A 70,246-nucleotide genomic window follows, 5' to 3' on the forward strand; every position below is an offset into this window, starting at 1 on the left:
GAGGGAAAGCATTAGAGATGAGTACATCAGAGGGAGATCTCAGGTCGAGTGATTTGACTGGAGGAGAAGAGAAAGAAAGGAGACAGCCAAAAGAAGAAGATTAAAAACAAGATCTCCATCACTGTTTTAGCATATCGAGTGGGGCGTGTCAGGGAAGCCTATTTTTTAATATAGACATTAACTAAAATAATACATGTGTTCTGTAGTGCTGAGTTGTTCTGTGTTTGTTTCATTGTGTTTACAGTGTAGTTACTGAATTTGTGTATTAGTTGAAGATAGTTTTGTAAAGCTGTGACACCACGAGTGCAGTGGAGGTGAACCTTGCTGATGTTCATCTCAGATGGCCAGCTGAAGGTCATAAATACTTAATGTACAGCAAAACAATACTTTTACACAATAACTGAAATAGTTTTATTTATCCCCATAAGACCACTTTCAGTCAGAGACATATTTATATTACATATTTATCACCTTTCTCAGTGACCTCAGTTTTGATCATTATTAAAAAGGTCACCAGAGCTTTCTAGCACTTCAAAACGTCTCAAAACTGACTGAGAAATTGCTCCATGCAGGTCTTATGAAGCTGTCACCCTGTATTTGCAGGATTATCCAAATTATCAGTAGGATGACTTCAACTTCCTCAGAATGCAGCAGTCCTTATATGTACACAGCATTTTGAACACAATACTCCAGTGTTGAAATCATTTCATTGGCTCCAGTTCAACATAGAATTAACTTTGGAATCCTTTGATTGGTTTGGCTTTCTCAGTTCCATCATCAGGTGCCGATCTTTTAGCTGTTCCCAGAATTAAATCTATGAGTTCTTTGGAACAAGCTGACCTGAGGCTGATTAAAGCCGTGTCTACATTCACAAACAAACTTAAAACCTTTTTATTTACACAGGCTCACACTTAATAACTGTGTGTGTGTGTGTGTGTGTGTGTGTGTGTGTGTGTGTGTGTGTGTGTGTGTGTGTGTGTGTGTGTGTGTGTGTGTGTGTGTGTCTATGCTGACTTGTATTTTATTTTTCTGTGAAACTTGTTTTGTAGTGTTTTGCAATCTAATATGTTAAGCACAGTGACTTTACTGTAGTGAAATGTGCTAAATAAAATTGCAATTTTAATTAAATTTACAACATGGACCTATATATATATATATATATATATATATATATATATATATATATATATATATATATATATATATATATATATATATATATATTCTTTTTGTCTGTTTTCGTTCTAAATATTGAAATATGTAGGAGACTGGTTGGTATAATTAAGGGCATAAGTGGCAGATTTTAATTTTGGAAACAATTGACTTCATTAACTAATTTAACTAGTTCACTAACTTAAGAAAAAGAAATCTAAGGCAGGCATTTCCCCTTTTTTTATTTAGCTCTGTGAGCCTTGTGTAATTGCAGTACAGAGCGGAGTTACGGAAGCACTTTGAATCAGTGAGCGTGTTTATGAATGACCGCAGTCACCGCAAGGTTTGGCATTTTAATGATGTGACTTTTTATGAAAGATAATATTTCAGTCCAGCTGATTTACAGGATAAGCCGTGCACAGATTGGTAGATATTTGCTTGTTAGTTTAGTTCATCTGACAGATTAATAATCGGATGATTTCAGCGCCTGAGTTTGCCTGATCAGTGATGTGTATTTGAAACAGTAAAAACCTCGCTTCAGTTTCAGAGAACTTCGTGCAACACATAACAGAAGATTGTCATTAAAAGGGAGCGATGGCAAACTTTTTGTGGCATGTCATACATGGGTGTTAACTAGATAACAGTGGTACCTTTGATGTTGTAAAGAAGAGTTTGCACCCACCTGCTATGACCGCGGGATTGCTCTGCCCTCCCTCTGCCTTCACCCAAAGCTCCAGGCTGAACGTGGCCCTCGGAAGCTCCACTCCCGCCGGCAGCTTCACCTTCAGTTGTTCCCGACGCCCGTTGAAGTACAGGGCTGTCATCCAGGACGGGGGCACTTTTGGTACAGGGCTCCCCCAGGTGCCCGCGGGAAGCCAGTCTCCCTCTTGCACCTCGTCAGAGTAGTCCTCCGTGACGCTTTCGGGGGTTGCTGTGGGGGACTGGTCTTCATCTCCCTGCTGGAGCCTTTGGAGGACCTGGAGCCCCCTGGAATCCGTGGAGCTGAACGGGGCGACTTTCTCCCAGCTGGAGTTGCCCTCTTCTTCGTAGCGAAACGTCCCGTGGAGGCTGCGGGTGAACCTGGAGCGGGGGTCGCGAGGGGCGCGCGAGGGAGACACGGCGTCTTTGACAGACTGCCCACCGCTTGCGCCGACTTCATTCTGCTCCCTCTGGTTGTCAGTGGAGCTTCCGGGCGACCCGAAATATTCGCCCCCCTCTCTCCCCGCCACCATCTCGGCGTCTCCCCGGCCTCCCTTCTCCTCCTCCCCCGCAGGAGCGAACCCTCGCGCCCCGGCTTCCAACCCGCACCCTCCTGCACAGACCGCACGAGCGCTCTTAACAGTGTACAGCTCTCTCCGGCTCGTGTGCGTCCTCGTACGGGCCGCTGGAGGGCGTTGTTGGGTCGGGGAGTGAGAGCTGGGCTGCCACCGGGACCTCCACACGCCGGAGACGGCGCAGGGTTCACCTGCCAGCCTGGACAGCTCACGGTCTGCATGCCGGGCCAAGGAACGTTTGTAGAGGCTCAGCGCATCGGAGCGAAGCAGCCACGTGTTAGCGATGAAGACGAGGAAGACAGCCAGTAGTCTGATCAACAGCATTTTCTCGGGTTCAGCGTTTGGCCGATGTATAAAAGGAGATTTCAGCCTTTTTATTTTTATTATTTTTAACAAAGGAATCTCACACAGGCTGAGATGAGAGAAATCTGCGCATTTTTTTCACAAGCAACAGAAAAAATAGCTGTTTTTTCTGTCTTTTTTGTTTTGTTTTGTTTTTTTTTAACTGTAATGAACCTACTTAAAAAACAAAAACAAAAAAGCAATCAGATGAAAACATACATCAGTGCATCCCAAAGAGTTCGAGAGGACATTTAAAGTTTCTCACTCAAACTTGAGGATTTTTAGAAGCTGTAGATTTGGAATAAAAGCAGGTGTTCAATATTGCTAAAGAATCACGGCAAAAATTCAGAGTTTTTGCGAAGTGAAGCTAAATCGCTGCTTGGCACACGCGTGCACTTTGCGCAGACACTTAGTGGGGACGCGTTGCCCCCTTTCCCGTGCGTGTCCGCAGTATATCTGCAGCCTCTGACTCTTTATTTCATCTTAGAGGGAAAAGAGCATACACCGAACTATCTGTGCAAGCCTTGCACAAAGCCCACGAGGTAAAGAAACACCGGTCTGATTTAGTATGTTAGAAATAATTATCAGCGCAAATGTTTGTTTTATGAAGAAGTAAAATTGGCAAATTTGTCTAAATCATAAAATCATCTGATATCTGGTTTCCTTCTTTGCTCAAGACCTGCTGTTTCTGTTTACCTGACCACTGCGGCATCAGTTTAGTGCGTCCTGTTCCAAAAAAAAAAGAAAAGAAACATCTGACCGCAAGGTGGATCGGAGTAAGCACTGCAAAAGAGCGGAAAAAATAAAGCGCAGCGCAAAGTGCCAGCCCTAAAATAGCAAAAGCCCCACTTGTTGAGCGTCCCTATAAATTCTGTAAGAGGACGAATGCGTTAGTCCATCAGAGTCAATCAGAGTTCTGCGTCTGCGCTCGAACTCCTCTTTTTTTCTTGTGCGTCTCTGTGCGCTCTTTGCTGCTGCTGCTGCTCTTCTCCACCGGTTTATGCAATTGTAGTAATATCCTCCTCCATTCACTCCTTCACCTCTCTCTCTCTCTCCCTCTCTCTCTCCCATTCTCCCGAGTCCAAAGGTTTTTATCAGGGAGCCCCTACCCGCCCTGACATCACCGGTAGGGGAAGTGTGGTGGTGGTGGTGATGGAGGAGGAGGGGGAGGCGTCCTACCCTCTCCCTCACACTTGAGTTTTACAAGGGAAATCCTCTCCTCTCTTCTGCTGCTGCTGCGCTGTGCATCACTCTGATCCAGAGTTGAGAGAGGAAAAAGGCTGTAAAGTTTATTTATGCATTTATTATTCTTGTCCTGACCTCATCCATCCACCTATCCATCCATCATCACTGTCGGTGGGAGGAGTATCCTGGCCCTTTTACTCTAGTAAAGGTGGCAATGCAAGACTGCTGCTAAACATGCAAATAGGCCGGAGAAATCCAAACCAAACGGCAAATATAGTTCGTGTGATGTCCTTCTAACCTAACAGGATGCTTATGAATCCACTGCATTTGTTTGACACTGGGTGTATTTGTGGAGGAACCAGCTTGTAAAAATTTGTTCTGCTACATGTGAGTAAAATTAGGCTCTCATCCTTCAAATGCCACCTCCATGGTGATTTACTTCCACTTGGGACTTGGAAGTCCCACGGAGAGCAATGAAAAAAATGACTTGGCTTGATTGCATGGGGTTAGTGTTATAGTCATTGGTAGGGGTTGGAAACGGGGGTCATCACCGATGACGGCTTTGAACTCAGAGAGTTAAAGGGAGCTTAAAGTGAGGTCTGACGTCCTTCTCTATCTTGAAACATTTGTGCATCTGGTAATGTGGAGAATGGTCCAGGAAAAAAGTGCACTTGTGCGTGGGCAAGTGCACAAGCGCAACTTGCAAGTTTTAATACGTTATATTATACTATCTTATGCTATAATATTACATAATGTATATTTGCATTATGATATTCATAAGTCACACAGTGGATTGCTGTGTAAACTGGTGTCAGATTGAGTAGAAAACAATCGCAGCATAAGCTACAGTATAGGTTTTGTTGTCCATGTCTTCTTAATGGGACTCTCTAACCTGGCAAAGGATGAATGATGGTGGCTGGGATGGGGGAGGAGAAGTGTTTTCTCCCTATGACCCTCCCTCACTCTCTTTCTTTTCCCCTCTCTCTCTCACACACATGCATTACCCCTAAATGAAATAGGTAAAGTTTGAGTAACCTTCTCTCTTCCTTTTCCTTCTTCTCTCCCGCCGTCCCTCCCTCCCTCCCTCCTGCAGTCTCACTCACACACACACACTCTGGCTCTCTTCACTGGTGCAGCACAGACAGGCACAACATCTGTCCTGCACGTGAAAAAGGTTGTTTTTTTTGGTCTTTTTTTTACCATCCAAATATGCTACCTGCTTTGTGCTGAACTCTTGTGCTCGTGTGGGCCAAGGCTGAAAAAAAGGGGGTTAGGCAGAGAGGAAGAAATTAAACCAAGGTGGATGATGGCGAAATAATGCAATGCACACAGATTTGTCCGTTTGTAGGTGCCCAGTGAACAGATTCTATGAAAAGCTGTGTGCATCTGCATACATGCAGACATATACTTGCATAGTGAAGTGTTACAACAGCAAAAAAAAAAATACATTTTACTATCTTTTGATACTGTTTTTTATGCAAAAATGACAAAATATTACTGAAGGTCCAGCGGATTGTTTTTTTTTTTTGTAATTTCCATTATCAGGAGCAGTCTGTCCTCTGGAGGAAGGAAGGGCTGTGGTTGAAGTCTCTCACAAAAGCAAATGAAAGGCCCCTTTAATGGTCAACTCATTTTCTTTCAACCTCAATATTCACCCTGTTTGTTTTTTCCCTGCCTTTAGAGCTTGTGCATGTAAGCGTGTTTCGGGCAGAAACTCAGTAATGCTACTACTTTTGCATTCGAAAGCAAAAAAACAGAAAACATGCATTTAAAGTGTTGCAGGTCTCCTTAAATTCTTTGTTGTTTCCGCGCCAGCTCTGAAGCTTATCGTACATTGATGAATATCTCAAGCCATGATGAATACCTTGCAAATGGGAAGATAGATTTTGGCATCTTGTGCAGGCCGTCTAAGTCAAAAGACAGGTGTCCTCACTGAAATGTTTCCAGAAGCTGCAAACAAAATCTATACTGATCCTTAAAAATCACTAAGAAGTGATATTTCCCCACATGAGTTTAAAGTCTTGAAACTGCACATTGTGTTTTTTATGAATAAGTCATTATTTATCTTTTAAGTAGAAATTAAATCTTTAATAATAAATCCACAAAAAAAGGCCTCCTGTAGTCCACTTTTTTGTTGTTCCACACCTTCTAAAGTGTTGCCTCCTTCTTTCAGGCCCTGCTATTTTACTTTTTTGTGAGGCTCAATTTGCCAACAGGGCCCTGGCTCAAGGTTGGAGATGGAAATGGAGGAGGAGGGGGAGGCCACCGGCAGTTATGGCAGGGGCCCCTGAAGGGGCAAAAAACGGTCCTAAAGAGTGGGAGGCAGGAATTCCACAAACGCAGCCTGCTAAACATTCAGCTTTCTCTGCTGCAGAAGTGCCCTTTGAAATCCAGCTGCAACTGCATTTGGAGGAAGAGGGGGACAAGAGAAATCAGAGGAGGAGGGGGGGAGGGGGTCTTTAAATTTCCAACAAAAACAGAGGATGGAGGAGAAGAGGCAGAAGAGAAAGAGAGGAAGAGAGCCATAGAAGGGAGTGGGGTGTCTGGTAGAGCGTCTGAAAGGGGGTGCTCCTCCGGGGCCTCACCCCCCACTGTAAGGGACCTCCACCGATTATCCTTCATCTCAGCTTGTCCGTCTTGACCCCACCGACCCCGAGGCCAGCTCCATGTCCCCTTCCCCTTGTGCTCTCTTTTCTACACATGCACACACACACAACCTGGATCCTCATGCAAAAAAAATAAAGAAAAAGGAAGAGGGAGGGGGCCCAATGGGAGAAAATCCAGGCTGATGTGGAGGACAAATGAGAAGGGGGAAGAATGAAGAAAAGAGTGCTTTTCACCACCACTGGTGTGAAATAGAAGTGGGGCAGGGAGATGGGCCGAGGGGGAAGACACATGAAGCATGGTGTGTGGACAGTGCTGCAGGTGTTTCACTCCAAGGATTCAGGATTCAGCAGTGAGGGTGTTCAAATCAATAGCTGCGACATTTGGGCAACATTTGCTTCATTGCTTGGAAGCTTCACACTTTCATTAATAATAATAGTAATGGATTGGATTTATATAGCGCTTTTCAAGGTACCCAAAGCGCTTTACAATGCCACTATTCATTCACTCTCACACTGGTGGAGGCAGCTACAGCTGCCCTGGGGCAGACTGACAGAAGCGAGGCTGCCATATCGCGCCATCGGCCCCTCTGGCCAACACCAGTAGGTGGTAGGGTAAAGTGTCTTACCCAAGGACACAAGACCAGGACAGAGAGGGGATCGAACCGGCGACTTTCCGGTTACGGATACGCTTCCCAACCCCCTGAGCCACGGTCGCCTCGTTAATTGCCCTTTTTTTTCTTTCAAATTATATTTTCTACTGATCTCTAAAGCCTTGTTGAAATATGAAAAAAGTTTCCTCTTTTTGGAGCTTTTGTGAAAACTGCATCACTACTGATATTAGCACAGTGACTTTCCATTGGCTTCTTCTAAACTCAGCATGATTCACCGCCTGCATGCAGCACAGAGGAAGCACCTTTAACATGGTGGTCCCCTCTCAGAGAAACTAATTTGCTCTTCGACGTACTCAGTAACTTTCCTCTAGCTGAAAAAAACGTACTCTCCATCCTAACTGGGCTCCATAATGAAACATATAAACTTCTTTCCGCAAACAAAAACATGGGAAAATCCAATGTCGTGCGTGCCTACGTGGAGGACCCCTTATTTGCCCACATGGAGGTAAAAATGGAAAAATCAAGTAGCAGGCTGGACAAACTGTGAGCGTGAATATGTTAGTGCTCCTCGGGTTCTATTTGCAAAGCTGCAGGTGGATGCCTGAATGACACGATGCTGTTTGTGTTGGCTCGGCCCCTAGCTGCACTTTGTGGATGTGACCTACCTGCTTGAGTTTTTATTTTTTTTAATGTAAAAAGGCAATCTGGAAAGAATGACAAGCACGGGAGCCACCGTGCATTTGTGTGGTGGACAGAAATCTCTGTAATATTTGGAGGTATTTCTTAAATAGAGACATCTGTGGTGCCGCAGATACACGTCTGATTCTTGAGATGTACTTACCTCTTAACTTAAAAGTGAATTCTGAGGCAGTATTCATGTGTTAAACAACTGAATCTGTGTTCTATCACAGTTACCGACTTTTATTCAGTAGCGGATGCTGATTACACAAAACTCTTCATTTGGTCCTCTTGTTATGGATTTTTATATGTGGCAACATTTTTAGATGTGTTCATCATTTCAACTGGATTTTTGCACTGAAAATGTCAGAGTCCTCTGAGGGAAGCTAACATCTGCATATGCAGTACATTTTAGAAAAAAAAATGTAAAAATCTTTTTCAATTCTAAATTTCATTTATACAGCGCCAAATTACAACAACAGTCGCCTCAAGGCGCTTTAGAGTGTAAGGTAGACTTTAAAGTATACATACAGAGAAAACCCCAACAATCATACGACACCCTATGAGGAAGCACTTTGGTGACAGTGGGAAGGAAAAACTCCCTTTTAACAGGAAGAAACCTCCAGCAGAACCAGGCTCAGGGAGGGGCGGGGCCATCTGCTGTGATTGGTTGGGGTGAGAGAAGGAAGACAGGATAAAGACATGCTGTGGAAGCTGTTTGTAAAGTACACTTTTCTACCACTCCACACTATTACATCCCTCAGGTATACAGATTACTTATAGATACACATAGCCTGTTCAGTCCAAGTGTGCGATATTTTTAAATCCCAGTCTTATAGTATATATATTTTCAAGATTTGTGTCATTAAATATCATAATAAAAAACAAAAAAAGAGTCTTTAATCTTGAATCTAGAAGATGATGACAAAAATGCATACATGCAATATGTGTCCCTGCCTGATGTTCTTTTGTTGTTTGTGTGTTAACTAGCTGCCCCACTAACTTTCATGGCTACATGTTGTTAGTTGAGTTTATGAACTGGACATTGTCATCTTATTATATTTCTCCAATAAATCAATGAATCTCTGTAAACATGTCCACCTGTTCATCTAATTTTCTTCAAAGCTTCCGTGGACATTATCTCACAACCTCCTTGTGTGATTTGAGCTTTGGATAGCAGCAAAAGCCAGTATGGCGGGAAGTTATAAAAAAGCTAGTAATTCTAGCTTCAGCCGAGATAACTGTGTTTCACACACACTGTTTAAAGGGGTTACAAAAATAGAAAGAAAACAAGGAAATAAAACAGCACACATGTTTAAAAGTCCATAACCAAAGACATTTTTTTCTGTTGAATTACTATAAGTAGGCTTTACAATGTAGTACAGAACATGTAGTAATAATAATAATAATAATAATAATAATAATGATAATAATAATAATAATAATAATATAATCACATCGCAAAAAGTATTTTACAGAGTAACATAACATAGCATGAAGTGAAATAAACAAACTCCTTTTCCCAGTGTTGTTATTAACACTGAGAAAAGTCCCTGTGTTAAATACGAGGATAGTATTTAATTCAGCACTGCTACATTGCCCTCCAATAAACATTAATGTCTGTTTTTCATGGCATGGGTCATAGGACTATATCCTTTATGATACTACTTAAACGTACAAATGATGTAAGCATTAAAACAGTTATAGAGACTAGGATTGGTATACTGAAAGCCAAATTAAAAGCTGTGCTCTTTTTTTCCTGAGTCGATAATTCCCTGAAGTGTACATTTCCACCAGCGCGGTTTAACTCCTTCTCGCTAGGGGGCGATAATTTAAAACAAGAAGTTTTGCGGCTACCGGAGTAATCGAGGAAACTCAAGAGATTTCTCTCTGTTGCTAACAGTAGCTAGCCGGATAATCTTCTGAACAGTGCAGCCGTTCTTATTTTGTTGGCCGTTACAGTGTTCGTGTCTGTTTTTCTCTTTAGATTCCAGCGCTCTTGGAATTCGCTGCTAGTGACAAACGTTGAACCAGACAACGACGGCCAACCTTTTTTTCTCTCCGCTGGATGTTTGGCCATTCTTGTATTTCTCCCAGGATGTTAGCACATAAGCAAACCAGCTAGCTAGCAAATCTGCTAAAGTAGCCAAATAGCTGCTCTTTCCGGATGCTTTGAATAGCAACGCAGCGGATTTGGGGAGTTTCTAGTCGGCCTTGTATGATGTCAAGCAACCGGCCACAGCAAAGCGCTGCTGGGGCGAGTTCAGTGCCCAGCACAAGTAGCAGCAGTAGTACAGGAGGCACTGGGAATACAAACGGTGGCGGTGGCAGCAGCGCTCCCACAAGTAATGGGAGCACTTCTGGAAACGTTGTGCCCTCACGGACCCTTGCAGCGGCCGGAGAGGGCGGCCTGTCAGTGCCAACTCTGGCCGCCGTGCCGTCAGCCCGGGGCGGCTTAGCTTCTCTCAGCAGACCGTCTGCGTCCTCTGGTAACAGAAAGAGATCCCTGCATCAGGCACCACTGTACAACGGTCTCTTGAATTCATACGAAGATAAAAGCAACGACTTCGTCTGGTTAGTTTTGTATTGCACTCGAGCTTTGGGGTGAGTTCCGTAAAAGTTTGAGAGCTGCACGATGACCCGGGCTTCTGCTTGTTTTTCAGTCCCATTTGCTTCGAAATGATAGACGAGGCACACATGACGAAGTGCGGGCACAGTTTTTGGTGAGTGTTTGTGTTGCAGAGAGAGTTACGCACAGCAAAGTATTCGACAGTGTCCCAAATGCTGTAGAGCAACAAATGTCACAGACTGAAGGAACGAAGTTCTCTTTAACAAAAAAGCCATGCACTCTGCGGCCATCCATACTTACAGCTGATTACTTAAAAAAACTTATGACGGTTTTTTATTTATTTATTTTTTAGTATTTTTGTTCTTGAATTTTGTTTTATTGTTTGGGCATGTTTTAATGTTACAGATGGGCTTCTAGAGGAAGTTCCAAGTAGTCCTGTCCGTCACATCAGTGTTGCTATATTTTAATAGCAACATCAAACCCATGACAATCCAAGTTCTGCACACCAGGCAAGCCTCACTTCTGCTCTGGTCAGACCCAAGAGTTTTTCTGACTCGAAATCTTGCAAAGGCAAGATTGGTTAAAGCAGTGAGTCTGTTTGGTGTACATTTCTGCGTTTTAGTTTGGGAGTTCAATAAGTAAAAGCAAGCTCAGGGTTAAAACATGTCCAACTAATTTATAATCCTGGTAATTTTCCTTTAGAGGAGGCCACCAATATTGTTTTGTATTCAAGGCGAAAATGAACCCTGAATTCAACTTTTCACTAATGTGGAAAGCCTGTAAAGGCTTTCTGTTTGTTTTGCACAGACAATTAATCAGGATTCATTAGGCTAACGTCAAAAAAGTAAGCACAATGGCTTTTTGCCACCAGAATCAGTAAAATCTACTGGAAATAGTGTTATTTTTTGGCAAAAATCCTAGTTATTTTGATCGATAATGAAATGACGGATATTTAATTTAGTCTAAAATAGAAGAGACTTATATTTTATTTAAGCACATTTTCTTTTAATTATAGAAAGTAAATGATTGAACTAAGTCATCCACACTGCATTTTGATAAGAAGCAAAAAGGAAAAGGTTGTGTGCTGAAAGTCAAAGTAAGGGAATTACTGCACAACAGATTCTGGCACAGAGGTAATTTCATCTCGGTTATGTTGTTTCAATGACAAGATGAGCCAAAATTGAATTTAAAGCGCAGCTCTATAATATACTAAAACACAGTGACAGTGTGACTGTCAGTATTGAACTGCAAAGCTGGTTGTAGTAATCTAAAAACAAAAAACCCCAAACAGCAAAAATATGAACAAGTTTTTAATGACAGTAAATGGTTTAAAGCTGAATATAAGCCTGTAGACTCTTCAGCAAAGTTATGGGAAAGCTTAACGTGATTACTGGTAATCCACAGTTGGCTCAGTGTTCTTTATGCCTGTTGTGTTTGCTTTCAGTAATTCTCATTTCTTGTTTTTCAATGCTCATAATAAACATGACCAAAGATCCAAGTAATAAGATCAGCGCATTAGCAAGTTATGCCTCAGTTTGAGATAGTTTGTCTACTCTCTGGTGATGTCGGTGTGAGCAGATATCCTTAACAGGATCAGAGCACTGGCTTTGATCAAACCTGTTTTTGAAGGTCACATATAATCAAAAGAAGACCCAGTATGGGATGAATAAAGATTATTTTGACTATGAATCATTTAAAGCTAATCTTGTAAGATCTTGGATTGAAATGTGGAGCTGGATATATCCATAATATTTATCTGTTCTCTCTCCATCCTGCAGTTTCAAGTGTATCCGCCAGAGTCTGGAGGACAGCAACAGATGTCCCAAGTGTAACTATATTATCGATAATGTGGATCAGGTCTACCCAAACTTTCTTGGTGGGTATTTTGAATTGGAGGGGTTTTTTGTTTTGTTATGTTTTGGTTTTTTCTAACAGTCAGATGATCAGCTCCTAAACGAATCATTTTTCTCAGAGCTTTTCATTTTAACTTGGACATTAAAATGTAGCTGTTATGGCAATTTTGCACTTCATGGTTTTTAAAATCACAATATTTGAATTGATTTGTCTTTAGCTCATAATCAGTACTAAAATGAGACTTTTGTATTTGAATGAAGTCAAAATTGAAAGTTTTTTGTCATAAATGGGCCAAACAAAAATCTAAGGAAACACTTTGTGTAGGTATTTAAATGCATGATGATAAAGATGTCGCTAGAGCAGGGCGATATGGCCAAAAATATTTATCACGATATATATTTGAAAATTTGCGATAACGATGTAACTGACGATATAATTGATGCGAGACAAAATACAACTCCACAACATTACTAGCGCAAAAAGACAACCTTCCACATTAAACTGCAGTGTGCAGTACGCATTTTTCGGACCATAAGGTGCACGGGATTATAAGGCACATTAAGCGAAACAAAGAAGTCAGATAAATCAAACTTTATTAAACTCATTCTTGCTTCCTCCACTTCTGTACCATTGATTCATTAATGTCCCTATTGCCAGTCTTGGCAGCCGGGGGTCAGTCCGCCAGGGCCTCCGCTCCTGGCCGCCACCCGGCACACAATGCACCCGACCCCTATGGCGCCTCCTGCGGGTGGTGGGCCTGCGGGAGGATGGGCCCATGTCTCCTCTTCGGGCTGTGCCTGGAAGTTAAACTTCATAGTTACACCTGGTAAAGCAGCAATGCTGATCGTTTTATTAAAGATGAAAGAATTTACAGTTTTTAACTCTCAGTTAGGGCTGCCACAAACGATTATTTTGATAGTCGACTAGTCACCGATTATTTTTGCGATTAGTCGACTAATCAGATCATCATCCATTGGACGTAAAACGTACAGCTTATTGCACCAGCAGCATCTGCTCTTATATAACTATCATTAGCTTACAGCTTTAAGTGTTTCAGGTCTGTGCTAACTAACAATAAAGACAGGATGATAGTTTATTAAATTTTAATGAAATTTGCAGATTGTTTCGGTGAAGTTTAATAAACTCCTTGCTATCTGAACTATAACAGGACACCGGAGTATATTCTCCAGCATCTCACACTTCTGATAATCAGCTGTCTGCTTGACGTTTATTCAGCTGTGCAAAAACTATAACTTTAATCTCAGCTAAACCGATTTACTCAGGAACAAATAAAACACTGAAAAAAGCCAAACAATAACATTTTAAGTTATCTGAGTGACTCATATCATGTTTAACCTGAGTAGCGAAAGACGGCGGTGGGTTTGAAAACGATTTGCGGGGAGTCCGGTGTTCTCACGGCTCTAGTGAACCTAGCCCCCGGCTAGCTATCGAGCTAGTGGGTAACAGACGTCTCCGAAAACGTCGGAGCACTTTTGAAAATATGTGGTGTCTTGATAAACTGAGCAGATATTTGAAGTTTACACAGCTACATTCTCGCCTGAAAATATGTGAAACGTTTATTTTGTGACCCAGAAAGAATAATAAGAGTAACATTAAAACTAACTAGCTGCCGCCATTGTTGGAAACTGAGCTGGGCTGCGCTATGAATTCTGGGACACTGCTTCTTCTTCTTCTTCGGGGTTTAACGGCAGCTGGTGTCACTACCCGATCCGTACCGGAAACCCGATCGGTACCCCGCATGCACGAAAGGTTTCTACTTCCGGTCGTAGCGTTTTACGATAGTTATGGGTCAGAGTATCTGTTAAGATGTTAAGAATAACAAGTATATCTTAAAATGTTTGCAATAATGAAGCATTTCAGTACAATGTAGACAAAAACTCTCCAATCCTTACTGCGCATGTGTAAAGTCTGACCGTACAAATCGGGTCTACCCGATCCGTACAGCGCATGTGCAGATGTTTTCTTCTTCTTCTGTTCGTTTAATGGCAGTTTACTCCCCAGTGTACGAGGATACCGCCACCTGCTGACTGAGCGAATAAACCCTATTATAAACTGAATTATCGTCATTACAAACGTGTGTTAAATCTGATTTAGCGATAGTCGAGTGTGTTTATGCTTGTCTGTGAGGAGAGGATTGTTGGAATAGTGATGATGATGTGCGCTATCACTGTCAATTAAGAAACTGTAAAAAAAAAAAACTGTAAACAAACTGTAAACACTTAATCTGGCTGATGAATCTACACGTGAGATATTACAAAGTCTGCATTATTAACTCTATAATTAGGCGCCATTCTTCTTATTTTACGGCGCTGTTGCTCAATCGGGGGACACTCTCTGTTGAGGAGAAAAGCATGAATTTCTTTGTATACGGATTATCCATTGTTTAAATGTCCCGGGCAGTCGAAAAGGAGGCAGAGCTGTTGAGAAATGCTAGGAGCTAACTGGGCGCTAACGGTATCATTCAAATATATTGAATGTCGCAATGTTGGCAAAGAGAGGAAGTGACGTAAGATTTGCGCATGCGGGGTACCGATCGGGTTTCCGGTACGGATCGGGTAGTGACAGCTGGCATCCTTGTACATGCAGTGCTGCCATCTTCTGTTTCAGTCCGTTATTACACTCTTAAATCCTGCTACTTATTCCTGCGTCTTTTGTGATCTTACAAAGCTTCAAACGATGCGTCGACTATTAAATCAGCCGTCGACGATTTTGATAGTCGACGTAATCGTGACTAGTCGACTAATCATGGCAGCCCTACTCTCAGTGATGCTGCAGTGTTGTTTGACCTGAAGCATACGGAGTTTAGGACCCAGATTACTCCCAGATTTAAGAGCATCTTAGTCCGACAAATACGACAATAACGACGGCCGCTTGCATGTTCTGCAAAAAAATGTGCTTTGTTGTGTATCTGACGGACAAACGCCAAACCAGTTTCACATCACTGAAGTTGCACCATTTTTACAAACCAATTCTGGTTCATCTGTTTCACTCAACAATCGGCCATGTGCGTATGAAAACAAAGGCATTGCGCATGCGCGTTTTACTCCCATTCTATCGCGATATTTCATTTTCCTATCGTTGCCTAACATTATACCGGTATTACCGTGAACGGTATAATATGGCCCAGCCCTAGATGTCGCTGCCACTTTTCTTTTATTCATCACAAGTAAAATGTGTTGTTCCTTAGCTGTGACAATGTCTTTTTCTTTGTCATATACTTACTCCACCGGTTCTCCTCTCTTATTTATCCCTTGTCTACAACTTCCTCTGTCCCGCCTCACCACATCCCAGTAAATGAACTGATCCTTAAACAAAAACAGAGGTCAGAAGAGAAGAGGCTAAAGTTAGATCATCCAGTGAGTACAGCATGTTCTGAAACTGATTTCATTTCTTTCTCTCCTTGTTAAGATGTCAAGCATCTTAAAAATATGTTTTGTTACTTGTAACTGATCAGTGTCTCTGACCTTCAGAATGGGTCTCGGTGGCAGGTCTTCCAGGATGTTTTGAGTCCTGATCAGGAGAACTTGGACCTGGCAAATGTCAACCTGATGCTCGAGCTGCTGCTTCAGAAGAAGAAGCAGCTGGAAGCGGTAAGTGAGAGGCTGATCTGTGCATTTCTTTGTTTTTGTTTCACTCTTTTAGCTCTTTAGCTTTTCATGGGTTTCAGTGGAGGGTTTTTTTTCTTTAAAATGATGTAAAGTTTGTTAATGCAATCCGTGCAAACCGAGGAGGTTCATAATTAATGGCTATTAAGTCATGAAACTGATCACATGATCAGAGCTTGTAGATATAGATCTTGTAGGTTTCAGTGAAAAATGCACAAGATGCAGTGAAGAGACAGAATTACAAAGGGTTAATTATTTCAGCACTGTACTGGTCTGTTGTGGTGAAGAGAGAGCTCAGTGTAAAAGCGAAGCTCTCAATTTACCGGTTGATCTACGTCCCTACGCTCACCTATGGCCACGAGCTGTGGGTAGTGACCGAAAGAACAAGATCGCGAATACAAGCGGCAGAAATGAGCTTCCTCCGAAGGGCGGCTGGCCTCCCTTAGAGATAGGGTGAGAGGTTCGGCCATTCGGGAGGGGCTCAGAGTAGAGCAGCTGCTGCTCCACATCGAAAGGAGCCAGTTGAGGAGGTTCGGGCATCTGACAAGGATGCCTCCTGGGCGAGGTTTTCCGGGCATGTCCCACCAGGAGGAGTCCCCGGGGCAGACCCAGGACACGCTGGAGAGATTATATCTCTCTGGCCTGGGAACACCTTGGTGTTGCCATGGACAAGCTGGAGGAGGTGGCTGGGGAGAGGGAGGTCGGGGCTTCTCTGCTTAGGCTGCTGCCCCCGCGACCCGGCCCCGGATAAGTGGAAGAAAATGGATGGATAATTATTTCAATTAAAAGTCAAAGTGATGTTTTGCTGATAGCTTGTTAATCCTTTTACAAGTTTTCTAAATTTATTCTTTAAATGTTATCACAAGGTTGTCACAGTGGAAAACAATCAGTAATATAAAACATAATGGAAATGTTTTAATATCCACTGAATGTCCACTTTTTGTTCTGGAAAGACAACAAATGAAATTTATGACGTCCAGTTAAGACCTTGTTGTTTTGGAGGCAGTGGGTTCTGATCCATTTAATCTGAAACAAACAGAAGTTGTGTAATATTCTGAGTTTCTGATGACACAATAATGTGTTTGCTGTCGAGGTCATCATTGTATCAGACCGCACTATTGAGGTGTTCCCTCTTACAGAATGTGACAAACATTTAATATTAATAATAATAATAATAATGGATTGCATTTATATAGCGCTTTTCTGGACCCCTCAAAGCGCTCCAATACAGCAGGATGTCCATCACATTAAATGCGTCACTCTGTCAGACTTCCTGGCACAAAGAAGTTCTTTTGGGTTGCGTTAGACTTCAGATGTTGATAATAAATCAGGCATTGTATGTGTATATAGCACTGGTAGCAATGGTAAAGATGTTGCTTTTGTCAGAAGGTTTCTGGGCAGTTTCACACATCCTTTTTTTTTTTTTTTTTTTTGTCAGTTTACGTGACATAAAAAGAGAAGTAGGACTTTACATCCTTAGATTTCATCAGCGCTATCTAAGACTTGCATTGATGATGAGATGTAAAATCCAGACCAGTTTTGAAATGGGAGCCTTTGAATTGCAAGTATGGATGCTACAAACACGTCTTTCAGATTTTCAGATGGCGCTACACGACGCCTTGAGCTTTCTCGCTGTCAAGCACATGCTCGTCTTTCTGTTTCTTTTTCACACAAACACATGCCGTGTGTCACTGTTTGACTGTCATACAAGCAGACAGACTCACACAAGAGCTAGCCCAGTAATTCAGCTAATTGGTGTCTGTCCAAGCTAGTTCAGAAATAAGGGCTCCATAGTTAGCTGTGATATTGTATATAGTTAATGGTCTTCCTTTGCCTTGCTGCTTATTCTGTATACACTCATTGCTGATTGATTGTTAGCATGTGTGTGATAATTTGCCTCTGGACATATTTCATATCTGATTGGGCTTGTTTTTGTTTAGCCTGTCATTCTTCTTATTTAATCAGTTCTGATTTACCAGTTTTGGAGTCCATGTAGATATTTCATATCAGTCAAATTTAGGTCCCTGCCACTTAACTGTGTATTTTTGATGTTTTGTTAGTATTCCTCTCGTGTTTACTGTTGTTACTCAGCTATCCAAACCTTAAATATAATCCAAAAAACATCAACATGTTAGATTTAATCGTCAGTGAATCTTAGTCTCCGTCTTAAATGTCAGCATCAGTCAGTGTGGGTGTGGTGGTGCTTTTCAGTCCTTGAGATGTTTGCTTTGGAGCTACTCTTTGGTTTTCATTGAAGATTAAGTAGAATTGAATAGAAATAGTCAGATATTATCTCCATCTGAAACCTATGACATGCTTTCAAAGAACACAGTTGTCATCAGTATTTGCCCAACAGCCAGAGACCCTTAGGTTTGGTGTTCTTGAGCATTTTCATGGTTCGATTGAAGGTTAACCAGAGGAAAGAGTTTACCACAGTGTTTGGATCAAAAATGGTTAAATATTCAAATGAATATAAAACTCAATTCTGATATGTTCACACTCGAAGCCTGAAGTGTTTAAAGTTGTTAAAATATTCTATCACAGATGTATCAGCTTACGTTTTTTTGGAAAATGGTATCATTTCTTTACTTTAATATATAGATATAGATAGATATATTACAAAAATATAGATAGATAGTTGGTTGGTGAAATGACAGATATTTAACAGGGTCGCTTGGTAAAACATTGGTTAAAGTCTAAGATTTTAACAGACTTATATTTATTTAAGCACATTTTCTTTTAATTATAGAAAGTAAATGATTGAACTAAGTCATCCACACTGCATTTTGATAAGAAGCTAAAAATAAGGAGAACGTGCTGAAAGTCAAAGTAAGGGAATCGCTGCAAAAAAAGATTCTGGCACTGAAGTTGTTGTTTGTGTTGTTTCAGTGACAAGATGAGCCAAAGTTAAAATTGAAATTAAAGCACAGCTTATAATATACTAAAACACACAGTGACAGTGTGACTGCCAGTCGAGCATTGTTGGCTGCTGAGGTGTGATGTGCAACCTGCTGCATAGTGTGGAGTCTTTTTTTTGCAGTGCACTTAAAGAAGGAAAAGAAATGCTCAATGTGACTGTGGGCTTTTTTTGGGAGGGGGAGGAGTCGATCAGGTAATTTGTTGCTAACGCCAAGTTAAAGTTAAATGTAAACATTAGCTTTGGGCTAGTCCACAGTTGTGGAAACACGGGTGAGAATTTAGTTGAACGACAGCATATTCACCAAAACAAGCTGCATTCACTGGCCGGAGTAGTTTGTTTGTGTGAACCTTTTCATGACAGGATCCTTCCCCGTTCTGCACAGCACTGCTTTCATTTCCTGTAGCTGGGATGGAAGTAAAGCCAGAGACGAAAGTACAACTAAAATGATAAATCACAAGCTTTAGAACTACTGTTATTATTTTGTGCTTTTCTGAGGATGAAAGCTAGTGTTGAACTGAGAACAAATGATATCTCGAGTGTCTTTTCAGCAGATCAGCAAAACTATTCTGTGATTTCAAGTAATACTTGATTATGTAAGCTGTCCATATCTCCACTAGGAATCCCAGGCAGCTCAGAGACAGATCCTCATGGAGTTCCTTAAAGAAGCCAGGAGAAACAAGAGAGAGGTACGCTGCACAAATTTCCCACACAAAGCTGACACGGTGCTGAGAAAAGAGCAGTATTTGTAATGGCTGACACCCAGCTTTGTGTCAGTCCACCAGAACTCGTTAAGTGTTTGTAGGTGTTAACAAAGGCAAGCGCGTTCAGTTGTGTTTTTGGTTTTGTTGGCAGCAACTAGAGCAACTGCAGAAAGAGCTCAACTTCCTCGAAGAAGACATCAAACGTGTTGAGGTAGGTAAACTGACAAAGCGCAGTCCAAAGATGGATTGCTGTGCCCTCATTCACATGTTCTCTTGCGAAAATACGGGGGAACAGAATGCATGATTATAAAAACATATTATGCTGTGAAATCACAAAACCCTGGGGCCGCTCATCATCACAGCTTGAGATGGACAAACAAGTTATGTTGGTGTCATTTTCCAGGAAATGAGTGGGCTGTACTCTCCTGTGATGGAGGCTGAGTGTACTGTGCCTAATGTGGAAGCTCCCTCTCCAGCACCCAGGTAATGCTGATGTCTGCCGCATAATAAATGTGTCTATGCAGAACATAATAACACCATATTCACCTTGTTCGTTTACCAAAACAGGAGCTCGTTACGAGCACAGATGTGTGCTTGCTCACGAAAACGTTTTGCCTCTTGCTCTACAACGGCTGCTTTGTCTGTGTGGAACAAAGCCAGTGCATACAGTCGAGATGCCAGAGGCTTCAGCAGTCGCTGTGTGGTGTGACTTACTCCACGTCTTGTGTGTTTGTTTCTGTGTTGAGCAGTTGCAGTAGTATTATAGACCAACCCGACTACAACCAGCCTCCAGGATTTGGTGGAGCAGCCCAGGTACAGCGGAGAGATTTATTTATTTAAAAAAAACAAATTAGCTTGGAGTAAAAACTGTTTCAGACAGGATGACGTAACGGGCTGCACCAAGGCCCAGTAAAAGATCATTTTACTGGGGTTATAACTGTAAATCCAGCAAAGCTTTAATATCTGGAGCTGGAAATGGCTGGTGCATTTTAATAAGGGGGCCTGTCACGTTTAGATGTAGCTTTTTAACACAAATGTATTTGGAGGAAAATTATAAATACACTCTGAGGTTTCTGGCACTGCCTTCACTTTGCTCTTGGGACTGTTTCCTCAGGGAAAACGTCAGACCTGGTACAACAGCACCCTGGCATCAAGAAGAAAGAGGCTCACAGCTCATTTTGAGGATCTAGAGCAGTGCTACTTCTCCAGCAAAATGTCCCGCATCACAGGTGCTGTTGTTGAGGGTTTAGACTGCTGTGGTCAGATCATTTTTATGGCGTTTTCATTTGCACACAGTTGGAAAACTGGTATTATTTCTTAAAGCAGGGCATCTGTGTTTAAGCTCTTAGTTATGGGCAACGACTCCATTTGGTTTTTTTCCACAATGTGTATAATTCACAAATGCTGTGTTAACTGTGTGCGTGTTGTTTTCAGATGAGGGCAGGAACCTGAATCAGCTGGATGATTTCATGGAGTGTTTGTCAAAGTTCACTCGCTATAACTCTGTGCGGCCGCTGGCCACCCTGTCATACGCCAGTGACCTCTATAATGGCTCCAGTATCGTGTCTAGGTATAAAAAAAAAAAGAAACGTTTGATTTACGTATGACCGGACATCATCTTTTAGTTGTTTCGTGACATTTTACCGTGTGTGTGATGAGCCCAGTCACTGTCTTTGACCGTATTTTCCTTTGTTTCAGTATTGAGTTTGACCGAGACTGTGACTACTTTGCCATCGCTGGCGTAACCAAAAAGATCAAGGTGTTTGAGTACGGCACTGTGATCCAGGATGCAGTGGACATCCACTACCCTGTCAACGAAATGACTTGCAATTCCAAAATCAGGTGAAGGAAACTGATAAATGCATTTCCTCTAATGCTGATCTCTTGGTAATCCACATGTTGAGTCACGTGTATGGATCCAAAATCTACAGGATGCTTTTTTCCAAAATTGTGACTGTAAAAAAACTAATCATACAGTTCATGAAAAGAAATGATAACTTAGTTTGTAGTGAAATAAGCAGCGCCAAACTCGAATATTTCAAGTTCCTGTTGTCTTTTGCAGCTGTATCAGCTGGAGCAGTTATCACAAAAACCTCCTGGCCAGCAGTGACTATGAGGGAACTGTTATTTTGTGGGATGGATTCACAGGCCAGAGGTCCAAAGTCTACCAGGTGTGATGCTTGGAGCGCAGCTTCATTACGTTAGGCATTACATTAGTAATGATGGCTTTTTAAGGTTTCCTCTGCTTCCTTTCCAGGAACATGAAAAAAGGTGTTGGAGTGTAGACTTCAATCTCATGGACCCAAAGCTTTTAGCCTCAGGTTCTGATGATGCTAAAGGTAAGAGAGGGATGCAATATCTAAAAATAATGTTCCCACCATGTATCAGCCCTTATTTTTTTTTTTTATGCATGCTCTTTTCTTCTTCTTCTTCAGTCAAGTTGTGGTCAACTAATCTTGACAATTCAGTGGCTAGCATTGAGGCTAAGGCTAACGTCTGCTGTGTTAAATTCAGCCCAACCTCCAGATATCATCTGGCCTTCGGTTGTGCAGGTGAGATGGAAATTAAAGATTTTCATGTGTGATTTATCTTGTTTGTTGTTACTTTAGTCTTGGTTGTGGAAAAGCAAAGATTTTGAGATAAAATTCTCTTAAACCTTAAGCCAGGGTGATGTCGAAAAGCTCTGCCAAAATGCCAAAATCAAGTGCAAACATAGAACTGGACTTTCATTGGGCGAAAGCAGCTCAGAAGCTTTTGATTACACCGCATAGGTTGTACCAAAACCTTGTAACTGTGTAAACCTTGCATCTAAGGACACTTCAAGTGTCATTGAAGCTGGTGTAGCAGCAGGTTTAAATGTGAAGGTGCAGTGTCTGACGTCCGCCTGCATTTGGTTGGTATTTACTATGAGAAGTTAAGTTCAGACTAAATAAGGGGGAAACAGATTTTACTCTACCCAGCTGTCTCCCTTCAGCCAGACAAACCTGGAGTATTGTTGTTGTTGATTTTTCTCTCACATCACTGTGGTTTCTTTGTTGTCAGCTACATTTCTTCACCCGGCACTGACTCTTGTGGTCCAGAAAAACTGCTGAATACCTTATTCATTAGTCCCCCAAAGGAGATATAAAGTTGTAAGAAATATTTGGTTATACACAGAAACACTGTAACACTGGATGAGCAGAGCGTACAAGCGTTATCCAGAAGTATCTTGCTGTGGCTTTATCCAACTTCCTGTGTCTCAACGACGAAGCCGTCTCAGCTTAGAGAAGGAAACTGCTCCTCGGCCTTGTAGATGGTTTAGTGTCTTGAGTAGCACTGGGTTATCAAAGTAAGCAAGCAGACATGGAAAGCCATTCTGCATTTGAATTTAAACTGCACTAAGTCCAAATTTAACTGCACTTTTCTAAATGCTGTGGTGGCTCCTAAATGGAGCTGATCTAAGACTTGTTTTAATCTACGATTTTCCTCATGTTTCCCATCTGAACACATGCTAAACTTTGCTTTCTTCTCTTAGACCACTGTGTTCACTACTATGATCTCCGCAACACTAAGCAGCCAATCATGGTGTTCAAAGGCCACAGGAAGGCCGTCTCCTATGCCAAGTTCGTCAACGGAGAGGAAATTGTTTCTGCGTAAGTACATCTGTCGGCTTTGCATTTCCATTTAATATCTGAAAGGTTTCTTTTTCCTGCAAAGGAAAATATTCTGTAAAACCTGTTACGGTGTACTTTCTGCTTATAATATCATAAAGAAGCTGTCTAATGTAAACTGGGTTAAAGAGAGCATGAAACACTAAATGTATAAAGGCTAATTTACATCGTGGAGCCCTCAAAAACTGACATGGATGTAACTCTGTCTGTGAAGCTGGATTTAAGAAACAAGTTATAAAAATGACATTTGCATAATTACTGAAACGAGCACCGCTGCCGAACAATGGAGAATCTTTCTACACACAGAGTAGAAATCCTGATCCTTGAATCCTGATAAAATGAAAATGCTGGACTTGGCCCCAGTGGGTTATCACGCCATATCATCTAAGGCCCACCGGTTCCATATTGATCATTTCTTTCTGCGCTATTGTCCTCAGTTCGACGGACAGTCAGCTGAAGCTGTGGAATGTCAACAAACCTCACTGCCTGCGCTCCTTCAAGGGTCACATCAACGAGAAGAACTTTGTGGGCCTGGCCTCAAACGGAGACTACGTTGCCTGTGGTGAGCAGTTACTTCAAAGAAGACATTACTGTCAAATTGTCTGTGTTGTATCACTCCCTCAGTGGGAGAAACGATAACATGCTTACATTCCATAAATACTTGTGTTTGTGTGTGTGTGTACAGGCAGTGAGAACAACTCCCTGTATCTGTACTACAAAGGACTTTCCAAGACACTGTTAACATTCAAGTTTGACACAGTGAAGAGCGTTCTGGACAAGGATAAGAAGGAGGACGACACCAACGAGTTTGTCAGTGCTGTCTGCTGGAGGGCCCTGCCTGATGGAGTGAGCTCACCTCTATACTCAGTAACATTGTCATTGACTGCACTTTGAAGGGTGCACTACAAAGCGATATTAATGGGTTAGTGAGGTCTGTCAAGTCAGGTAAAAAGGTGGCTTTCTTTTTCCTTAGTTAGATCACCATGGTAACAAATGTCCTAGGAGCTTGAAATGAGAAGGCGACTGGTCTTTTTTTAAGGTTTTGAAGACATTTCACCTCTCGTCCAAGAGCCTTCTTCAGTTCTAAAACCAAAGGTTGCAAAACCTAGTTGGGGGTTGTACCCTTAGGCCAGGGGTGGGCAACTCCAGGCCTTTGAAGGCTGGTGTCCTGCAGGTTTTAGATCTCACCCTGGGTCAACACAACTGAATCAAATGATTAGTTTATTACCAGGCCTCTGGAGAACTTCAAGACATGTTGAGGAGGTCATTTAGCCATTTAAACCAGCTGTGTTGGATCAAGGACACATCTAAAACCTGCAGGACACCAGCCCTCGAGGCCTGGAGTTGCCTACCCCTGCCCCGCCTTCATCTGTGAGTGTAGTTGTAGGTTTTGTTGAGCCAGCTAACCCAAAGAGCCTGCTTTGTTGGGACACCACACCCATAGTTTGCGGTCATAGAACTGAGACGGTGTCAGTCACACCTTAAAATCCTGACACTCTGAGAAAGAATACATCTGGAGTTTCTCACACTTTCTTGCAAAGGATTGTTGTTTTCAGATCACACAGAATATTGTGTTGAGTAGGTAATTAACTATCTGTGCTCTAAGTGTTACCTTTTGTTTTTCAGGAGTCAAATGTATTAATCGCTGCCAACAGTCAAGGAACAATTAAGGTTTGTATCATCTGTACAAAACACGGCAACAAGCACAGGCCTACTGCAGCACTCAGACTGGTGTCATAGAGGGTACTGGACCTTTGTTTGAAAACATGACATTTACATTGTAATCATGTTCTGTCCTTTTAGTTGACTCATTTCTGGTATTTTAATGAGGCCGTCTGAAGAAAAAAACTTTTGTAAGAGCGCGATCAGGATACAAAAGTGTGAAGCCAAACACTAATAAGACATGAATAAAACAAAAAATCCGATTGGATATATAGATCTGGTGTTTATATTGTCGTATTTTGCTGTGTTCATTGTTGCATTCATTTTGTGCTCTGCAGATGGCTGTAGACGCTCACTGACAATTTGAACCAGAAATGTCAAATTTCTTTAAGATTCTCCATAAGACACATTCCTGGCAATATCCCAGGATGAATTAGGAATAACTGTTTAAACACGCTCACAAATAAAGATAAATCCTTGTGCATCTGATCCAATTCAAGCCTGCTTGTCTGCTGTGTAATCGTGTTTAATCTTCCACTCTTGAAGTCCAAATGTCACCTCACTGGCTTCTGTTTGGAATCAAAGTACACACACAAAATATATCTAAAGAAATTATTTTTGTAATATTTTCATGAACTGTGCAGTGTGGTAGCAGTGATTTCAGCTCTGCATTAGTGATGTGCCACGCTAGTCTGGGTGAACTTTAAAAATGCCTCGTTATACAGTCCAACTGCTATATGTTAATTATTTTTGTGGTTTCTGCCTTTTGTCGTTTTATTATTATTTAGCTGTTGGAGAGGAGCTTTAATTCATTGCTTTTTCCCGTAACAACAAGAGGTCACAGGTGTGCGTTCTCTCTGCACAGGTACTCGAGCTCGTCTGAAGACGTGCAGTTCCTTCAGCAGGTGTTGGAGCTTTGACTCGTGATGCAGGGAGGCTGCCAGGCTGAGTAGCAACTGGAGATCTGAAATTGTCTCTTATTATTTTTTTCCTCTTTTTCTTTACTTTTTTTTTTATGAGCTTATGTTTTTGGACAGCGGCAAAGACTATGGACCAGCAGGAGAAGATGTGCTGCTGTTTTATTGGGCACAAAGTGAAATAAGAGACTTTAGAAAGCAGTTTTGTTTCTTTTGAGCGAGGTTTTATTGGCTACAATAGAACACCTCTTTATGGTTTTAGGTCAAATCAAAACCTTTACTTTTTAATTAAGCTGCTGTTCTCCGGAATACATCCAGCCAAACGCTAAAAGTGCGATGCATTTCCTCCTTTTAAAGGCCAAAGCACAAGACGAAGTGACATGCAAAAATCTTCAAATGAAGCTTTTAAATCTCCTTTTGTTTGTCAGTGTCCAGCCCCCTGCACCTTTCTTTTTTGTGTAGCTTTTGCATTCTCTCAGATTTGGGGGGGAAAAACATTTTTAATAAACCTGACTTCCATCCTGTCAGACGTATCACTGGTTTCTTTTCTGGTTTGCGAGTGCAGAACGTGAGAAGTTGAGTGAACTGAAATGAGAAGCGCCTCTCTGTGCTGATATTTCTGTTTACCGTCAGAACAAAACGAAACTCAAAGCTTTTGTCTGCAATCACAACTCTCATGTAACTTCCGGCACTGGTCTGCAGTGTCGTGCAGAACTGGACTTTTTTTTTTTTTTTTTTTGGGTGAACTATTGGTTGCTTGTTGGAAATAAAACCTTGCAGAATCTGTTCTTTTAAAGTAGCAATGGAATCGTTCTTCACATACTGTAGGTATCATCTGAGCTGAGCTGCATTGTAACTTCAGGCAAACTGCTGTCAGTTTCTGTGGAGCAAGACCTGCCTATTTTATGATAAGTGAGAGAGGTGTTTTGTATTTGTATTACTGAATAAATTATTTCGAAACACTTGGCATGTTTGTTCTTTTTTTCTCTCTCTCCATATGATGACATAATTGTATTCTTTTAGGTGATCTGTGTATAAAACTGTGATGGGTTAGTTGATCGGAATTGCAAGAAACGTTCTTGGTTATGGACAAGGTGCTTTTTCAGTCAGTGCTGGGACTCGGGACACTGTAGTCCTCCTCCAGATGCCATCGATGCAATGGCACCCTTAAACTCTTGTTTAAATTCCCTTGAAAAATTGCGCTCTCCTTGGTGTCCTATAAAATAAGCATTTACAGCATGGGGCTTTGCATCTTTTTTTTTTTTTAATAAATTAGGGCGACAAAAGAAAGACGCTCTGGTAAATAGACTGGTTCTTATATAGCACTTTTTCTATTCTATCTGATCACTCAAAGTGTTTTGTACAACATGCTTCATTCATACAGATACTTCATTCTATGTCAAATTTACATGCACCTTGGGGTTAGTATTTTGCCCAAGGATGCAGCCAGAGATTGAACCACCAGCCTTCCAATTAATAGTTGACCCTCTCTACCTCCTGAGCTACAGCCATCAGGTGGGACTGTCTGTTCAGATTTCATGGTTTCGTATAGTGTATACTGTGCTGGCCTGCGTTTTTCTGTTAAAACTCAAAAACTGACTGCTCAGTTTGGGCAGCATGCATTCAGATTTGAGGTTTTGAGTAAACAAATTTCAAGTAGGTCTAATCTACCTCTGCAAACCTTATGAAAGTTATATTCAGCATCATAGAAAAGGCAAAGTTGTACATTAGGTGGAAATGTGGAACTGTCTTGCTGAGGGGAAACTAGTTCTTCATTTCAGGCTTTGCAGTGGGCCTTGCAAGCCAGACGGGCCCTGTAACAGTGTGTTCTTTCTTTCATATCAGTTGATCTGATTTTTCAGTTCCTATTAGATTCAGAATGACACAGCACACACTGTTCCTACTTCCCAGCCTTGGGAGTTCATATTTAATATAGGCACCCTTAGTTATCTTGGAAATTGTATAAGATTCCTGATATTTCTGGATTCAGATGTTAAGTAGGCTGTTTTCAAAAACTTGATGTTTTGGGGTAACTCAACCTCTATAAAAAACAAAAACAAAAAACAACCATTTACTCACTTTTGTAATAAATATTATATAACATTTATTGCAAAGTTATTTTCTAGCAAACAAATTTACGTTTAATACAACATTTTGTAAAAATGTTTTGGCTTATTTATTTTAAATATTTTCTACGTAGAAATATGCATTACGTTGTACTATGTACTTATGAGATGTCAAAAAGAAAGCAAGTAAACAAACACAAAAAAATTACAAAAAACGGAACAAATGTTTTCTCGAAAAGCGGCGGAATGTTTTCTCCGGCGGACAACGGACAACCAGCTACTTAGCAGCCGTTGGAAACAAAACCTGAGTCTAAAGCAAGTTCTCATGTAACCAGGTTAAACCCCAGCTACATTGTAGTTCCTCGCATAGGCGAACACCTCCATCCAGTTTTTGCTGTTTACTGTTTTTACCTAGAGGCTGAAGAGGTTTGTTGTGAAGATGGGAGTGCCAAAATTTTACCGCTGGATTTCGGAACGCTACCCTTGTCTCAGTGAAGTTGTCAAGGAACATCAGGTAGGAAAACAGCGGTGACTGGTTAGCTTCACAGACCGCTGTCATTGGTAGCCACAGTGCTAGCGTAGCTAGCTGTTCGCTATTAGAGAGCTATAGCGGGCCGCGGAACTAAAATTCCACGTAGCTTACCAATGGTTTTCTGGCGAATGGACAACTCTGCTTTTAGCACACATTCTTCACTTCATCCTTTTGTTAAACACAGGATAGGCATGACGTTATTAACCAAATTCCATCACTAATATGCTATTTTGGTCTCCATTGTGCGCTTATTCGCACTAAACAAATAAAATGTTAATGAGTTACCACTGGGTAATTTTGGCCTTTGTTGGTCAGGAACATTCTAAACAACAATAAGCTCTTGCAGTTGGCTAACTAACTGATTTTTATGATAACTAGAGATCTATAGGGGCTCGGGTAGTTATTGTTACCAGCTGGTTAACAGTAACTGCGCTTTACAATGAACTTGTTTGAAATGTCAGAAGTATGAGCTCAGCCTGTTGGCCACAGCTCGAATAACGTGAGAGTTTAGGCTACTTGAGTAACTGCGGGGGGACTTGAACCACTTTCTACACTCTGAGCAGAAAGGAAGCCGCTATTTCACTCCCCCAGCAGTAGTTTCATCAGCGCACATTGTTCAGTGTCACCCTCCTTACCTCAGACAGCTTTGCATTTGTATTAAAGCAGTAAATAACCACCTTTAGCAGAAAATTGGTAACAGTAAATATGGGAATTATGTTTCATGTCGGTACCGGTGTAAATAAAACGGAACAAAACATAAAGGTCTGATGTTATCAAAGGTGGATGGCATACTCATGAGACTGTTTTTAATGTGTCAGGTGAAAGGAGCTTACTATCTTGTTTTTATGACTGTCAAATATACCCTCCTTTAACTCATCAGCCTCCTAAAAACATCTGCCACACCTGCCACATCTCGTCATTGTGAGCGTTTACAGATAAGTCATGTTCCTGAATGTACTAGGTATGTGATCAGTTTGTCTTTGTCAGATTCCAGAGTTTGACAACTTCTATCTGGACATGAACGGCATCATCCACCAGTGTTCTCACCCAAACGATGAGGATGTCCACTTTCGCATTTCTGAGGAAAAGATTTTTGCAGACATCTTCCATTACCTGGAGGTGCTCTTCAGGATCATCAAGCCTCGCAAGGTTTTCTTCATGGCGGTGGATGGTGTGGCGCCAAGGGCGAAGATGAACCAGCAGAGAGGACGTAGATTCAGGTTGTGATGGATGAATAAATCTAAATGAATAAATGCTAATCCTATCATAATACTTGTTGAGAATCACTAAATTTAGGATATTGGGAGTAGCTTTTCTTGAACTGACCAAATAAAGAGATGGAATTTTATTAGCATGCCTGTACCCTGATGTTGAATCCAAACTATAAATAATGCCACGTTCTCTCTTAGTTATCTGATTATAGTGTCATGTCTGTTTTCAGATATATTTAGAGTTGTTGGGTATAATTATGTGATGTTTCTGAGGCTGCAGTTGTAAACCTGAGCCCTATGTGAGTTACCTTATAAGGAAGAATGAGCAGCAAACAGGCTTGAGCTAAAATACAACATTTTGTGCTTCAGTGTTACAGACAGGAGGGGAAACACAGACTGCAGGCAGAGACACAGCCTGAGACTTTGAATTTGACCTTCTCTCTTTTATATCTACTTGTGGGTGTGCGCTTGTGTGTGGGTGTCTGTGTGTCTAGGTCCGCCAAAGAAGCAGAGGAAAAGATAAAAAAAGCTTTGGATAAAGGAGAGGTGCTTCCCACAGAGGCTCGCTTCGACTCCAACTGTATCACTCCTGGTAAGGAAGATCTAAAGCTTCATGCAAAGATGCTCATCACACAGACACAGATCAGAACCACCTGATACAGTTTAACACCTGAATTTATTTTTGTGTCCCTGTGTTTTTTATATGTGTACTGTATGTGATATTTTTATTAAAAACATGTTTGCATGTCAGATGTAAACATCCAGTGACTCGTTTTTCAACATTGACATTTTAGCCAAAGCGCATCGTTGGTATTTACCTAGAATCATTAGCGAATAGGTCATCGCAGAGATGTAATATTTTCCCAAGGAGTGGATGTGAGGGAATGTACAAAGAAGTGGAAAACCTTGTGGGACAAATATATTTATCCCAGGATAAAAAGAGAAAAGTGCCAGAAGCAAAGAGTGGAGACCCAGGAGGGGGAAAACAGAATCCAGAATCTTATTTGTTTCTATCGATTGGCACTGCGTTTAAAACACCAGGATACTACCACACTGTGTTTAACACATGACGAACCAGGACGGGTATAAATGTGTGGAACGGCATACCGACAACTACACTGGCAACTTACATAGCCTACTTTGTAGGCTCTATGAAGATTCCCTGCAGAAGTTTAAATCAGGCGTTATATAAGACAGATTTCCCATTTCAACCCAAGCAGGACAAAACCCAGCCTATGTACCTCTTCTGTTAGTCTTGAGCCTGGATTAACTGTAAGGGTCCTGTTTCAAACTCTGTCAAATTAAATATGCAGATCTGTCTGGTGTAGCGACTCCTTGGGAAAGCAGAACTGAGCAGCTGAAAACACTTGGGTTGCTCAGTTCTTCTTGGATCCTTAAGAGATATACAGAGAACAGGTCTCTGAAAATGTTAGCAGTTCTTTTAATCTCAAATCCTTCTTCCAGGCACTGAGTTCATGGTGCGACTTCAGGAACAGCTCAAGTATTTCGTCCACCACAAGCTCTCCAATGACAAGCTATGGGAGAATGTCAAAGTGTACTTGTCCGGTCACGAGGTGGGTGTGAGTGGTGTATGTGTAACTGTTGTATGTACTGTTGTACTGTTTCTGAGTCGGTAATGAATGTATTAAGTTTGTGTTTCTTCTCTTTACAGACACCAGGGGAGGGGGAACACAAAATCATGGAGTTTATTCGGTCAGAGAACACCAAGCCCAATCATGACCCCAACACGCGACACTGCCTGTACGGCCTGGATGCTGACCTGGTACGTTTAAACAGATCGTTGATGAACATTTTGCTCAAATCAGTGCCTGAAGGTTCAGTCTGTCCTTCACTCTGTGTTGTAGATTATGTTGGGTTTGACCAGCCACGAGCCAAACTTCGCTCTGCTCAGGGAGGAAGTCCGCTTTGGAGGGAAGAAATCCCAGAAGAGGTTCTTCTCTTCTTCTCTTCAGTCTATTTTGTCTTTCTTTGTTGTGCTGCATTGTTTTGTGAACCCTGCTCTTTTGTTCCATTTCAGGATAACAGCTCCAGAGGAGACCACTTTTCACTTGCTTCACTTGTCTCTGATGAGAGAGTATATCGACTACGAGTTCTCTGAGCTCAAGGTGAGACAAGCGTGCCTAAAGTGGGCAGCTTTTAAATTCCCGGCGAGATTTCATATTATGATAAATTTTTAATATATGCTTTTTAAATTGTATTGTATGACGTCTAAATGTTTGCGCCTCTTTTTTCAGAATAAGATGGGTTCCGATTATGACCTGGAGCGAGTAATAGATGACTGGATTCTAATGGGTTTCCTGGTAGGAAACGATTTCATCCCTCACCTCCCCAACCTTCACATCAATCATGACGCTCTACCGTTGCTGTACAAGACGTACATGAGTGTACTACCAAGCCTGGGGGGTAAGACCAGACTCGTATCTTGTGTTTTTCCTCAGTTTTTAGTTTTAGTTTCTTCTTTCAGTTTGGTTTTCAGTGTCATTTCTGTTGGAACCAAACATTTCAATTCAGTTTTAAATGTTTTAAAGTGTTTAGCTTAGGCTTATTTGATTCCATAATAATTATAGTGGATTGCAACATGTGCAGTGAGGTTTCTTCATGCTTGTTGTGTTGCAACATTTGACGAAATCATCTATTGGTGAGACAGATGCATACACTGTATCCTTTTAGTGGTTTACTCTTTAGGACTTCGCTCTGTCCCCTGTAACGAACTGTAGTCTAAACAAATTTAGATTTCAAAAGCATGAAAAATATTTATTTATTTTTGAACACACACTCAGCGAAAAAGATGAAATACAGCTGAAATGCGAAAAAAAAAAGAAAGCCACCATGCTGTATTCATGTATATTCTATTGAGTTCAATTAAATTGTATCTCTATAATTTAATTGAATGTTGTGCCACAATTTTCTCCAGCTAAACAAAAACAAAACTGAGGTAACAGTCTTTGGAGCCAAAGAAAAACGATTACAGGTCACCAGAGAACTTCAATCTATACACCTAAAAACCACAAACCAGGCGAGAAATTTGGGTGTAGTGATGGATGCAGACCTAAACTTAGAAAAACACATTAAGACAATAACAAAGTCAGCTTACTATCACCTCAAGAATATTTCTAGGATAAAAGATCTGATGTCTCAACAGGACCTGGAAAAACTAGTCCATGTATTCATCTTTAGTAGGCTTGATTACTGTAACAGCATCTTTACAGGTCTACCTAAAAAATCAGTCAGACAACTACAGCTCATTCAGAACTCTGCTGCTCGAGTCCTCACTAAGACCAAAAAAGTGGACCACATCAGTCCAGCTCTGAGGTCCTTACACTGGCTGCCTGTCCGTCAGAGGATAGACTTTAAAGTTCTGATGCTGGCCTATAAAGCTCTGAATGGTTTAGGACCAAAATACATCAGTGACCTCCTGACCCAGTATGAACCTTCCAGATCCCTCAGGTCATCTGGATCCGGTCTTTTATCAGTTCCCAGAGTCAGAACCAGACATGGAGAAGCTGCATTCAGCTTTTATGCTCCATATATCTGGAACAAACTCCCAGAAAGCCTCAGATCAGCTGAAACACTCAGTTTATTTAAATCCAGGTTGAACCTGTTCTCAGCTGCATTTGAATAAAGCACCAAATCCACACTTTTAAGCTTAAATTTCAAAACTTACATTTTAATAATAATAATAATAATAATAATAATAATAATAATGGATACTTTATTGATCCCCATGGGGAAATTACTTGTTTTTCTCTGCATTTGACCCATTCACTCAGTGAAGCAGTGGGCAGCCCACTAAGCAGGCGCCCGGGGAGCAGTGTGTAGGGACGGTACCTACTGATTTTTAAAAAAAAAAATTTTTTTAATCAATTTTAAATTATGCTTTTTATTTGTTTTTGTTTTTTAATGTCTCTGTAAAGCACTTTGAATCACCTTGCTGTTGAATTGTGCTATATAAATAAACTTGCCTTGCCTATTGCACCACAGTTGACTCAAGGTGCACTTTATACTGTAAGCTAAAGACCCAACAATTATACAGAGAAAAGCCCAACAATCAGCTGACCCCCTATGACCAAGTGGGAAGGAAAAACTCCCTTTGAACAGGAAGAAACCTTTTAAACGTGAAGCTGGCAGAATTACCCTGAGCCTGGTTCTGGCGGCTCCAACTTTATCATGTGACAAAGTCCCCCCCCCCCCCCCCAGAAAAAGAACTGATGCAGCAGGGATGTATTTTTTGAGCATTTATTCAGAATTTGAAAGCCTCTCATACACAAAATATGTTGTTTTTTTTGTTTGTTCCATGTGCTGTGCTTGTCCAGCTGGCCCAGATAGTTTAGAATTGTCAACCAGTACAATATAGAAAAACATTCATGTCCCACTTGTTTATTGTCATTCACATATATAAAATAATGTCCCCGTGTTTGTTTTAGGTTATCTGAATGAGAACGGTCACTTAAACCTCAGAAACTTTGAGAAATACCTGGAGAAGCTTGCTGAGGTGAGACACTAGTTTCTATTTAAGGGTCATTCATTTTAAGATCAAGTCCCATATACTGATTGATGTCGTTTGCTATGAAACAAATGTATTCTGCCAAAATGTACTTTTTTTTTTTTTTCCCCATGTCTTGCCAGTTTGACCGGGAACATTTTAATGAGGTCTTTGTGGATTTGAAGTGGTTTGAAAGCAAAGTTGGTAACAAATATCTGAATGAAGCTGCTGGACTGGCAGCTGAGAAGGAAGCTGCCAGCAAAGACGCCAGAAAGAATGAGGTAGGGACCAGCACTGAAAATATGCATTGTGTCTTTCAGCATTGTTTTCATGTCTGTCTCTTTCCAGTGATTGACTTTTTAAAAAAAAATATCTGTAGGATTCTGCTCTCTGTCTGGCTTCCCTGACTACATCAGAGAAAGTCACCGGAGAGGAAAAAGCAGCAGCGGCAGCAGATGATGAAGAGGAGGAGGATGATATCTTTGAAACAGAGTTCAGACAGTACAAACGCACATACTACATGAGCAAGATCGGCGTGGACGTGGTGTCTGAGTGAGTGAACTTATACAAACGCATACAAAAAGCAAATTATGGGAAGAAGAAAGCTAAAAATGTTTGGGACAGAAGTTTGACACTTTTCATTGTTTTAACTCTTAGTTTCACTTCACCTCTTTGTTTGTTGTATCTTCGTTCAGTGACTGGCTGAGACAGAGTGAAGTTAGAATGACCAGTGTTCAATAACGCAGATAAATGATTGGTCACCACTCTCCCCCCCCCCCCCTTTTTTCTTTTTTTTTTTTTTTGGAAAAGTGTTCACCAGCACAAAAACAAAACTTTGAGACTGAAATTTTCATGTCAGTCTTTTAAAATTCTTGTATTTCATGCACTAAAAGGTATTTTGAATTAGTCGTGTGACGCTCAGCAGGTTGGGACCAAAGATAACATGCAAAGGAGTAGGGCTTGGCACAAGGTTGTATTGGTGTCTGCACCTGCTATTGTGTTTTGCTCTAGGTGCAGCAAGACCAAGTGGCAACAGGCCGGGTGAAATGGAATGTATTCATAAACACATTGTGTGTTAGTCTTATGTAATGAATCAACATCCGAGTATAGCGAAACACTGTGCTCTTGACTTAAAGATGAACACACAGGATCACAAAGCTGCAGCAGATCATTTAGTTTAACCATAAATAATATAGTGATCATAACTGTTGGAAACAGGTCCACCAAATATTAAAGGGTAAACATTGTTCTTGGACTTGGAGGTTTTGGCTCACAGGGTTCAGGCGTCCACCATTGGAACAATGCTCATCTATGACCGAAAAATCAACATCATAATAGGTGCACTTTAAGATGTTGTACAGCAGCCTTTACCTCGTCATACCTTTTAAAGGGTAAAACTATTAAGACTGACAAAATCTGTTTTTCTCCCTTATCAGCAGTTAGAATAGACATGCTTGTGTGTCTGTCTGTGTGCGTGTGTGTTGCTGTTTCCCAGCAGTGTGATGCCCTTTTACTAGTTTCCTTTTTTAAACGATCCCATTGGTAGGGAAGTGACTTGGCTAAATGTTAACAGTGCCCTTCATCACAGCAGCTTGCACTTTGTAACTATGTTTTCACTCTTCCATTTGCAGTGAGTTTCTAGCCAACCAAGCCAAGTGTTATGTGGAAGGTATCCAGTGGATTCTCCACTACTATTACCATGGAGTTCAGTCCTGGAGCTGGTGAGTGCTTCTTTCTTCTGTGTAATTTACTCCCTGATCTTTCTCTTTCTGTTATTGGAGAATTCAGCTCATTAACAGTCTCACAGAAATGTGGGAGGATTGAAAGAGAGGCTCAAATTTCAACATATTTCTACACAGCAGGCTTTAATGAGGGTTTCTGAACCTTTACTGTCTAATAAAAGTTATTTCACAGAAAAAGTGGATTGATTGATTTGCTTTGGGGAGAAGAACAATAAGTAAATGATTTCCTTCTTTAAACCTCTATATTGAGTATTATGTGTTATCTCTGCAGGTACTACCCCTACCACTACGCTCCCTACCTGTCAGACATCAGGAATGTATCTGGGTTAAAGCTGACCTTTGAGCATGGACAGCCCTTCATGCCCTTCCAGCAGCTGTTGGCAGTCCTGCCTGCTGCCAGCATGGAACTGCTGCCCGAGTGTTACAGGGTAACAAATGCAAATCCAAGTTCACTCATATAAAATGCACAAGATGTACTCTAAGAAATAAAAATATAATTTAATACAGAAATCGTTTTAACATTAGGACAGGAAGTATACAGGGGATCGTAATACTGTATTTTGTTATGTTTCAGCATCTGATGACTAGTGAAAGTTCAGCTATTATTGAGTACTACCCTCTTGACTTTAAAACTGACCTGAATGGCAAGCAGCAGGAGTGGGAGGCTGTGGTGCTCATTCCATTCATAGATGAGGTAAACACACAATTCGAAATGAAGAAATGGCACAGGTCTGTTGTCGAAATCAAATTTGACAACTTGTAACTGTGTGTAACTTTATGTTGTGTGTGTATCGAACAGAGGTGCTTATTAGCAGCCATGGAGGCCTGCAACAGGAAGCTGACAAAAGAAGAGAAGGCCAGGAACTGCCACACAGAGTGTGCAGTCTACTCGTACGACAGGGAAATGGACTTCGCCTACGCCTCCCCCCTGCCTCAACTGTTCCCCGACATCGTCCACTGCCACGTCAGGTAGATGCCTTTAACGATCCTCATTGTTTCTGAAAACAACTCATGCGTTTGGTCCTACTGAGGTGAAATTCAACAGTCATATTTGTCTGTGGCTGATTGCCTTTTGCGGTTGATCATCACAGGACAGCGCACATCCCCATGGATGCTTGGCAAGTTTCATTAGATCACGTCAGCAAGCCCGTTGACCGCTCAGCTCTGTACTTCTGTGGCTTTCCCACCTTACAACACATCAAACACAAGGTGGGCATGTGCATAACTGAACTACTACTAAACTGTTCAAAGTTGGAGCGAACCTGGTTAAATACGTCTTAACTCACAACCAACGTATGAATCTGAAATTAATTCTGCCAATTTAAGAAGAAGAAAAAAGAAGTATAGCAAGTTTAGTAAATTCAGCAGTCTTTATAAGATGATCTCCCTTTCTCAAACTCTCATGCTCTGGCTCCTTCACTGTCGTTTCAGTTTTACAAGAAGAAAGGCGGGGTGGTCGTGTTCCAGCAGAGTAGCAGAGGGGAGAACATGTTGCTGGATATCCTCCCCAACCAGGAAGGGGAAACGGTGAGCTTTTGTTTATGTTTTTAGATCTAGTTTAATAAAGCTTCAACACTTTATTATTAAGAATTGATCAATTGTCCCTTGGAAGTCTTGGAATCACTGTCTATACAATTAAAAGAACTGCATAAAATATTTTTTACACCCAGTCACCTCTTGGTCTTATTCTAGGAACATTGGCAGTCTCCTTATCCTCTGTGTCTCTGCCTCTCTCCTTCTTTCTTGTCATTATCTTCAGACATGTGATGATGTTGCTGCACAAGTTCTGGGAAAGTCTGTGTTTGTCAACTGGCCTCATCTAGAGGAAGCTCGCATCATTGCAGTGTCAGACGGAGAAACGAAGTAAGAGCTGGCTTTGCTATGACTGCTGACTTTTCTGGTAGATGTGTAGAAAAATCTGAAACTGAAAAATCTGAAAATATTATATTGAGACTTTAGTGACTTTACAAGTGAATTTTTGCAACTTGTTCTGAAGGTTTTATCTTGAGGAACCACCGGGTGTCCAAAGAGTGTATGACAGGCCGAGCACTCCTCCTCCCGCCAAAGTCACCTGTCTGTCTGACAAGGAGCAGAAGGACTGGATTAAGGATGTCCAAGGAATCACTGAATAGTAAGAAACTCAGCAAAATAATGCAAGTGTTTGAGTTTGTATGCATCTTCAGTCATTTCTACTCTTTCATATTATTGAAACAATCCTTCTGTTCTTTGCCAGAACCATCATATTCTTTGGCTTCTTTAGTTATTTATGCTTTTCTTTCTCGTAGTTATTTGAAGAGGAAAGGCATCGTGATAAACGAGACAGAGGTGGTTTTATACGGCCAACTGCTGACTGGAAGAAAATACGTTCCCAAAGCCAATGGTGTGGTGGAACTGGAGAAACAGTGGGCCAAACAGGTCCTCCCCTTTGCCTACCAGGCGGTTGTTAAGGTACCTGCACACAAACATGATAGCGAGAAGAAAACGGAGAATAATGGGTGAAAGACTCTTATAGCAGTGTATATGTCACTGAGGCTGTGGTGTTTCTCAGCAGGGTCTTCATGCTGCAGGAAAATAGAAGAAAACCTGCTTAAGCTGAGGAGTGCAGCCATATTAATGAAACTAAACCCTGAAATAAACCCAACACATGCTTTCAGTTTCTTTCTGGTTATTGTCAGAGTAGTTTTAGGCAAATTTAGGTTTACTGCACATGGTTTTGATTTTATCACCTTTTTTTTCTTTTTTAAGTGTTTATAGATATTATTTTAAAGACACTTCTTCCTTATCTTCATGGTCTCAGGATATCAAAGCCTTCTGCTCATCTCTGGCCTGCTTCAAGAGCTTAGATGAGCTCTTTCCTCCAACAACAACCGTCTTCATGGTGGGAAACCCGTACTACGGTGCCATGGGAGAGGTATGTTATCCACTGTTTGCTCTCTTAGTCTGTGGATTACTCCCTCGTTACCCAAGTTACTCTTTTTATTAATTTAAACCAAGAATCCGAGTATAATGTCCGTGTTTTCACACTGTCACATTCAATATAAGTGAAGAAACAAAACACTGTGCCCCGAGCTGTCACCTGTGCATTAATATCATCGGCGACTGTCAGATAAGTTTGATTTCCACAATCATTTTTTCGATACTCTGAGGGGAAAAAGACAAAAAAATTAAGAGGCTTATTTATATAGTTTAGAACAGATCTGTGAAAAACACCTTCTGTTTCAAGCTTAATGATGTAATGCAAAACAATATGAACATAACATTGATAAGAACTTAGTGATTCCATTATCAATTCGATTCCTTATTGGTTCTCATATCGATTCTCATTGACTGAGCTTGGAGACTCACCAGCATCACTAAGCAGCATATCAAAGGCATTGCATTCATGACCTGTGGGTCAAATGTTTGTGCATGTTGGAGGTATTTCCCCTCTTTGCTGAGATCAGTGTTGGGGCCATTACTCATTATACACAGAACCCTTTTCTTACAGGTAATGCATTATGTTACTTACCGTATTTCCCGGACTACAAAGCGCACCTAAATATTAGCCGCACAAGCTAAAATCAGGGGAAAATCCTGTTTTGTACATACATTAGCCGCACCTGACCAAAAGCCGCAGGTGTTTCAATGTTGACTCATCATATGTAAGAGAATATGCACAAAGCGAATTGTCAGGAAAGAGATGGCTGTTTGGAGACACACCCCTTTTATTAATATTTTGAAAAACAAGTTATGGGTACATATTTGCACATGTAGTACATAACAGTAACCTACAGCACACCAGAACAATAGATTCGGCCTACCTTTTAGGCTCAGGTACAGCGACACGGCTTTAACAAGAAGAAAAGTCAGTCATTCACCATCTTTCTCTTCTTCCTGCGCTCTAAAACCACCAAAGTCCTCTCCTCCAGTGTCGGATACAAACAGGCTCAGGATGGCTTCGTCATCCACTCTCCGCTTCTCTCCTTCGTTGTCACTTACAAAACCAAAGAAATCCTCGTTGTCAGAGTCGAACACCCTCAGAAGTGCCGTGGCGGTGTCCTCCTCTCCATCATGCAGCAGTCCAGCCCTTAGAAATCCGTTAGTGATCGTGGATGTTTTCACACTTTTCCACGCTGTCAGAATCCACCGGTGGAGTTGGGCATAACTTGCTTTTCGCAAGTTTATCCACGCCTCCCGCTGAACGCGTAGCGCTACTTTGAAGTTTGTTTTTCGCGCTACTTCGTACGGCACTACGTTGCCTGGCGGACGGACACGTGACCAACATACCACTCTTGAACCCCGATCCTTCCGCCAGGCAACGTAGTGCCGTACAACAGCGGAACAAACAAAACAAATCCTCTTACGATATGACAACAATCATGGACAATCCATAGAAAAGCCGCACCTGACTAAAAGCCGCAGGGTTCAAAGCTTGTGCAAAAAGTAGCGGCTTATAGCCCGACAATTACGGTAATTTCTCCCAGGAGAAAGTAATTTCTTACACTACTCATTACTTTACTTTCATGTTACTCTGTAAATTGACCTGAAACACACCGTCTCTTAATTACCATGGCAGGTATAGAAATCCAGCCATTTTTTAAAAAGTCTATCTGATTAATGCTCCACATCTCCATATTCATATTAATATAAATTTTCAGGTGCAAGATTCCCAAGATGTCATCAAAGATGGGCGGATTCGAGTGGTCTTCAGTGTGCCACATGAGCCACAGCTGGAGCCCTTAATCCAGAACCAACACGTAAGACGAGCTCGTGGAGTCGTTCTGTGGATATGTACGTTTAGTTTTGCGAGTTTTCTCCCCTCACCTTATACGTTTTTGTGTGTCGTGTAGAAATACAGCGTGAAATACAGTCCTGGATACGTTCTGGCCTCTCGTCTCGGCATCACCGGTTACCTCGTCTCCCGCTTCTCTGGAAGCATCTTCATTGGTAGAGGCTCTAAGAAGAAGTGAGTGCTTATGTAGAAATGCCACAAGGATATCTGCAGTGAGTTGAGCTGTTGTTGGCACCACGTCACGTATTCAGGTACAGTCCTTGTCTAAGCTTTCAGTCTTCTTCACTGTGTCCAGTCCCTGTGGGGAGCAAAGAGCTAACGTTGGCCTGAACCTCAAGTTCAACAAGAAGAACGAGGAAGTTCCCGGATACACCAAGAGAACTGAAAAAGAGTGGCTCTACTCTGCTGCTGTGGAGGAGCTGCTGGCTGAATACCTGGACAGGTAAAACAAATGAGTCGTTTTGAAAACCGCTGTTCTTTAACTTATGTATTAATGTTCGGTTATCCTATGAATTGAACGAAGCTTTTAGAAATGATGGTGCGGTTGTGTTTCTTTGTAGATTTTCAGAGGTGTTCAACAACGTGGCCAGAAACAGTCACGATGATGTTTTCTATGAAGATGACATTTGGCCTGGAGAAGACCAGAATGGGTAAAACGGACGCTTCAGCCATGTGGGCCCTGGCCTTACTTAGTCCCCTGCCAAGGTTGCGTTCACTCCATCCTGCTGGGAAAAAACTTGTTTAGGGATCATAGATGTATATAAAAGATGGACGTAGCTTACAGGTCTTAAAAGTGTAGCTGATGCTGAGGTGTCTAAAAGCTGTATTCATTCTTGTGGCCATCAGGTGGCGACATCTCTAGCTACATAAAGAAGCACTTATAGAAGTCTGTGTGAAATTGTCCTCTTTCAAAATACATTTCTAGTTTAAATTCACACTGAATAAGCTATGAAGTCCATCTTTATCTTTTGATATCCATGAGAGTAAAAAAAAAAAAAAAAAGGGGGGGATGCTTTAAAGCACCATCCTGCCTGATATGTTCTCACTTGGTGTCTCATTTGTCAGCTGGATCACCTTTGGTTAGTAAGGGTAAAAGTTCTCAGCATAAAGCTTCACCCGCCGGTGATGACAAGGAGTTTAGAGCCAGGGGTTGTCATCTTGTTCTTGCACCAATGTCTGAAGGTTGAAGATTAAATAAATGAATGACTAAATGACTCTTTTTTTTTTTTTTTTTTTTTTTTTTTTTTTTTAACCCAACAGGGCAGAGAAGGTAGCAGAAATCACTTCATGGTTAAAAAGTCACCCAGTTAGCTCCATCAGCAGGGCATCCTGTGACCTCCAAGTGCTGGATGCTGCAATCGTGGAGAGGATCGAGGAAGCAGTGGAGAAGACCAAGGTGACAGCTACAGACTTCAGAAGTCAGAAGTTCTTTGTGTATTCACTGCATTTCCATTCACACGCCTCTCCCTCTGTACCTTCTCCATTCCTGCCTCGCTCTCGCCGACTTAGGTGAAGAAGAGCACCAAGAAAGTCCGCGTCACAGTCAAGCCTCACCTCCTCTTCAGGGTGAGTACCTTTGGCATGCACGTATTAACATCGTGTCTGTAAAGAAAGGGGCTGTGGTTGTGTTATAAAAAAACCCGTAGGACTGGTAACCCCATAAAGACCTGTCAGCCAAAGTTCAGATGATTTAAAGCAGTTTAATATCAAACAACAATCACATGTAATATTTTTTGGAAATTCCTGTGTAGCAATAAAAAGGATTATGCAGCTGCTTCAAGGAGGAATCCAACATAGTTGCTTAACATTTTACACACAGCTGACTCAGAACAAGTACAAACCAGATGGGAAGGTTATGAAAGGAAAACATGCTGTGGACCAAGATGATGACCAACATCAGAAAATTCAAGGCATCATGCCCTGGAAAAAGAAAACGCATAACAAAAAGAAATGGATAGGACCTGTCGTGGTCCTGTCACATCAACACCGGGGTGAAAAAGGCCCGTCAGCGTCTCTACCACCTCAGACGCTTGAGAGACTTCCGACTGCCCTCCAAGGTGCTCAGGAACCATAGAGAGCATCCTGACGGGAAACATCTTAACCTGGTTCGGGAACAGCACCATGCAGGACAGACGAGCTCTACAGAGGGTTGTGCGGTCAGCTGAGCGCACCATCCGCTCCGAGCTCCCTGACCTGCACTCAATCTACAGCAGGCGGTGCTGGACCAAGGCCAGGAAGATGGTGAAGGACCTCAGCCATCCCAACAACAGACTGTTCTCTCTGTTGAGGTCAGGAAAGCGATTCCGCTCCCTGAAGACCAACACAGAGAGACTGAGGAGGAGCTTCTTCCTGCAGGCGATACGGTCTCTCAATCACACCACCACACAGTACTGACCCACACATACAGTTCTTACACACACACTGGACTTTCTGGACATTTGTTTACACTAGTGGCCACTGCACTGCGTGGTCATCTAATCAAATCACTTTATCACAAGTCACTTAAATATGTGGATTGCACAACCCTGGACATTTCTTCATTACCATTTATTACTCGTACAGCTGCTGTTATTGTTCTATATTTCTTCATATATTCTTATATATTTTCTATATTGTGTATTTTGTTGTAGTTATTTTATTTTAACTTTAATTTTTATATTTTGTTTTATTCTTTCCTAGTTAAATTTACCCTTCATTTTAATTTTCATATTTATTTCCTCTCCTATTCATAGTCTTTTTTTTTTTTAGGTCACGAGCAGTTGTGTAAGCATTTCACTGCACATCGTACTGTGTATGACTGTATGTGACGAATTGAATTTGAATTTAGAAAATGGCACAAACAAGTGTTTATGATGAAGCATTGGGAAACAGGCTACAGCTGGCTTGTAAGGCTGCGACACAAGTCACCCGTTTAACCTCTGATAAATGTTGTTTATTAACAAAAGAAGAGATTAAGCCCAAAGGCTGGGCAGCAAAAGAGAGAGCAAGGGAGTGGGTTGGGATGTCCTGCGTCTGTCATCAGACTGCAACACTGTGAAGTCAGGACGGATCAGACCAAAGGTGCATGTGCAACACAAGAAAACTGTAGCAGTGACCGTGATCTGGAACAGCCTCATTTCTTGTGTTTGGAAGAAAAGCCTGTTGCAGTGGGCTTAAGAGAAGCAACTGTGGACTTTGGCTGATTGGATGAAACTGATGTTCAGTGATGAATTACAAATGTGCAGTGGCCACAGAGATGATGCTGGGTGTGCTGTGCTCCACGCAATCATGACCGGGGTTGCAGGTCAAATTTCAGACTCATCCTGTATGGTTTATGGTTATATGCGTGAGTGTGCATTCTCAATGCACCCTGAGTGTTTGTGAGCTAATATTTGAAATGACACTGAAACAGCCAGCAGCCAAATGTCCTATTACTTTTGAACCCCTGGCATTTTCATGCAGTGTGTTTAAGGATGTTTGCCACACAGTCTCTCTCTCTCTTTTTAATTTTTTTTTCCTAATCAGTTAATTTAAAAGATCAATGGCAGATTAGTTGATAACATTAATAAAAATATGTGTGCAGCCCTTGGAGCAGCAGCAGGGTGTAGTTCCAGACCCAGACGCGGAATATCGTCTGTTTGACAGAGTCATCAACATCAGGGAGAGCTTCACCGTCCCGCTGGGACTCAGAGGGACAATCATTGGCATTAAAGGAGGTGAGGACACCCGTCAGCCGTCATTGTCCTCATATGCAAAGTCTGCACATATCAAGGGTAACACACAAGAGCGTGATTAACAGTATACCGTATCTGTGTCTGTTTCTTTAGCGGAGCGCGAGGCAGAGGTTCTCTATGAAGTGCTGTTTGATGAAGAATTTGCTGGAGGTCTCAACATCAGGTAACCATGAGTGTGCTGCTGCTGAACATCCAGACTGGCCAACAGCCTGAACTCTCTGCCTCCCTCTCACGGACAATAACCATATCCAACTTCTTAATAGCACTGAACTTACTTGTCAGGTTCTCATGTTGTTGCTAAGGATTGTCTTATTGCACTGGAGTCACACTGGGTTAAATATTTACACTTGGGTTTTAAGGGGTATTTATTATTTTCTTCATTATTTTCTTTACGGGTTGTACGGAAGCCCCAAATGCAATTTCATTGTTCTCTGACAATGACAATAAATAAATAAATACTAAATACTATGTAATTAGTGTTGGGAATGGTCAGTTCTAAACAATTCCCAATTTACAAACATGAAATGGGAGGGCATTTGATTTTGCTGCCAGATCACATACTTTAATCCATTACCCACTGAGCTGCAGTGGGCAGGGGAAGAGCAGAGAGGTCTTTGCTGCCTGTTGTTAATGTTAGTTGTTGTTTTTTATTAGTCATAGGTTGCACATGAACGCTCACCTGGATGGCAGGAGTAATCATCCGTTAATGGTTCCCAACAGTTGTTTAAAGCAGATTTGTTAAGCAAACATTCCAGATGGTTGTTCAAACAGATTCCCCAAGTAGTTTGTTCACTGCACACAAACACATGTGTGAGCATGTCACAGGCAGCGGCCAGATCACATCAGTCTGTCCTCCTCCAAAGCAGCTCTGAATGGATAAAAGTGTTCGCTTGTCTTATACGCTGCCATCACAGTCACCCTGAAACGAACTGCTCATGGATCAGTGTTAGATGGCTAACTAAACTTCATTAAAACCTACTGTTACTTTGACAATAATTGACAAGACTTTTTCTTCTTTGACTGAATTACTACGTCATACCGTCAACTTCAGTGTTCAGTTTCTTTACACCAGACAGAAAAAGCTGCAGAGTGCGCAGTCTTTTACAAAACGGTTACATAAAGCACAAGAAGAGGGTAAAACACAAAATCATACAGTCAGGCTGTAACAGAATACACACGATGTCCATACCAGGATACTGTTGGAGTAAAGGTGTTCCTCTTTACAGCAGACGGTCACAGCTGCTTTGCCTCTTCATGTGCTTCCTCAGGTGCACATCTTCTCGTTGTTACCGCCTCCCTCCCTGCGCCCTGATCAACCTTTCCCACGGAGCACGGGTTGATCACACTGGCCACAAACTCACCGCCATCGTCAAACCGCAGCCTGCCACTGGCGGCAACTTCAGCTCGTACCGGCAGCTGGCAGGCCTGAACCACTCTCCTCGTTCACCTTTTATCCCCACACAGGTAGGAGGGTGGAATGCTCACAGTAGATTCATGTACAAATTATTCCCCAGTTTGGAATAGTGGAAATGATTTGGAATTTCCACAGTTTCACCTAAATCCCTCCTCTTTCTCCTCTTTCACTGTTCCAACTGCTTTTTATTTGTAGCATAACAACAAACATGGTGTGGCAAAGGCTGCCTCACAGGGCAACAGGAGCTCTCCCTCAAAAGGTCCCATCCAAAAGCACCAGGTCAGGGTAAGAGCAGGTTTTGCTCCATTTGGCCTAACTGTTATAGTCTCTCAGCAATGCGTGCAACATGACTTGTTTATACATATGTCGTTCTCTCCATCCAGAACAAAGAGGAGTACAGTAATGTATGGCAGTCTCTGCAGAACACAGGCCCTCCTAACAAGCCTCCTGCTCACTGGCACAACAATGTAAGTTTTCAGTGAAACAGACACCAGCTTTTTAGATTCCTCTAAAACTTCTCTCTCACTGTCCTAGGAGTCCAGCAGGAATTTTAAGGAAAAACTAGTAATGCTGAGAAATATTTACTGTATTGTCCTTATTTTAGTTCAAGTGAACTTGTAATGGTTTCAAATAAATAACCACATACTTTCCCAAACCAGACTGAACCTTATAGATGTGATACAGAAATTCCTCCATGAATGCTGATGTGATTGCTTCAGGATTTAACAGTGAAGTGACATAGGCACTTAGGAACTTTGTTTTTATATAGGAATTTAACCAGAATACAAAGAGTGCTCTGGTGATGTTCCTTATTTCACTACTAATTCTTGAATTACGCTTTTAAAACAATAGTTTTAAAAAAGTGTTTCGGGTTCTAGGAAGGACATTCCCAGCAGGGGAAGAACCAACCCGCCAGCAAATCTGTGAGTCGACACATCAGCTGTTTCTGTTGTGCACAATTGGTTAAGTTTATCATGTTAAATTCATCAGTTTTTATTTTTGGTTTTCACACGTTCATGTTAACAGCGACGTGCGTTTGCATGAATTGCTCTGTGTTGTATTTGTGTGGACTGGATTAGAATTGATGATGTGTGTATTGTTCACAGACCCCACCTGCTGGCATCAGACTGTTGAAGAAAAATGAAGATGTCAGCTCCTTTATTCCCTCACACAATATAGCCAACAAGGTGCAGAAACACAAATCCTTCTTTTGACTTCTGCCTGTTTTTGGTTTTTCAGGGTTATCTCTGGTCAGAATCTCGTACCCTGAACAAGACGATGATTTACAGTTTCTTTACTTTTTCTTACTCAGGCTGAAACACAATTTGAGGACCTCATTGCCAATCTAAAAATCTCCAAGGGTAACCAGCAAACCCCACCCCCTCCTGCCCCTCCACAAGGAGGTGACAGCCAGCCAGATGGCCCATTATCCCCACAGTCTTTTGCCATGGTAAATATGCGGTGAAGCCAAAATAAGAGGAACCTCTGAGTTTTAGAAGAACCACTTAGCATAAATGATCGTGTGTGGTTTGTCGCTATAGAAGGGAACCCTGGTGCTGAAGGAGATGCTTAAAATTGACAGCACTGGAACAGGAAGTCAATCTGCTCAAGAGACGTCAAACAGCACCCCCCCTGCTGGCCAGCAGCAGAACAGGAGACGATCGTCAAAGAAACTCGGTAGCTTAGTGATTTCTAAATCCCAGGCAAATTTCTTCTCTGTATTCTCCTCCTTATGATCATTACTTTTCTCCCTCCAGCTGCAAAAATAAACGTCCCACACGGCGACGCGCCTGTGTTGCCTTCTCCGGCACCTGCTGCCTCTGCCAACGCCCTGCTGGGCAGTAAGGTGTCAGAGCTGGCCTGCATCTGTGGGGCTTTAGGTATGGCGCCACCTGACTTCAGCTTCATGCGCAACAGACAGGTAACACGCTCTATTTTCTGTTTCTGTTACGTCACACTTTTTTCTACTCTGCGTTTCCCACTTTCACAAGTGCCCCACTCTGAATCATTTCCATTAACACTGACGCAGGGTCTAGTGCTGTGTCAGGTGAAACTGTCCAACGGGTTGATGGTTCATGGCCCACAGTGCCAGTCAGAACACGATGCCAAGGAGAAAGCTGCTTTCTTTGCACTTCAGAGACTGGTATACACACAAACGCAGATATTTGATTCACAAGTGTGAGAGGCTGAACTTTGTAACCAATGAGATAAACATTAAATGTGTTGCTGACCCTCTGTGCATCTGTAGAACTCACTCGGGTCAGGCTTCCCCCTCCCACCTCCTCTGTACACAGGAGTGGGTCAGATACGACCTCCCCACATGGGAGCTGTCTTCAACCAACAAGGTGAGTCTGTCTTTCTTTAAGGTTTCATCAATGAATTTAGAAACATCAGTTTAAGGTGTTCCATAGTGTAGTGGGTCGAGGTCACCTGGTGTAAAATTCTGCCAGATTAAACATACAGAGCTAGGGCTGTTCGATATAACGACATATATCGGAGGACGATATGAAAACATCTGTCGTTTCATTTTACGCTATCGTTTGTTTCATGGTGTCGCAAAATAAACTGTTTACGGCAATATTTTTTCATCGTTTTGATGGTCACTGTGGAATTTCTTAAAGTTCTCTCTTTCTCTTATATTTAATGTAACCACACTACGGAGGGACTAGCGCCTGGTTTAATGCGTAGTCCTTAGCAACGACGATGGTAAAACCATCGCGTGGCTCTGCCGTCCGCTTGTTTATTTTCCACATAAACATTTCACAATAAAGCTGAAGATCCTGTTGAGATTTTTCAAAGTAAACTGAAACACGTGAAAGAGTACGCAGTGTTTACGGACGAGAGGCCAAAAAGAGCCGTCAGGTGCTCAAAAATAAACCTCAGAACAGGCTTTTTCTTGCAGCATGCCATGTCATAAATACTCACAAAAAAAGCTGCGGCTGTTTCAACTTATGTAACACTCGACTCCAGGTACACGACGCCCAGCTGGAAACGCGTCGAGTTGCCCGAGATTCACAGAATTTACAGAAAATGCAAAATGTTTGTGATTTTTATATCGTTGTCGGGACGATAAATGTCTTATATCGGATATGAGATTTTGATTATCGCCCTATGCAGAGCTCCTCAGTGTGGTGAACCCTTGTGACAGGGGATGAATTAATAGTAGCAGCATTCATATCAAATTTTTTAAGCCTTAAAAATGATCTTTTTTTAAATCTTAGGAGTATGCTCTTGTTTTCCAGGTGGTGTGCTGTTGCCCCCACAGGGTTACGGTCCTGCTCCTCTCTGGGGAATGACGGTGCCTCCTCAGCACCACCAAAACCAGCCATTCTACGGCCCACCGGGGACTTTCCCTGGCGCTGCGCGCCCCCAGCCTGCAACGACACTGCCCATTGGCTCACACAACCAGTTCATCCCCTTACAGGTAACACATAAGCCCTTTTTCCATAAGGACCTACTTGGATCGGTTCGACTTGTTTTACCATTACAATTGAGTATCACCTAGTGTGCTTAGGGTCATTATAGCAACATGGCGGAGCGTCCTGTAACGCCATTTGTATGCAACACGGATGATACAACAAAGGTGGGCGTCTAGGCGATGTTGTACCTGCTGCTCGATTTGTGGCTTTTCGTCAGACTCGGGACCACAGTGTTGTTTCTGTGTAGCCATTTCTCCCGTTGCAGGCTTTCAAAAGTTACAGATTTCATATTTGTGAAGGAAGTGCCCTCACGACTCATTGACGCCAATGAGTAGCCAGTTGGTGGCATGCAGTCTATTAGTTGGTAGTACCAGGTACCAGATACTACCAACTAACAGAAAACCCTGAAAACTGTGTCGAGCCGACCACAGGAGGTGCTAATGGAAAAAGGTTAATACAGCGTTCCCATTTATCTTTTCCTGTGCAGACGTAGGCCAGGTTGGTAACTCAGCTTTCTGTTTATCTTTCACCTTGTCAGGTGACTAAGAAACGAGTGTCGGCAAATAAAAGGAACCAGGAAACTCGAGAGTTTTACAGTGCTGCCCAAACTGTTGCTAAGAACCAAGCACAGAAATCCCAGAACCAGCCAACTGGCCAATTGCAAGGTCAGACTGAACCACAGAGCGTTAAAATCCACCAACAAGCTGTTAACTGCGACCTCTCCTCTGGTGACTCCACGACGACGGCACTGCATACACCACCTAGGCAAACCATGCCAGCAACAGGCCACACCCCCAGCTCTGCCTCCAAGAGACGGCAAAGGAAGCTAGCAGTCAACTTTGAGGCAGCTCAAGTCTCAGAATCATGAGAGGTGTGTGTGTGTGTGTGTGTGTGTGTGTGTGTGTGTGTGTGTGTGTGTGTGTGTGTGTGTGTCTCAGCATTCCTGATCAAACTCTCATCGATGTGAAAGTCATTACAGAGCCAAGAGCAGCTTCAGACGAGCCTTTTTATTTTTCAGCAATGAAACATGTAAATGTGCTTCACTGCTCAACTTGCAGACTCCTCCTCAGGAGTTGAGGTCTGTGCCACATTATCGTAGTTCCCCACTAAAGGAGGTTTATTACAGCTCGTCTTTTCTTTGTAGCACTAACTTTGTACTCGCCCAGTCAGTGCTGAGGCCACAAAACATTCCAAAGCGACCCCTCAGACTACAGACCACAAGCGAGGTTCTGATTTTCATGATCATTTATTATACTAAAATTAACTGGTTTTATCCACGATACAGCTCTGTGTCCACCTGTCTTGAACCTCAGTCATGCAGGCCTACATGCTGGTTAGCTCGGGGAAAGTCACAGCAGCCTGCCGGTGATCTCTATGCCTGTTTGCAGCCAATTTCACTCTGGCAACTGTCAGCAACCACTCACCAAGAGGCTGCAGAATACACACTTTCCCCGAGCAACCGTCAGCTCCCTGACACATCTTCTGGGGGCCTTTTCTAACTACTTGTGTTTGTTGCTTTTGTTGGATGTTGCTCTCAGCAGTGATTGTGGTGACTACAGTGTTATGTTAGACAAAAAGAAATGCCTAAAGTCATACACACAAACCCCCAATAGTAATAAACCGCCAGCTTTGTTCACCTGCTCGAGCAGAGAACATTAGTGTCTCCACAGGAGCAGATTTGGAAGCAGTCTTGTGACTACATTTCATTTTGAGTGGTTAAGAAAACCTCGTGCTGAAGTGAGACGCTGCCTTAAAAAGGGAATGATTTCTTTCTTTTTTTTCCTTTTTTTTTTTTTTTTTGATTAAGAGGACCTTTGACATAACTCTAAAAACATGCATCACTGAGAGCATTTCATATTTCCTTGAGGGGGCATTAACAGTGAACAGCCTGTAGAGTTGGACTCCTGACGGTCTCAGTCTTCCTTCCCAGCTGAGAGGTTTTCAGACTCCAGGTGTTGCTGGATGAGACTTCATGGACTGAAAAAAGACGTCTGAGTGCAGCAGGTTCAACCCTCCTCTGTTAGCATGGTGTGCAGGTCCCAATAACATGTGACGTGGACCTTGTTCTCAGGGACATGTAGCTGTGGTAGAAGCCCCCATTGCATACATCACATTTTTAAACAAGTTTATGCAGAAATCGGGGCCTTCTATTGTTGCTACAGCCATTCATGCCATCGTAGAGCAGTTCTATCCTGTTTGGAAGGGTGATGTTTTATTGTTTCTGGGGTTTGGTCATCGTTGCTCACACACCGCCTTTTATTTACTTCAGGCTCATCGTTTTTTTTTTCTTAAAGACTTTTCATGGTTTGTTAACAGCACCTAGAAACAAGACGACTAAATTCACACCACCTGCACAAATGCAGAACTATGAGGAAATCCCAAATTATTCGAGTCCACACACACACACACACACACACACACACACACACACACACACACACACACACACACACACACTTGCCACTGCAGAGCTGTTTAACACCAGCACAGATAGTTTCACACACCTACAGAGAGGTTCCTTTTTGCTGTTGGAAAATGGTCTGATTCTTCTCTTCGGCTCTGCCGGACCTGCAGGAACGTTCACACTGCTACAGTCAAGAGTTTCCAAAAGCATCTTATGCTTATTATGGGTGGATTTTATCCAGGTTTAAAAAAAAAGATCTTAACCTGATTTCTTTTTGAGTCGAAATTAAATTTTTTGGAGTGATCTACTGAAGATGTTTGATTAGGGCTGTATCTCTTGTTTATAATAAGGAGCCTGCTAATTTCTGTGCCAGTTACTATTGAAATTCTTTGGTTTACAGTCGCCTTTTTATCCAACTTTAATAATTATCTGTGCACAGTGTTAATTTTACACCTTGTGAATATGGAATCTCTTGAAATTTATCGATGTCTTCATCAAATATCTGTTTGACCCACATTGTAGTGATTGTTTCAAGGTTTATTTCACTGTGATAGTCGTGTTATTATTGTAGGAGCTTGCTATTAACTGTGTAGAGCACAGGCCTCACACAGCTGATGACAGCTAAGCTTCAGAATCCTGATCAGGTGTCCGACCTGATATAGTCTCATTTCAGAGCGGCTTTATATCTGTCAGCACAGCCCAAATATAAGACAGCAGTAGAGTTTTAATAGGAAACATACTCGTCCGTGGAGTGAACCACGTGTCTAAGATGCTTTTGGAAACATAGCTCAGCTCCTGGTCGGTGCTTTTCTAAATCTGATATAAATTCTCAGCTGAGTTAGCCACTTCCACGCATCACTACATAGTCACACATAAATAATCTCACCATTTTTAAAAAGGCTTTTCTTTTTTGAACTATGGATTTTACGGACATCCTTTTTATAGACGATCTTGATTTTTTTTTTTTTTGTAAGTAATTCGACTATCGCTTCAGTAATGTTTGTGGTAAAGCCGCTGTAGAGACAAATTAAATTGTACTTACCCAGACCATGTTTTGTATTTAACCGGTCCTTGTTTTGAGGGATGCAGGCTTACAGTAATTTCCCCCCCTTTTTTTCTTTAAGACTGACCCTCATAGCCACCTTGGGACTGAAGTGTGTAAGGGTCTGGTGCAATAAGGGGGGGGGGGGGGGGGGGGTGTTTAAAACTCTTTTTGAAAATGGAAGCACACCTGTTTGTTTGTTTGTTTGTTTCTTTTTGTCCTTTGTTGTTGTTTTTTGTGGGGTGGGGGGGGAGGGGAGGTACTCAGATTACGAGAAGATGTAAAGGTAACAGAAGATGAAGCGTTATGGACTTGCTGTTTTGATTCAAGAATGTCTTGTACATAACCATTTAATAAAATGAATCTTTTGTTACGACATGGCTGTGACGGTGGCTTTTTCCTTTTTGATTTTATTTTTTCGTTAAATTGAAAGAAGGCAATGCCTGAAACTTGCTTTTTTCTTAATGGCCACCAGGGTGGTACCTGTAGTTGCAAGAAGGCTTTGACTCAGTCCTACAGAAGCCCTCAGGTGTGACCCACAGTAAGGACTCGGTCTCATTTTGTAAATGTGATTCTAAGTTTAAGATGGGGAGATTATCCAGGACCTTCTTAATGAGTAATAACTTGAGACTGTTATGTGTTGACCAGGGGCACATCTACAGGGGGGCAACTGCCCCTCTGCTGCCAGGAAATGGGTAATAAAAGGATTGTGTGAAACTTTGAAACATCTCTGCGTGATCTCTATCAAGGCAAAAGGATCAGAGAGACCGGCGATGTCTTGACACCCCCATCATGTTTTTGACTATTTTGTTGACTCTGTTTACATATAGGGGATTTTCATATGAAGAGGTATGTGCCACCCTGCCTCCTGTTAAAAGGAAGTTTTTCCTTCCCACTCTTGCCAACTGCTTGCTCATAGGGGTTTGTCTGATATAGGGTTTTCTCTAATATTGTCCCGTCTTTACCTTCCAATATAAAGTGCTCTGATGTAACTGTTGTTGTGATTTGTGGCTATATAAATAAAACCGCATTGACTTTCTTCTACTGCTTGTGTATAAAAAATATTTTTGTAAACATTATTTTTTTTAACATTTAAATAACATCAAAACTTTGCAATAAATCAGGAGTCAAAAAAGTAATGTGTCGATTTAGTAATTTGCATTGTTTTACAATCCCCCCCCCCCCCTCCCCCCAGAAAAAATCACTTTAAAAACTGAGTATGTTTACCTCAGCAAACAGTCAGCATGCCAGGTAAGAAACTGGTCTGTTTACCCTGGAGAAGGCTGTATGTCTTTATTCTAGACAGTATAAAGGTAAAATTCTGTGAAGTATTTTTATGCAACATGTGAATAACAGACTGTACAAACTGTCTGTGTGGACAGAAACGTTGCATTTGAAATTACTTGTTGGTTAAAAAAATGTTATTCCCCTTACGCTCGCTCCTCTTCTTTAGCGCCAGCTAGAAGCTGATGACAGGCCACCACAACTTATGGACAAAGTATGAATGCTATAAATAATACCGTTGAAACTAACGTAATAAGCCTGTTTTGAAAATGTAAGGAGTAAAAAGTACAACTATTTTCAGAAAAATTTACAGAGTAAAAGTAAAAAGTTGTCAGAAAATAAGCTACAGATCCACTTAAGTACAGTAACAAAGTATTTGTACTTTGTTGATTCCTATCGCTACTACTAACATTAAGTAATTGTGAAATATTGGGAATAGAGAAACATTGTGTTAGAGCCCCAACTTTACTTCTGGAGTTGACTGTTGAGGTGAGGAGGGATGAGATGGTGTTTTATTAAAATGTCGGTCAGGTTGTTTCTTTCCTTCATGTTTTCACCTCTTTGGTGAAGGAGACCTCCGAAGATAAAACATAGCTATGCTCCCTCATATCTTCTTTCTGAAAGTGTTGGCACAAATTAAAATTTGCCTCCATGGCACACAAACGCCTACAAGCTTTTTTTTTCTCCTCTATCTTTGGCAATGTTATGTACGGAAGAGGATTAGGGCCACTGGAGGAAAAAAAAAAAGAATTCTGACTTTAATCTCAGAATTCTGACTTTTTCCTCAGAATTCTGACTTTTTTCTCAGAATTCTGACTTTTTTCTCAGAATTCTGACTTTAATCTCAGAATTCTGACTTTTTTCTCAGAATTTTGAGGTGGGCACCTGCAGGCTTCCAGCTTCGGTGACAGCGATGTGTCCAGTTTGGCAGGTGGAGAACTAATTCACTAAATATGGTGGATATAAGTGACTTTTTGCGTGGCCGAGGGGTCCCCGAAGATGCTATTTTATTAATGGAAGAGCAGAAGGTGAGTAACAAAAAAGAGAAATAGTTTGGTGTCTCCTATTTTTACAGGAAAACAGTTACGGTACAGTTACGGTTAGCTGTTAGCATGCTTGTTAGCTTATAATGTTATATAGGAATGAACGTGTTTCACGATGTTACAGTATACTAGGTGAATTGACGTTTTAACTGTTGTTGATCGCAGGATCATCCCAGATGGGTTCGTTGCATTTTATTTTATTGTTCTACTATTTCAGAGTTTTTCAAGGCAGTTAAGCGGAGCTGTGTTACAGATGCTAGCCGCCTGCCAATATCACTGATATATTTGATGTGTACAAGTAAGTTACACTTAGTACAGCGGAGGAGAGAAGCTGTAATGAATGTTTATGCGGATATTTCACTCAGAAAAATGGGTGGCGTTCATACACAGCCACCGACACAGCCCCGGTTGTTGTTCTGACGGTGGCCGACTGACGATCCCCTCACAACATGTTAGCTAACACAAACTAATGTAGTGCATGTAACTGTGTATACGTTAGTGGTACAGTGTCGGAAGAAATGAGCAAACTGTTTATAATGTCAGAATGACATCATCTTTCTCCTATATATAAAAGTGCTGGCTGAGGAGCGCTGCCGGGTTGAACTTTGACCTCGGAGTGACGTGACGTTTGTTCGCACAACCAATAGAAGTGCAGAAAGTCGCAAATCAGGCATATTGTTCGCATAAACACAAAAATAAATAAATAAATAACGAAATAATCCCGATATTGTGCCAAAGACTGATTTACAATGTTACTTTGTGTTCTATGTGTAATACCTTTGCTTAAATGACTAAATGGACTGTGTATTTATGACTCTGCGTTATAGTCTTACATACATAAGTAACATTCATATGTACAGATAAAAATGTACAGAGCTATGTACACAAGCGTGTACACAAAAGTCTACTGCTGATCGAGCTGCTCAGTGGTCGTACAGTCTCATGCAGAGAGCGTGGAGGTGTTGTCCATGGTGGATGTTAGCTTAGACAACATCCTCTCCTCCCCAGTCTGCTCAGTGGACTTTAGCAGACCGCTAAAGCTGGCCCTCCCGACCAGTTTGTTAAGTTTCCCCCTGTCCCTCTCTGCCATTCCACCACTCCAGCAGACCACAACATAAAAGACAGCAGACGCCACCACAGTGTCGTAGAACATCCTTAGAAGACGTACTACCTACATCATAACCAATCAAGTCCCGCTTTTTTTTAAATACAGAAGAGGATTTATTATTTACTGAAAGGCTATGCCTTAGTTTGCTTCTTTCATTATTGTGTTTCGCCCTGCATAAAATAGATAGCTTTTCTGATAACTACAGTCAATACTCTCCTACTGGCATTAGCGGTGACCTAAGAGGCTTAACTGTAATATTGCTTTGCAGTGTAAATGTTGCAGAAAATGACTGTCTTTTCTTTCTTCCTGTGTGCAGATTGACTGTGACGTCATAGCGCTGATGGATGACGCAACTTTGGCAAACTACATTCCCTCGTACGGAGACCGAATTGCCGTCTTCAATTTCTGCAAAAGCAAGCAACCACTGTCAAAAAGAAAACTAGGACTTCTGCAAAAAGTTCACCTCTCAAAGTGAGAGAAACAGTGGCTGACATGTCAGATTTGGATGACTTAATAAGACTGTATTTCAGACTTTCTTTCAGTAACAAAGAAATACTTTCAATTTTAGCACATAGTCATCAGACAATTATAAGTGTTCGAACTCTAAAGAGAATTTGTAAAAGACTTGGGCTTTTTAGAAGGAAGAATCAATCAAACTTGGAGGAAGTGCTAGCCTTTGTCCAACAAGAGATCATGACAAATGGACAGATGCAAGGTTATCGTTGGCTACATCTACGTGCAATTCAACATGGATTTGTGGTGTCACAAGATACTGTAAGATGCATAATCAAATTGCTTGACCCTCAAGGTGTGGAACTGAGACGAGCTCGACGGTTGAGAAGACGACAGTACAGCTGCAGAGGGCCAAATGCTCTCTGGCACATGGATGGCTATGACAAGTTGAAACCATATGGTATTGCTATCAGTGGCTGCATAGAATCAGAATCAGAATGGGGTTTATTGCCAAATGTTGAGCAGGTTTACAACATTAGGAAATTGCTGCGGTGCTTCAGTGCAAACATAGTGTCATAAATAGCACTTAAATAGACATGAAAAAATAAAAGTAGGGATAAGAATTAAAAGTGCTACGTAGAAAGATATGTGCATGAGCTATACATGAGATATATACATGAGAATAAGAATTATGAGTGCTACGTAGAAAGATATATACATGAGTGCAGGTGGTGATCAGTGCCAAACATAGAATGATGCAGTGACACAGCGTAGGGTCATGTGTTAGTGGCGGGAACAGTCATATGGTTATTGTTCATGTGTCCAACAGCAGAGGGGAAGAAACTGTTCTTATGGCGAGAGGTTCTGGTGCGAATGGACCGGAGCCTCCTGCCTGAGGGGAGCAGGTCAAACAGACTGTGTCCAGGGTGAGAAGGGTCAGCTGAGATCCGAGCTGCACGCCGCAGTGTCCTGGAGGTGTACAGGTCCTGCAGAGATGGTTTTAGCCGCTATGTTTTATGGATGGAGGCTTATACTACAAACAGTGACCCTAAATTGATTGCAAGTTATTTTCTGAAAACAGTTTCATGCATCAGCGGATGTCCAGAAAGGTTACGTGCTGACCGAGGTACCGAAAATGGTTGTGTCGAACAAATGCAGATGTTTTTACGGAGAAACCACACAGACAGTTTTGCAGGTGAGAAAAGTTTCCTTTACGGAAGAAGTACGGCCAACCAACGTATAGAAGGATGGTGGGCTACCCTACGCAAACAGAGTGCACAATTTTGGATGAACTTATTTCAAACTTTTCAGGATGATGGCCACTTCACAGGGGATTTTTTGGACAAAAGTCTTATCCAATTCTGCTTTCTCAATCTTATTCAGGTAAAAGCATGTGCTCATGCTATGTAATGTCTTAGCTGCATAAATAGAAAATATAAATATGGTTAGAACATTTTTTTTTCTTTAAATTAAATATGGATTTTATTTCCATTTTAATATGTCTTGATGCATGCTCAATCAGCCAGGTAAGGAATGTTTTTTGACAGAACATTTCTCACACTGAAAACGCTACATCCAGATGAACAGAATCAACTTTTTGGGATTCCATTTTAATACTTTGATGGAATTGTATTCATGTTATCAGTGGAAGTAACTGCACCTTTCTCAGCGCAGGTGCATGGAGCATTTTTTTTTTTTTTTATTGCCACATGGTTTAAATTACTATGGAGTCTGTTACCTAGTGGTCCTTTGGGCACGGTTTCAGAAAGCAATCCTATCATTTGGTTAATTCTCTATTGAAAATATATTGTAGAATCATTGCACACTGAGTATAAAGTGTTGGGCTATCTATTCAACAGCAGAATCATGCAGCACCATTCTGTGTCCATGTGCTGTTTAGTGAAAGTGCTCTTTTGTTGTTGCTGCTTGGTTTTACATTAATTAGAGGTCAGTTTCTATGTCTGTTGATTAATGAGTTAATAAGCCTCAACTTTGGCTAAATCTACTGGTACATGGTCTGTTTCATATACTGGTACTTATATTGTGTTGTTTTTCATGTAGGATGAACTTGATGAAGTTGTGAACACATGGAACTCGCACAAAATCCGGCCAAGTGGTAGTGCAGCATCGGGTCGACCAGTAGTAATGTACTCATTTCCAGAGCTGCACAGTGCTGAGGATAGACTGAAGCCTATTTCTATGGAGGATATCACTTTGTGTATGGAAGAGTGTAGCCCAAAAGGTCAACACCCCTGTGATGAAACAGTCTTTGAACTGTGTTGTCTGCTTATGGTAGAAAATGAATGGGATGCCCCAGGAGATCCACTTGGTGCTGCGGATCTGTACATTAGGTTAAGAGAAGAAATACTGCAAAGTATTTAAGGAACTTCAGTGTGTAAATGTACAAATAAATACAAAATATTTCTCTTTATCTTGATAACGTGATTTGATAGTAGGTGCCATGTCTTACAGGTACCTTTTATGCAGGTATTTCTGCACTGCATTAAATGAAAAATGTTTTTCTACATTCACACTACCATTAAACAGAAATGTTTATATATTACTTGAAAAAGCTGAATATTGTGATATTATCAATCAGTTATGAAACACATGTCAATCCTTTTAAAAGGCCATACATTAAACTGCATTTACAAATGTTATATTTTTGATTGAATCATAAGTGGTGTAAACCTGCCTACCAGTAAATTGCAATATAAATTTCTGTGTTTTGTTGCCAGACATGTGCATAGTATATAAAATATAAACTGACCAGCTCCCTGCTCATTGTTTTCTGTATCAACCTTTACTCTTAATATTCATGGCTGGAAACCCAGGCACCAGCATATGATATGCTAAGTGCCCGGGTTATCTGTGGTATGTTTCAGCAAACCATAGTAGCATTAACAATTCTAGGTCTTGACAACAGCATGTTTCTATAAACGTATCATTGTTAATATTTAAAGTCGTTATGCCTTTTGGGGAGCTTTTAGTGCAATTATATTAAAGCAAAGCTATTATAATCATTTACCCATATGAAGATCCATCACTTAATTATTAATGTATTTCACTTCTGTTAGTTGTAAGATATTTTAGCTGGTTTTTCATGTAAAATGACCACGAATCATTGCTATACTGATTCAGTGTTAGCTGTTGTATACAAGGCTCCTTCATGATATGAATCCTAAAATTATAAGAAACATACCAAAAATATTTTGACTTTTATTTGTAGTATCCCAGCAACAATGCAACAAAACAGTTCCTGCAAGTGGAACCAAGTTATTGTCCCATTAAGTGCAACATGTTTTACATTTATATTTGTGTATCTTTATGAAATATTTGAAATTAAAAATAAATGGTATTCTTCCATGTTACTGAGCTCATGTGTGGCAGTCTCTTGAATTCTGGCATGTTCAAATAGATATGGAGTTTGATGAACATATTCAAAACAACAATACAAATGTACTGTGTACAGTAACATTTTATTGGAAAAAGTTTACAAGAAACCTGTTCTTGCCAACGCCAATAACATGGCTAAAACTCATAACCGTATAAGCTGCCCTGTAACAAGAATGACTCAACTTTTAAAACAAACTTATAGATCTCATACAGTCTTGTTATGCATCAGTATACATCAGTGACTTACTGTAAAGACCATGAACACTGGCTATTGTGGTATCACATATTCCTTCAGTGTCATCTATGGTATAGAAATAAAAACAAGTGTGAATGACTGAGAACATATATGCATACAAATAAAAATGCATAATTTCTGGCAGTAACAAGACATTTTTTCAGGTGTTAAGATTAATACTATATCTGAGAACATGACAATTTGGCATTACAAAAGGATGCCTGAATAATCACAGTACTTGACCACTGCACTGAAGTGTACAGTGTTTATTTATGATCTCAGTAATCAATAACCATCTTCAAAACAGACTGAATCCTTTAAGCAGCTTGAATCAATTTGATGGATGAATAACAGGTATGCTTAGAAACAATATGACATTAAGAAAATACTGGAATTTAAAAAAATATTTTCACCAACTTTATATGGAACCTTTGTAATCAACAACAAATGCCAAACTTTGATACCTTAACCTACCTTAACTAAAAATTGCATATACTGTAAAGCAAAATGTTTTCAGACATGACAAATGCTAAAGTATAAAATTGTACTTATTCCTTTTACAATACAGTGTTGCATAACAGCATTACTTTTACGTTATAACTATGTTCAGTTTTAGCCCTGACCTAATAAGAAAATACCATCTGAATGAATTAGTCTTTCTACTAATTACTTACAAAAGTATTTGACTGTGCTGAGCTCTCACACCACACATGGTGCATTAAAGAACGTTTAAGAGCAGTTTAATTATAGTTTATAGATCTTAAGTAATCTTTCTTCATGCTTTTGCTGAAGGTTTCTGTCTTACAGCTGGAAAGCTTGGATTTGGTGAAGACAGCTCTGGATATGGTAGTAAACAGTGTACCTGTTCGTTTTGTTTTGTGACTGTATTATGTAAAACTCAAAATGATAAAAGAAAATGAAATATTAGCCAAAACTAGACTTCTAACAGAGATGAGAAACTTCTCTCTAATTAAAAAAAGTATACTGTATAAGTTCAAAATACATAAAAATACATACTCCTAACATCTCTTTACAGTTATGCTCTAGTGTGCATGAGCAGTTCAAATGTAGCGCATTGCTGTGAGAGTCTAAACAATGTCCATCACCCAGACATTACTTTCAAGAACTGCATTAAATTCAGAACGAAAATCTGGGAAGTTTTCATAGCTGTTAGCTAGCTGCAGAACATTCCCACACGTGCGTCCGACTGGTCTTCTTGTAAACTCTGTCATATCTTGAAATTCCACATAAATACTGTTTGTTACTATAAGGTCAGATCCGGTGCAGAAACGCATAAATTTCTGAAGTTTAATGTTATCCAGCTCTCTGATGAATCTTTTGAGATGATATTTCACTTCTTTTTGTTATGGAGTCAAATCCACAGCAAATTTCAGCAGCTGGCACACTTTTTTTGAAGTTGGTTGCAGTTCAGAGAATAACTTGGTCAGTCCCTCCGGACTGAGGGAGATATGGGGGTCGATGATCTCCTGCCAGCAGTCAATAACAAACATTGGTTTTTGGACAAGCTCTTTGTGTGCTATTTCATCAAGGATTGTAGGAAGAGTCTCAGCAGTGATTCTTTTTCTACAGCCATAACTGTCAAGAATTTCCACAAGATCATCCAAGTCAACTGCAGAGAAATCTTTTACTGCTTCCATCAAAACATCACATTCTTGGCTGCTGACAAACTGTAGAAAGTGTGCTTTAAGATCACTGTAAACACCACTGAAAAGCACTTGTTCCAGAAAAGGGATTGCAAGTTTATTTGGAAAATACTGACATTCTTGGTAACCTTTCAGGAGTATTCGCCCAACTGCCTTCCATTTTTCAGCAGGAAAATCATGGCGAATGAATGGCACTTTAACGGTTGCACCTAGGGTGCATCGCTCATAAAATTCATGCCAGAAGCATGTGAGTACATCTCTTAGTATTCCTGATCCAGTGCCTGGTTCTTCTGTGTTGTCTGGAAGTATGCGCTTCACATTCAGTGTTTTGGTCAAAATCTCCTCATCAGAGAAAGCAGTAATCATGTCATGTAAAGTGTCAGTATGACGTATGGTGATTGTTATTATGTTCTCTGAATTAGGTGGACTGAGGGGTACAAGAAAACCCTCATAGACTAATGTGTCTTCTGTATCTTCTTCAGCATCAAAAATTGGACCAAAAGTAATTTCTGGATCATCTAAAATTTCTGAACCAGCGATGACTTCATCAAAATTACCCCTGACTTCCCCCACTTGCAATGGATTAATATCACTGCCACTGCTTTCTGAGACAAACACCACTTCAGATGTCTCGCTGGCATCTTCTTCAGGATCTTTTGGTTTTGTTGCAATGTAGAAGCGTAACATTGTCAGTCTCGCTGCCTCATACATATTGCCAATAGACTGGCAGGTATCATCAGTAAGGTGGTTCTGTTTAAAGTCCCAAACCTCAAACTCAAAATCTGTTTCACATCCCTTAGGAGATATGCCATTAGGAAAAAAAAGTTTCTTTCCTTCCTGAAGAATATCTTTTAATCCAGCATCAGTGGCCATTTGAATTTTTCTAGTGCCACCTCCCTGCTTCGCTCTCACCTGTTTGGCTATTTTTCCATCACAATGTATCCATCCTATCTCAACATTGCGTGTTGCTTTTTGCTTCTTTGTCTGTCTTATTCCTGCATCTGTATGTGAAGTGTTCTCCTTTGGACTTTCTTTTCTGGTTTTCATTTTCTCACGAAGTTTTTGCAGAAGTCCTAGTTTTCTTTTTGACAGTGGTTGCTTGCTTTTGCAGAAATTGAAGACGGCAATTCGGTCTCCGTACGAGGGAATGTAGTTTGCCAAAGTTGCGTCATCCATCAGCGCTATGACGTCACAGTCAATCTGCACACAGGAAGAAAGAAAAGACAGTCATTTTCTGCAACATTTACACTGCAAAGCAATATTACAGTTAAGCCTCTTAGGTCACCGCTAATGCCAGTAGGAGAGTATTGACTGTAGTTATCAGAAAAGCTATCTATTTTATGCAGGGCGAAACACAATAATGAAAGAAGCAAACTAAGGCATAGCCTTTCAGTAAATAATAAATCCTCTTCTGTATTTAAAAAAAAGCGGGACTTGATTGGTTATGATGTAGGTAGTACGTCTTCTAAGGATGTTCTACGACACTGTGGTGGCGTCTGCTGTCTTTTATGTTGTGGTCTGCTGGAGTGGTGGAATGGCAGAGAGGGACAGGGGGAAACTTAACAAACTGGTCGGGAGGGCCAGCTTTAGCGGTCTGCTAAAGTCCACTGAGCAGACTGGGGAGGAGAGGATGTTGTCTAAGCTAACATCCACCATGGACAACACCTCCACGCTCTCTGCATGAGACTGTACGACCACTGAGCAGCTCGATCAGCAGTAGACTTTTGTGTACACGCTTGTGTACATAGCTCTGTACATTTTTATCTGTACATATGAATGTTACTTATGTATGTAAGACTATAACGCAGAGTCATAAATACACAGTCCATTTAGTCATTTAAGCAAAGGTATTACACATAGAACACAAAGTAACATTGTAAATCAGTCTTTGGCACAATATCGGGATTATTTCGTTATTTATTTATTTATTTTTGTGTTTATGCGAACAATATGCCTGATTTGCGACTTTCTGCACTTCTATTGGTTGTGCGAACAAACGTCACGTCACTCCGAGGTCAAAGTTCAACCCGGCAGCGCTCCTCAGCCAGCACTTTTATATATAGGAGAAAGATGATGTCATTCTGACATTATAAACAGTTTGCTCATTTCTTCCGACACTGTACCACTAACGTATACACAGTTACATGCACTACATTAGTTTGTGTTAGCTAACATGTTGTGAGGGGATCGTCAGTCGGCCACCGTCAGAACAACAACCGGGGCTGTGTCGGTGGCTGTGTATGAACGCCACCCATTTTTCTGAGTGAAATATCCGCATAAACATTCATTACAGCTTCTCTCCTCCGCTGTACTAAGTGTAACTTACTTGTACACATCAAATATATCAGTGATATTGGCAGGCGGCTAGCATCTGTAACACAGCTCCGCTTAACTGCCTTGAAAAACTCTGAAATAGTAGAACAATAAAATAAAATGCAACGAACCCATCTGGGATGATCCTGCGATCAACAACAGTTAAAACGTCAATTCACCTAGTATACTGTAACATCGTGAAACACGTTCATTCCTATATAACATTATAAGCTAACAAGCATGCTAACAGCTTACCGTAACTGTTTTCCTGTAAAAATAGGAGACACCAAACTATTTCTCTTTTTTGTTACTCACCTTCTGCTCTTCCATTAATAAAATAGCATCTTCGGGGACCCCTCGGCCACGCAAAAAGTCACTTATATCCACCATATTTAGTGAATTAGTTCTCCACCTGCCAAACTGGACACATCGCTGTCACCGAAGCTGGAAGCCTGCAGGTGCCCACCTCAAAATTCTGAGATTAAAGTCAGAATTCTGAGAAAAAAGTCAGAATTCTGAGATTAAAGTCAGAATTCTGAGATTAAAGTCAGAATTCTGAGGAAAAAGTCAGAATTCTGAGATTAAAGTCAGAATTCTGAGATTAAAGTCAGAATTCTGAGATTAAAGTCAGAATTCTGAGGAAAAAGTCAGAATTCTGAGATTAAAGTCAGAATTCTGAGATTAAAGTCAGAATTCTGAGGAAAAAGTCAGAATTCTGAGATTAAAGTCAGAATTCTTTTTTTTTTTTCCAGTGGCCCTAATCCTCTTCCGTAGTTATGTATGTTAGTAGATGAATTCTCATAAACCTAAAATTAAAGTTTGTTTAAAATTTTTTTTCCAGTTACAGACAGTGAAATGGTAAAATTACTCTAATAGTATATATTTATGATGATGATATTATTTATTATTATATAATCTCAAAAAATAGCTAACTGTACCTTTAAAGGTAACAGGGAAGAGATCCGAGAGAAGAGCCTGTGGTATGTCAAATTAGACCAAAGTTTGACTGAAAAGAAGTGGCAACATGTCTTATGAAGTGATTAATCCAGATTTGAAATTTTTGGTGGATGTCAATCTTTGTGGAGGAGATTAGGAGAGAGGTACAACTGTGACTGTAGAACCATCTGTAAAACATGGTGGAGGCTATACCATGATTTGGAGCTGGGGATCTTGCTAAAACTGATGGAACTATAAACACTGAAAATACAGTCAGATTTTGATCCAACATGACAGTTATCCCAAACACACTGCTGGGTAGAACCCAGAGTTCAAGGTTCTAAGAGAAAACCCAACTAAAGTCAGCCAACATCCAAAGATCTTCAGTATGTCCTTCAAAACACAGAACTATTTCTGAAATGACAAGAAAGCTTGCCTAAGAGAGATCAGGCTGCGCTGCTTGTGTTCACAAGCTCTACTTTTGCGTTATTTCGATGTACATTTGGATGATTTAGTACATTTCTGTGCCCATTTCCTGTTTTCCTAGCAAAAAAGAAAAAATTGCACATCCACTTGTCTAAACTTCATATAAATGAAAGATTAAATATGAATTCATATTCACACAAGTCTGGTGCTTTCAGGGGCTTTGCTGCAACAAGCCTTTTGAACTGGTGTGACCCATTAACCTATTAGCTAACAATGTTAGCTAACAATGTTGACTAATAGGGTAATATTAGCTAACATTTTAAAAATTCCTGATTACTAATTACTGTGACTGTTACAACATGTTTTAGCCTCTCATTGAGAACTACTACTGATACGTGATGCATCTGCAAACTGCTAACTGTGGGGGAAAGAAATTGGTTAAATGTACGATTCCGAATATAAAATGCACTTCTTCAAAGCTAAATGACAATGCAGCAGTTTACATAAAAAGCTGTTTTTTTTGCTAGCTTACCAATGTTCTCGTTGGTTCTTCTGCATGACATTTGATGATTTTGTTGAACACATGTTGGAGGACATAAATGAGCCACAACTTATAAAAAAAAAAAAGCAAAAAAACCACCACGTGACATTTTATTCAGTGAGCACCAGTCAGTCAGTACAAACCGTCAGTTTTTTCCTCAGAACCTCAAGTTTTGTTTGAACAGAGACATTAAAGTCAGACAACAGAAAAACAAGCTACGCCTCAGTGAAAGCGCGGTGGGAGGAGGCCTTCTGTCTTTTAGTGTGCTTCATACAAAACCTACAGAGTAAAAAATAAACAACCCCTGAACAACACACATACATATATATATTTATATACATACATGTTCCAACCTCACACAACCAAATCTGAATGTGAGCTGACTGTTTTCACGCTAGGTCCTGCTACAGTACATATTAATGTTGATGTCCACTCTAATATTGTTACTTCAAAAGAGATGTGTTAATGGTGAACTTTTATTAAAGGACGCAGAACAAAAGAAATTGAATTTGTAGGACTAAGCTTTGGAAAAAAAAATGGTGTAAACAAAACTGGTGGTTTTACAGCAGGGGGCATCATAGTGCAGTTAGCCTATGCTGAAGCCTTCAGTATCACCTGTACTTTTTTATTGTTGTAGTCTTATCATGCTTTAAAAAAAAGATTAATGTTTTCAATATCAGATTAAAATGTAATGTTAAAAAAAGGAAGAAAACACAAGGACAAAGGCTATCCGACAGGCTACACTGTGACAGATCAAGGACGAATTTAAAAAGGATTGTCCTTGTTAGTATCACTGCTTTTATATATCATAGAGTGCCGTCAGCTAAATCCTCATAGAGCTGTAAACCTCAGTCCCAGCAGCAGTGGAAGTCAGTTGACCAAAAGGAAAACAAATCCACGTCGTTAGTTACACTTCGCCAATACAAGTTTGGACCCTGCTTTGCAGAGCTGCTGCAAATTTCCATGATGTGAATCTCCCATTCTACATTTCTAAGGTGCTCTACCAGATTGGGATCAGGTGAACTCATAGTCATGTTCAAGAATCAGTTTGAGATTACCTGTGACCCTATCACCTGAATGTTGAAGCAGAAATCAAAACTCATCAGACAAGGCAAGGTTTTTCCCAGCCTGCTACTGTGAGCCTGTGTGACCTGTAGCCTCAGATTCCTGTTCTTAGCCAATAGGAGTAGCAGAGGGTGTGGTCTTCTGCTGCTGTAGCCAATCTGCTTTAATGTCATGTGTTCAGAGATGCTCTTCTACATCCTTTGTTTGTAACAAATAGCTATTTGAGTTACTGGTGTCTACCTATCATAATTTTCCATAAACCCTGAAAATCCAGTAGATCAGCAGTTTCTGGAATACCAACAACCGTGCCACATTCAGACTTAAACCTTTCTTTCTTTTTTCACCTTTCTTCCACATTTTGGTGTTTGTTTTAAACTTCAAGTCCAGTTGACCATGTCTACAGTTAATGCCATGAGATTGATGACTAGTTTAACCAGTATATCTAATGAAGTGTCTGTTGAGTGTTTTTCCCCTGCTTGCCAAATCCCCCATTCATCCGTCATTCATCCCCGGATGTAAGAAATTAACACTCGTGCCATTTTCTGGTGACACATCAGTCATTAGTTAGTGACTAAAGTCTAAGACGTGTGTACAGCTGTTTCCACATGCTTCAAATGTGTTTGGGAAACTTTGGTACCAGTGAACTCAAACACACATTGGTTCATTTTGACTCACTGTGGCATACACTGCCCTGCTGCTGACGCACAGGCTCACTAAAAGCATCAGACGTAGCTCACAATGAAAGCACGGTTTCAATATGACTAATATTTGAATTGACAGCCCCTGCTGTTTAAAAAAATACTGACACGTTTTTTTTAATCTCCAATAAAGTACATATATGATTATGACCTCATTTTAATTTGGAGCCCTTCATTCTCACTTGGTCTTGCAGACAAATTTATGCATGGTAACTGTAGCCTGTTTGATGCAGACGGCTAAGAAAAATCTAGACACGGACAGACATGTAAGACCCGCAGGCTTAAATCCGGCTTCGAGTGGGAACTAAACATGAAACCAATACAAAGAAAACTTAAAGAGGACCTACTGCTCTTCCTTTTTTGTCTTATTTTTAAGCCTAATTCTATCATATTTTTGTTGTTACAGTGTTACAAGGATGACCAAATAATGAGGCCAAAGGTTCAGTCTCTGGGCCTTTTAATGAATTTGAGAGGATCTCGTCATATCGCAGTTCAGACTGTGAGTGTAAAAGTCCCGCCCACCTGCTACTGAATTCTGAATTCGGTGTTTATGAGTGGCAGCCAATCAGAAGAAACTTCTTAGAAGGGGCGTGGCTGCACTGAAGTGCTTCCTCAGTATAAGATAAATAAGGATTACTTTGGATTGTGAATAAAGCAAAGTTACTCTAGCACAGTCCAAAAATAAAAATATGGAGCTGGAAATGAGTATGGTAAGTCCTCTTTAAATGTGAATGCATGTTAGTGTGGGAGTGTTTCTCGGTATGTTTGCATGTGGGAGCTGAAGTACATCATTATGTGCCCGCATGTGTTTCCCATTCATGTGTCACATCTTCTACTTAGATCATGCCTGCATGTGTTTATGTGTGTGTGTTTTTTTGCTCAGTTCCTCCTTTGATGCATGTTGCCCACATATGTGTTTTCTATACACAGCACTACATAGTGGTTGGAGCAGGCGCGCACGTGCTGCCCTAACAGTCGTCCCGTCTGCAGCAGGGCAACCTGACCCGTCACCGCCATGTCCGCTGTCCTCCAGGCCTCGCAGTAGTTAGTGGTCAGGCGGATGCCCGTGGTGCTGGAGCCATGCCAAACCAGCTTCTCTGGCCTATGGGAAAACGGAGAGAGACTTGGTGTGGATTTTACACAGACCGTCCCTGTGCTATAGCAGTTTAGGTAAAGACGGACAAATGGAAGACAAGGGCATTGAGGTCGACTGCAGCTACTTCTTTGAAGGCAGTTCACAGCAGAAAGAGCCTGTGTGTGTGAAGTTTGCACATTCTTGTGTCTGAGTTCTCCACATGGTTTTGCCTGTCCAGCTGGAAGACTGACCAGTATTCTTCTTTACAAGGAAATATTGAACTTACTGGGCAGCTTTAGTTAATGTTTTCTTTGTGCTTTAAGATGCACTGTTATACAACAGTTCAACTTTTTGCTACTCCTGTCTCCTCATTATCTAAAATTAGACAGGTGCATCATCTCCTGGTGCCTTGAGGTAAGAAGCTTCCCATTCGTGTGTTATTAGGACCAAACTGAATCCGAGAGTTACTCCTTATGAGCTCCTAACTCTACAACTAAAACTATAATTTTGAATATCACTCTTAGCTGATTGATAAAACTGTCAGGCTAATGCAACACATGCCTTTGCTTTTCTGTGCTTCTTAGTTCATCGCATGGCATACACTGGCACAGATTAGTGACAGTAGGAAAAAAAAATATTTCTTTGGTTTATGAACTCATGAAGTCTGCTCACTGCGGCCTGAGTTTATTGGTTTAAGAACGCTTGTTAAAGTGTGAAAAATCTCACCACTAGATGTCAGTAGATTGCAGTCAAATGACTTCTTCTTTTTTACCCTTCTCAATTCAAGTGCATAATCCTAGCTATGGTGGCTACTGTAGGACAAAGTCAGCCAAAAACATAAAATTTAGAGTGTTTACCTCAGCTGTCAATGCTGGTTGAGAAACATCCATGACTATTTAGGCTGAAGGAGGCTATAAAACTCAGAGGAGTCTGATGCAAGCTCATTTCTGACCAATGACGGGGAAACTGAGGTGAGTTAGCTGCTGTTAGCTGCTGTTAGTTGCTGTTAGCTGCTGTTAGCTGCTGTTAGCTGCTGTGAGTTAACATTAGTGAAACTTTCCTTTAAGTGGCTCTAACACTGTTGGCCTCTGACACTTATTGAATAAGCCCGTATTTGATGTGAAAATGTAACCAAACTGTTTATCGGGGGCGCTGATTTTTAGGACATTCGAGGCTAACATTCTTCATAACATTCATAACTGGGTGTTTAGCTGGTTCTTTGCAGCTGCCTGAAGGCAGGAGGGTCAGCTGTCTAAGTAATTCTGAAAATATTGGGTGTAAATAAGCAATTCAAATTTGCCTTTATGAAACCCGAATGTCTATCAGTTCTTTCCTCTTGACTGGCATACTACATATGTGGCTGGTCACTAATCACATACATAAAACACAATCAGGTGTAATGGCAATGTCCATCGTGGCCGTTGTGTTTATGGAGATGGGGCAA

General features: G+C 41.1%; 5 protein-coding genes and 1 long non-coding RNA gene across 12 annotated transcripts in view; 3 read left to right on the forward strand and 3 right to left on the reverse strand.

Moving 5' to 3' along the window:
* Positions 1-3,923, reverse strand: part of pappa2 (pappalysin 2) — a 100,489-nt gene extending 96,566 nt beyond the window's left edge. Inside the window, exon 1 of the mRNA XM_085388158.1 lies at positions 1,835-3,923. Within this exon, the coding sequence (XP_085244284.1) occupies positions 1,835-2,750 (916 nt within the window). The 5' untranslated portion in view covers positions 2,751-3,923. The remainder of the gene's footprint in view (positions 1-1,834) is intronic.
* A 5,761-nt stretch (positions 3,924-9,684) lies between these two features.
* On the forward strand, positions 9,685-26,709 carry cop1 (COP1 E3 ubiquitin ligase). Its single transcript, XM_085389149.1, has 20 exons — positions 9,685-10,422; positions 10,512-10,571; positions 12,196-12,293; positions 15,584-15,648; positions 15,763-15,882; positions 19,435-19,503; positions 19,670-19,729; positions 19,922-20,001; positions 20,268-20,331; positions 20,633-20,747; positions 20,953-21,088; positions 21,217-21,360; positions 21,581-21,689; positions 21,776-21,857; positions 21,954-22,070; positions 23,033-23,150; positions 23,606-23,730; positions 23,854-24,014; positions 24,795-24,839; positions 25,696-26,709. Exons 1-20 carry the CDS (start codon positions 10,067-10,069, stop codon positions 25,711-25,713), a joined length of 2,142 nt encoding a protein of 713 aa, XP_085245275.1. The 5' UTR covers positions 9,685-10,066; the 3' UTR covers positions 25,714-26,709.
* Positions 26,710-28,054: 1,345 nt separating this feature from the next.
* On the forward strand, positions 28,055-53,557 carry xrn1 (5'-3' exoribonuclease 1). Of its 2 annotated transcripts, none has more exons than XM_085388559.1 (41): positions 28,055-28,327; positions 29,333-29,565; positions 30,051-30,148; positions 31,021-31,130; positions 31,229-31,339; positions 31,422-31,507; positions 31,595-31,682; positions 31,812-31,980; positions 34,002-34,069; positions 34,204-34,341; positions 34,440-34,612; positions 35,692-35,781; positions 36,074-36,230; positions 36,377-36,496; positions 36,602-36,771; positions 36,894-37,011; positions 37,234-37,329; positions 37,562-37,665; positions 37,799-37,933; positions 38,088-38,250; positions 38,600-38,713; positions 40,440-40,538; positions 40,632-40,747; positions 40,869-41,015; positions 41,134-41,223; positions 41,834-41,969; positions 42,083-42,139; positions 44,136-44,268; positions 44,380-44,449; positions 45,555-45,750; positions 45,896-45,985; positions 46,084-46,167; positions 46,579-46,623; positions 46,807-46,887; positions 47,013-47,150; positions 47,242-47,377; positions 47,458-47,621; positions 47,730-47,843; positions 47,949-48,045; positions 48,943-49,124; positions 49,658-53,557. In XM_085388559.1, exons 1-41 carry the CDS (start codon positions 28,253-28,255, stop codon positions 49,985-49,987), a joined length of 5,121 nt encoding a protein of 1,706 aa, XP_085244685.1. In that variant the 5' UTR covers positions 28,055-28,252; the 3' UTR covers positions 49,988-53,557. The 2 variants fall into 2 exon arrangements, with proteins under 2 accessions (XP_085244685.1, XP_085244686.1); XM_085388560.1 differs by having other exon boundaries at positions 45,896-45,979.
* A 1,169-nt stretch (positions 53,558-54,726) lies between these two features.
* Positions 54,727-59,829, forward strand: LOC146648741 (uncharacterized). 3 transcript variants are annotated; one of them, XR_014908494.1, is made up of 3 exons: positions 54,727-54,877; positions 56,317-58,400; positions 58,515-59,829. It is a non-coding gene; the product is annotated as an uncharacterized LOC146648741 (long non-coding RNA). The 3 variants fall into 3 exon arrangements; XR_014908495.1 differs by having other exon boundaries at positions 56,317-57,836; XR_014908496.1 differs by lacking the exon at positions 58,515-59,829 and having other exon boundaries at positions 56,317-56,913; positions 57,535-57,987.
* Positions 59,830-59,913: 84 nt separating this feature from the next.
* On the reverse strand, positions 59,914-64,553 carry LOC146648742 (uncharacterized). Its single transcript, XM_085389407.1, has 2 exons — positions 64,377-64,553; positions 59,914-62,948 (listed from the first exon to the last, which is right to left on the reverse strand). The coding sequence occupies exons 1-2, from the start codon at positions 64,449-64,451 to the stop codon at positions 61,449-61,451; spliced, it is 1,575 nt and encodes a 524-aa protein (XP_085245533.1). The 5' UTR covers positions 64,452-64,553; the 3' UTR covers positions 59,914-61,448.
* Positions 64,554-66,060: 1,507 nt separating this feature from the next.
* col15a1b (collagen, type XV, alpha 1b) overlaps positions 66,061-70,246 on the reverse strand; it is a 54,454-nt gene continuing 50,268 nt past the window's right edge. For all 4 annotated transcript variants that reach the window (XM_085388510.1, XM_085388508.1, XM_085388509.1 and 1 more), the window contains one exon: positions 66,061-68,829. In XM_085388510.1, the coding sequence (XP_085244636.1) occupies positions 68,607-68,829 (223 nt within the window). In that variant the 3' untranslated portion in view covers positions 66,061-68,606. The remainder of the gene's footprint in view (positions 68,830-70,246) is intronic.

This window comes from Rhamphochromis longiceps, linkage group LG18, assembly GCF_057381845.1.
Source record: "Rhamphochromis longiceps isolate RC_006_pf linkage group LG18, R_longiceps_female_GT1.1, whole genome shotgun sequence".
NCBI classification, from domain to species: Eukaryota; Metazoa; Chordata; class Actinopteri; order Cichliformes; family Cichlidae; genus Rhamphochromis; species Rhamphochromis longiceps.

Bases quoted from the DNA above. Each gene is read 5' to 3' on its own strand.
- cop1 (XM_085389149.1), top strand. From the start codon at position 10,067: ATGATGTCAAGCAACCGGCCACAGCAAAGCGCTGCTGGGGCGAGTTCA. The intron at 12,294-15,583 runs GTGGGTATTTTG...ACCACATCCCAG, and splicing joins GGTCTACCCAAACTTTCTTG to TAAATGAACTGATCCTTAAA. The intron at 20,748-20,952 runs GTGCTGTTGTTG...TGTTGTTTTCAG, and splicing joins CAAAATGTCCCGCATCACAG to ATGAGGGCAGGAACCTGAAT.
- xrn1 (XM_085388559.1), top strand. From the start codon at position 28,253: ATGGGAGTGCCAAAATTTTACCGCTGGATTTCGGAACGCTACCCTTGT. The intron at 31,131-31,228 runs GTGGGTGTGAGT...TTCTCTTTACAG, and splicing joins TGTACTTGTCCGGTCACGAG to ACACCAGGGGAGGGGGAACA. The intron at 44,269-44,379 runs GTGAGGACACCC...CTGTTTCTTTAG, and splicing joins AATCATTGGCATTAAAGGAG to CGGAGCGCGAGGCAGAGGTT.
- LOC146648742 (XM_085389407.1), bottom strand. From the start codon at position 64,451: ATGGTGGATATAAGTGACTTTTTGCGTGGCCGAGGGGTCCCCGAAGAT. The intron at 62,949-64,376 runs GTGAGTAACAAA...TCCTGTGTGCAG, and splicing joins TATTAATGGAAGAGCAGAAG to ATTGACTGTGACGTCATAGC.